This window comes from Elaeis guineensis, chromosome 4 (assembly GCF_000442705.2).
Source record: "Elaeis guineensis isolate ETL-2024a chromosome 4, EG11, whole genome shotgun sequence".
Taxonomy (NCBI): Eukaryota; Viridiplantae; Streptophyta; class Magnoliopsida; order Arecales; family Arecaceae; genus Elaeis; species Elaeis guineensis.
In genome coordinates this window covers 108,542,612-108,614,700 of record NC_025996.2, presented here as the reverse complement: position 1 = coordinate 108,614,700, position 72,089 = coordinate 108,542,612, and the positions used below count along the sequence as shown (strand labels likewise).

Below are 72,089 nucleotides of genomic sequence, written 5' to 3'. Positions count from 1 at the left end.
TCACATGCCATAAAGGGGTGGGCGGCATTTATTTTTTGCTATGGCTTCAAGTGGGTACATAGGAGTCCTTCTTAACTTAAAACTAGTTCAAGTTAGATAAGGATCCAATTTAAATTGAACCAATCCCATTAGGTCAAAGGCAACTGGTCTAGGTTAGCCCAAACACTTTGATCTAAACCAATTAGGGAACTTGGATTAATACAATATGCTAGCATATCAAATTAACCCATAAAATTTATATTAAACTCTAATCAGATCAGATCAAGATCAAATTCTAAAGTGTGTAACCCATTAGATTTCAAATCTAGCCAGCAGTGGACCAAGACTTTCGATGTAACCCTAATCCAATGAGATTAGGTCACTCGAAGAGTCTCAATCATATTGGACTCTTCCAAATTGACTCCAAAATTAATTTTTTTTAATTTTGATAAATCCACAAGTCAAGATTGACATCTAGCAATATGTCATGACTACTCGAAAGATTTAAAATTTTGATAAAAAATTATCAAAATATCCTTTAGTGGTAAGTTTTCGTGTAATTCAATCCTTCAATCAAACAACATCTCAGTTGAGCTGTGGGCATGAAAATATGTCAAATATAATTACTTATCTTTATGCATCTCGATCTGAAAATGATGATTCAGTTGATGATATACTAGAAACCTTTTTCTAGTTATCATCCTGCTTTGGCCAAAGACTTCCAGAATCACCATCTTATTAGATCACATAGGATGTTCGCTCTTCTTATTAAAAGTGACTGATCCCTTATTGATCACTCACAACCTCTATGCACACTTCACCATATTCAAAACACCTCACACAAGGTTCAAAGAACCAAGTTAGGTAGTGAACCAAAATATGGATCCATATACACAAAGTACCATAGTGACCTCAAGTCTAAGGATCACTTACACAACTCTCACTAGAGAATCATCGGTTGACATGTAAATAAGACTCCATCTGATATTCTCTAATAGGTCAATTCAGTAAACTCATTCTCTAATGAGCACCAATATCATTGTATTAGTGTCACCACACAAGTAATTATGAGATCTATCACCCTCATTTCTGAGCATACAAAGGACATGCCAGTCTTATCGGTATCATTGATCCCTGACTCAATATACCAATGACTAGGAATATTTTAGATCAGGGCTATCGAGGATTTAGGTGTCATTGACATGATCTCATCACGGCCCTAAAACCATTATCCAAATCTATGGAGTTCATTGTAATCTTAAAATTAATAAAATGCAGCATATAATGAATCAAAAATACCTATTTTATTAATATAAATATCAATTTATATGAGTTTGGAAGATAAATTATAATAAATACCCTATCACATCACATATGCGATTGGTTTGTAGGACATTATTCTTTCAATCTTCCACTTACACTTAAAGCCAATCGCCCCTATACTTGATACCCATGCTATCAAGATGGCAGTCAAACTGCTGCATTGACAAGGCCTTAGTGAACGGGTCTGCTACATTATTCTTGATGTCAACTTGCTCCACGATCACATTGCATCTTTCGACAATCTTTCGAACGAGATAGAACAGTTTTAGGATGTGCTTGGATTTATAGTAAGACCTTGGTTCTTTAGCTTGAGCAATTGCCCCATCATTATCACAATAAAGGGCACTGGTTGTTCAATCCCTGGAATCACATCCAACTCTATGATGAATTTCTTCATCCAGACGGCATCCTTAGCAGCCTCACTTACAGTAATATACTCAGCCTCAATGACTGAGTTAGCAACAATTTGTTGTTTGAAATTTTTTCAACTTACTGCACCACCATACAAGGTGAACACATACCCAGATATCGATTTGCTATTATTCAGATCAGATTGAAAACTAGAATCAGTATAATCTTTCAGTTTTAAATCAAATCCATCATATATCAGAAAAATATCTCTAGTCCTTCTCAAGTACTTGATCCTCTCTTGGATCAGCCTGAAATCTGCTTACAATGCCTAAGGTATAAGCAACATCAGGCCTAGTACATAACATAGCATACATTATGGATCCTACAATCGAAGCATAAGGAATAGAACTCATTCTATTTCTCTCTTCAGGTATCTTAGTTGACATCTTCTTAGAGAGTTGTATGCCATGACCTATGGGCAAGTAACCTCTTTTACTTTTCTTTATATTGAACCTCTTCAACACAAGGTCAATGTACCTAGATTGGGACAAGCCTAGCATCCTATTTGATCTATCCCTATAAATCTTTATACCAAGTATATAGGATGCCTCACCCAAGTCTTTCATGAAAAAATTTTGTGATAGCCAAGTCTTGACCGATTGCAACATCGGGATATCATTTTCAATGGACAGTATGTCATCTACATACAAGACCAAAAAGATAATAACACTCCCACTAGTCCTCTTGTACACACAAAGTTCATCCATATTTTTGATAAAGCCAAACGATTTGACTATCTCATCAAAATGGATGTTCCAGCTCCTCGATGCTTGCTTCAATCCATAAATGGATCTATTCAGCTTGCATACCTGATTGCTCTCCCACTTGAGAAAATCCCTCTGGCTGAGTCATATAGACTTCTTCCTTAAGATTTTCATTGAGGAAGATAGTCTTGACATCTATTTGCTAGATCTCATAGTCATGGTATGCTGCAATAGCAAGCATTATCCGAATAGACTTGAGCATGGCTATTGACGAAAAGGTTTCTTCATAATCAACATTTTGTTTTTGCTTGAAACCTTTTGCCACCAGTCTAGCCTTATAGGTCTCTACCTGGCCATCTGCTCCAATCTTTTTTTTGAAGACCCATTTGCAGCCTATTGGGGTCACACCCTCAGGCACATCAACCAAAGTCCATACTTGGTTGGCATACATGGAGTCCATTTCGAATTTCATAGCATTTAGCCACTTGTCAGAGTCACTACTCATGACAGCATTCGAATAGGTCGTAGGATCATCATTCTCAATGATGTGGGTTGTGTTCTCATTCTTAACGATAAACCCATACCTGAGTGGTACATTACACACTCTACTCAATCTTCAGAGAGGAGGTGTGATAGTGGCTGTGCCTCAATAATGGGCATAACTAGTTGAGAACTGTTTGGTGAATCCTGGATGGGTTGTAAGTTTTGAACTTTCTCAAGTTCAACAGACCTCCCACTGCCTCCTTTTTGGACAAACTCTTTCTCCAACAAAATGATATGCCTACCAAAAAATATCTTTTGTTGAGTAGAGTTATAGAAGTAGTATCCTATACTCTCCTTGGGATAATCTAGAAGCCTGCATCTTTCTGATCTAACATCCAGCTTATATCCATCAATACTTTTCACATAAGCCGGACAATCCCAAATCTTAAGATACCAAAGTTTGAATCTTTTTCCTTTCCATATTTCATATAGAGTCTCTGAATATGTTCATGAGTATGGAATCATGTCAAACTCAAACACACATTCATATCGATTCTCAATTAACCAATGATGACTCCAATGAAGAAGCATTAGAAACTCTTTCTAATCTCCTTCATACTTTTGGTCAAAAGATTTTTTCTGAGTCATCTACAAATGAGAATACACAGGATGCGATCTCTTCTTATTAGGAGTGATCGATTCTATGTTGACCTACTCACAACCTTCATATACACTCTATCATATACAGAACACCCCGTACATGTCTTAATGCCATGCCTGGGTATGAACCAAAATATAAAATCATATGGATAAGATTCTATAGTGGTCTCAGGTCAAAGGATCACTTGCATAACTCCTACTTAGAGAATTATCTTTGACATGCAAGTAAGGCTTCTATAAGATGTTCTCTTTCATCAAGTCAATTCAATGGACTCATTTTCTAAATGAGCACCCATATCATTGTATTAATGTCCCATACAAGTGGCTAGTGAGATCTGCCACCCTCTCTATCGAGTATACATAAGATGTGCCAGTCTATCCAAAATATTGATCTCCGACTCAATATTCCTATGACCAGGAATATTTAAGATTAGGGCTTTAGGATTTTAGGTCTCACTAGCATTGTAGGATTTCAGGGTGGGCATGCACAGTGAAAACATAATGGATTTTAAAATTTTAATAAAAAAATTTTAAATATTAAACCCTTAAACCAGCATCTCCTTGATGATTAACAATCATATATAACATAAATTCAAGATTAAATTTAAGTTATAGAAGAATAACTGCAGTGCTTAATCCAAATTTCGGTACAACCTCCACCAGGCACCCAAGTGTTCGCCCTCCAACGGTGATCCACACAGGGCTATGATCAGGACACTAACTCTTTGAGATGATTTTTTCTCCAAAATTCTCACTCTAAAAATTTTCTTGAACACCAGGACCTCAAGACCCTCTTCCTCTTCTCCTAGCCTTCCTATCCCTACCTTTCTTCTCTCCTTGTCTTCCTTAATTCTCTTCCTAGACTCTTGTCCTAAAATCAGACTTATCCTTTCTATTTTTAGACTTATCCTAATAAGAGAAAGAAGAGACTAATTGGATAATAGAGAGAGGATGTTAGAAAGAAAGGAAGAATTGAAAATCTGAATGAATCCAATCCCCCGGCGCACCCCCCTTTAAATACTTAGCGATGGGTTGCCTTCGAAAATTTTTTGCACCCCTTCCACCTGCCATCTCATATCCATCAAAAAATCTCATACCTTCTGATGAGTTCTCATGCCCATCTAAAAATTTTTTATACATGGCAATCATCAAAAAAAAATCCAAGAGACGCTTCGTGCAGAAGGACTCTTCGGAATATTTTTCTTGAGGATTCTCCGATGCATCGCGTAGCTTCCCATGGCATAATTTTTTTTCACCACCCATCAATGTAGTTTTGTCCATATAATGGCCAAAAATCAAGGCACTAACATGAGAATGTTGTGAAAAAAAATTCAGATTAAGAAGTGGTGTGACAAATGGGTTAGAGTCCTTCACAAGTTGGACTCTTGGTCAGGCGCATGGATCAGGCTGACAGGATTTCTAACTTCAACAAATTTTCATGATTAAACCAAAAGGAATTTTAACTTCAAAAAAATTGCTCATGCTCAAAATAAAGTTATAAATTATCAAAAAATTTATTTCATCATGGAACATAGGATAAGCATGAGGATGAGGCATCCCATCTCATGGGATGCGAAAGCTGTTTCTGCACACAAAAACTGCACCCACGCACAAGAAAAATTCTTGACACATGGAGACTTGGTTTCATATCTCAAACATTTTGGTACATGTAGAAAAGGGATGAACCAACTCAAATCCAAAATTTATTTGAATTAATTTGGCCTTAATTAGCCCAATCCAGAATCAATTTTAAACCCGATTTGAAACAAGGAGCTAGTTTTTTTGCAACATATGCTAGCATGTCAATTTTGCAAACATGATTTAATCCAATTAGACCCCTGATCAATACCCTTTGTGTGTGACCCAATGGGTTTCACATCTAGCTAGTAATAGGTCTGAGTTCAAGTCGATTTGATTTGATTAGAATTTAATCTAACTGATCTAGATCTAATCGAGCTAACCTGATTTCAGTAATTAGAACTCTTTCTAATTGGTAATTGAATTAAACTCTTTAATTTGATCAAACCATAAGACAAGATTGATGTCTAGAAATGTATCATATCTACCTGAAAGATATAAAATTTTTGATGAAAATATCAAAAATACCCTTCAATAGAAAGTTACCATGCAATTTGATCATGCGATCTCCCTGCACCCCGAATATGACTCTGGATATGGAATGATGTCAAATCAAATATCATACTCATATTTCACTCAATCTTATATGATGATTCAATTAATCAAATATTATAAACTATTTTTAATTTTTATTCTACTTTGATCAAAGGCTTCATGAATCATCAATCGATCAGAACAAGTAGGATGCGATTTTCTCTTATCAGGAGTGATCGATTCCATGTTGACCTACTCATAACCTCCAAACACATTCTACCATATCTAGAACACCCCATACATGACTAAGTCATGAATGAGTATGAACCAAAAAATATGGATTCATGTATACATAGTTCTATGGTAGTCTTGGTCAAAGGATTACATGCATAACTCCCACTATAAGAAAACATCACTTGACAGGTAAGTAAATTGCATAAGATATTTCTTAAGTCGGATCAATTCAGTGAACTCATTCTCTAATGAGCACCCACTTTTTTGTATTAGTGTCTCACACAAGTGGCATATGAGATCTGTAATCCTCTCTATTGAGCATACATAGAAAGTGCTAATCTAATCTATCCGAAATATTGATCTCCTACTCAATGCTTCTATGACTAGGAATATTCTAAATCAAGACTTTTAGGATTTTAGGTCTCATAGGTATAATCTCATCATAACCCTAAATCTATTTTTCTGATTTATGGAGTTCGTCATAATCATTACTAAAGTAAGATGCAGCATATGATGAAAAATATCTTTTATTATTTAAAGAGTTAATATACATAATTCTAGAAGATTATAAGAAAAACCCATCAAAATACAAATTTCGATTAGCTTGTAGGGTATATTCCTTTCAATCTCTACTTGCACTAAAGCCAATCGCCCTTATATTTTATCCCCATACAATTGAGATGGCGATCAAACTGCTACTATGGTATAGCCTTAGTGAATGGGTCTGCTATGTTATTCTTTATTTCTACTCGTTTAATGACAACATCTTGTCTTTCGATTATTTCACAAATGAGATGGAAACATCTTAGAATATGCTTGGATTTATGATGAGACCTTGGTTCCTTTGCTTGAGCAACTGCTCCAGTATTATCACAGTAAAGTGGTACTGGATTCTTAATCTCAGGAACGACACCCAACTCAGTGATGAACTTCTTCATCCAGACAGCTTCCTTGGCGGCTTCACTTACAGCTATATATTCTGTCTCAGTGGTTGAGTCGCTACAGTCTGCTGCTTGAAATTTTTTCAATTAACAGCTCCATCATTAAGAGTAAAAATATTTCCTGAAGTGGACTTGCTATCATCAGGGTCTGATTGGAAATTAGAGTCAGAATAACTTTCTAATTTTAAATCAGATCCTTCATATACCAGAAAAATATCTTTAGTCCTTCTTAGGTACTTAAGAATATTTTTCACTGCTTTCCAATGATCTTCTCTTGGATCAGCCTAAAATTTACTAACTATACCTAAGGCATAGGCAACATCAGGCCTAGTACATAGCATAGCATACATGATCGACCCTACTGTCGAAGCATAGGAAATAGAACTCATTCTATTTCTCTCTTCCAGTGTTTTAGGAGACATCCTTTTAGAGAGATGTATGCCTTGACTCATGAGTAAATAACCTCTTTTACTTTCATCCATACTAAACCTCTTTAGCACTAAGTCTATGTACCTGGATTGGGACAAGCCTAACATCCTCTTAGATCTATCTCTATAAATCTTTATACCTAGTATATAGGATGCTTCACCCAAATCCTTCATGGAAAACTTACTTGATAGCCATGTCTTGACTGATTGTAACATTGAGATATCATTCTCAATAACAAGTATGTCATCCACATATAAAACTAAGAAGACAATGGCACTCCCACTAGTCTTCTTGTATACATAAGGTTCATCCACATTTTTGATAAAGTCAAACTCTTTGACTGTAATATCAAATCGGATGTTCCAAGTCCTCAAGGCCTATTTCAATCCATAAATAGATTTCTTAAGCTTGCGTACCTGATTTTTTCTCTCTTTTGAGACAAACCCTTCTGGCTGAGACATGTAAACCTCTTCCTCAAGATAATCATTAAGGAAGGCAGTCTTCACATCCATTTGCCAAATCTCATAATCAGGTATGCTGCTATTGCAAGCATAATCCGTATAGATTTGAGCATGGCAACGGGTGAAAATATTTCATCATAATCAATACCCTGTTTTTGCCTGTAACCTTTAGCTACTAATCTAGCTTTATAGGTTTCAACTTGGCCATCCGCTCCAATCTTTTTCTTATAAATCCATTTGCATCCAATAGGGGTCACACCCTCTGGTGAATCAACCAAAGTCCATACTTGGTTGGAACACATAGAGTCCATTTCGAATTTCATAGCCTCTAGCCATTTGTCTAAGTCGCTTCTCTTGATGGCTTCCGTATAGGTCAAAGGTTCATCATTTTCAATGATGCGGGCTTCATTATTCTCAATAACGAACCCATACCTCATAGGTGCATTCCACACCCTATCCAACCTTCAGAGAGGAGGTGTACTTTATGTTTGTACTTCATAATGGATATTTTTGGTTGAGGATCATCTTGTGCTTGCATTTGTAGGTCTTGAATTTCTTCAAGTTCAATTTTCTTCCCACTGTCTCTTTCTAGGATAAACTCTTTTTTCATAAAAGTGGCATATTTACTGACAAACACCTTATGTTCAGTAGGATGGTAAAAGAGGTATCCTATACTCTCTTTAGGATAACCTACAAACAAGTATTTATCTATCCTAGCACTCAGCTTTTGTCTAAAATTTTTTTTAACATAAGCTGGACAGCCCCATATCTTAAGATACTTAAGATTAGGCTTCTTTCCTCTCCATATCTCATATGGAGTGCTTGACACAGCTTTTGAAGGTACTCTATTCAGGATATAAACAGCAGTTTCTAGGACATATCTCCAGAAAAAAAATTGACAAATCTGTAAGGCACATCATGGACCGCACCATATCTAATAAAGTGCGATTCTTTTTTTCCGCTACACCATTTAGCTATGGTGTATAGGGAGGAGTCCATTCTGAGAGAATTCTATTTTCTTTAAGATGATCTAAAAATTTATTGGATAAGTATTCTCCTCCTCGATCAGATCGAAGGATTTTAATATTTTTTTCAGTCTGTTTCTCGACCATACTTTGATACTCTTTAAATTTATCAAAGACTTCGGATTTGTGTTTTATAAGATACACATATCCAAACCTAAATAAATCATCAGTGAACGTTATAAAATAAGAGTATCCTCCTCTGGCTTCTGTTGTCATAGGACCACATATATCAGTTTGTACAAGTCCTAATAACTCACTTGTCCTTTCTCTATGTCCACTGAATGGAGTTTTAGTCATTTTTCCCATAAGACAAGATTCACAAGTACCTAATGATTCATAATCATAAGGATCAAAGAACTCTTATTTGTATAACTTGTTAATCTTCGTCTCACTTATATGACCAAGTTGACAATACCAAAGTAAAGTATTATTCAACTCTTCTCTCTTTCACTTTTTACTTTCATTAATATAAAAAATATTGTCATGAGATAGAATTAGAAGATCATTATTAATAACGTCATGATAAATAATTTTATTAAAAAAAGAAATTGAGCAACTATTGCTCTTTTCATTTATTTCATAACCTCGTTGCAATAGTAACGATACAAAAATAATATTTCTAATGATCTTAGGCATATAATAACAGTTTTCTAGCTCTAAGATCATTCCAGAAGGTAACTTTAACATATATATCCCTACAACCTCTGCTTGGATTGACTCTCCTCTAGCATCGTAGAGCTTGAAGTCACCCTTTTTCAGTACTCTAATGTTCTACAGCCCATGCAATGACTTGCTGATATGAGAACCGCAGGCAGTATCCAATACCCAAGAGTCTGAATTGGAAGAACTTAATGACAAAATTGTATGTATCTCATATATACCTTTTGGTGCATTGCTTGCACCTGCCTTTACAGTTGCAAGATATAATTTGTAATTTCTTTTTCAGTGTCCTGCATTACCGCAAGTGAAAGCAGGTACCCTGTCCGAAGACTTTCTTTCCCTTCTTCTACATCTTGCTATCCTTAGGATTCAGTGCTTTCTTTGAACCCTTAAAACTTGACTTCTTCTTTGAGGTTTTATCCACAAGAAGAAGTGGAGCCTTTTCTTTCTTAATATGACTCTCAGCTGTCTTAAACATATTTAATAGCTCAGGCAAGGAGGTATTCAATTTGTTCATATGATAGTTTACAACAAACTGAGCAAATGACTCGGGGAGAGATTGCAGGATCAAATCCTGACTTAATTCTATTGGGAATAGTATCCCAAAGCCAATCATCAGTCTGTTGACGGTTGTGCTCATTTTTGTATATGTACATGAATTATGAATTAATAAAAATTATTTTCGCATCTTTCATCACAAAATATTTCATCTTCTAATGAACTCCTATGTTGTGGTGAAGTCCTTAGGACTATTTAGACTCGACAAAAAAGGATTTATCGTTTAGTCCTTAAATCTGTTCATGACCAAATGATACGTTGTTACCAAGGATGACAATATTTATCAAACATAGATCGTTGTGTGCCATATAGGTTGGTTGTCCTCTTAACCAATGAGTGTGGAGACACTGGTATGGCATACAGGTGAGATGTAAAGGTACATCTGCACTAAATGTGATCGACTCCGAAGCTATTTCTGCTGTCAAGATTTGCTCTGATGGAATATGAGTATAAATGTTCCTCCGACCTGAGACCGTCACGGTGACTTGTAAGCAACTCACTGCACTTAGGCACTGGACTACCTGAATTTCTAATTCAGTGACGGAAGGCTGCTGGGTGTAGTCAAGTACTTGACTTGTCAGTGCGTGTGTCAAGATGGGATTGACCACTATAGTTTAAGAGCTATGTACAGTCATATTTTAATTTAGCAAAACCTTGGCCAGGGTAGTCTTTGTGATGAGTCATAGGACTGTTTGAGTTGAGCACGATTCGGATGATCTAATCAGAGTTGACAGTTTAACCCTGAGTCTGTTGTGATCCAGGTGGTGTGCCCAAGGCTCAGGGGACCAAGGCTAAGGCCAAGGTCCATCATTCATGAGGGCTTCATGGAGGCTCTAGGGCTAGTTGGGCCCTAGGTTGAAAGGCTGTGGGCCTTTTGGGTTCTTGAGGTCTAGGTTATGTGGGCCTCAAGGGACCAACTCTTTATGGGCCAGGTCTAGGCCCAGGATAGGTGAGATTAGGTCGAGTCATGGGTTATACATGGGCTTGGGTTAACCTAATCTCCCATAGAGTTGGTCAAGGGAATTTTGGGTTTGGGTCACTTGACCCTATGTTTATATATACATGCACTGTATAGGTTTGATTAAGCCAAGGAATACAAAAACCCTTTCTCCCAAGTCTCTCTCTCTCTTCTCCCTCTCTCTTCAGCTATTCTCCATGCCCCAGGAGCAAGAAACCCTAGGGTTTCTTGCCGCCAGATCCATAGAAGGCAGGAAAAATAGGGGAGGCGCTAGGGTTTTGAGCCCCTCCCCCTTTGTGCCACCAACCATATTGCCTCTCCCTCTCTTGCAGCCACCCAAACATCAAGTCCAGGACTTGAAATCTCTTGCTACAAGGTTGGTACAAGTTCCTCTCAGATCTGGAGTTGACCTGAGGTCGTTTGAGGCACGGATGAGATCTCCATCAACAGATCTACAGGAAATGCTACAGCAGGACAGATCTGTAAGGTCTGATTCTATCTACCTTCTTCCCTATCTAGAATGCCTGATTCAAGATCTACAAATTGGAAGACCTCGGTCCAGGCTTGATCTGGTTGGGTACCAGATCTTGGATTTTTTAAATGTGATCTTAGAGGCGTTCTTCATCTGGAATGAAAGGCTGATGAAGAAGATAGCAACCAGACTAATTTCGTCAAGGGCCTTTGATCGAGTCCAGAAGTCTCCAGATTTGTTCGTTGTTGGTTCCACTGCACCCAAGGTCCGTGGGAGGAGCCGGGATCATGTTCCAACAGAGTCATCCTAAATACAGAGGTCAAAAGGATGAATTATACAGTAACCATATTCACGTAGGTTCTGAGTGTTGCGATTGTGACTATTCGACCTATCCGATCATTGGGTACCATTGCTAGATGGTCACTTCGATTAGTACAAGAATTGATTCCTGTACTACCAGCTTAGGTTCGAACCTGTGAGGTCACACACATTAGAGGTTCCTATCTAATCTGATGGCTGATGAAGAGTCCTAATGCTCGTGGATTATGAGTCCTACGTGTCTGGGACTCTATGATCGAGAATCAAAATTCTTTGATCATGAGTCCCACACATTTTAGGTACCGGGGTCAAAAGTTCCATTGGTTTGGGACTCTTCGATCAGGGTTACATATCGATGAATTCTGATACCCGATTACCCATCAGATTTGGACTCAATATTTATGAGAGATTTAATTAGCGATTTGATCACTAATTAACTCAATTTGATTGAGTAATTATTTTTGGATCAGATCCAATTGAATTGGATTCAATTGGGTTTGACCCAATTAGGTTAAGAGTTGACCTAATCGTCGAGATGGTTTGGTCCCTGATTTGATCAGGGGTTGGGCTTAATCAATTCCTGATTTGATTAGGATTTTATTGAGCCTAATTAAGCTTAATTAAGTTGGGTTTAAATTTATCTAATCGGGCCTAACTTATTTGATTCAATTAGGTTGGTTTAAATAATGAAACCACCTTGACCCATTCTCCCTACGCCACCTCACTTCCACTGCGCCCATTTGAATTCACAAGAAGGAAGATCTCATGAATTTTTTCTCATGCAAAGCCCTCCTCACGCGCTACTTTAATGCATCAAATGAGTGGATAAGGATGATTGGTTGGCCATTCAAATTCAAAACAAAGTTTGAATTTGAATGAGCAACCAATCTTAGCACCTTGACCTTATCCTCTTTTAGCACCCCATTTATTACACAAAAAAATGTTTCTCATGAAATCACTCACACACAAATTAAGCCACACCCTCCTCTTCTCACGCCCTTAGTGGATAGGGATAAATTGATTTCCATTTGAATTCAAAATTTGATTTGAATTCAAATGTGCAATTACTCATCTTTATCCTCTCACGTGGATAAGAGTTTGACATTATTTTAAAAGGAGAGAAGAGTGGGGCGTGTGCAAGAAAAATTTTGGAGAGAAAATCTAGGCATGAGAAATTCTTGTGTGCAAGGTAAAGGTCTATATCCTTTCGAGAGAAAAAGAAAGAAAAAGTATGCGCAGGGTTTCAGTGAGTTCTTCAAGGTTTCAGCTTGGAGTTCGAGAAGTAAGAAGGTGAGCTATGATATCGTGAGCCCATCAAATTTTAGGAAGATCTTCAACATCCTCTCAAACACATCTGCTGATGATTCAGAGTATCTAAAGAATCGACAGATATCGATCGAAGGAGTTCGATCAGCATCGGCCATCGAAAGGGCTCTATAACGAGCTAGCACTCGTGAGGAGTCGATCAGACCTGGAGCTTCGTGTGGATGATCCGCAGAGGCCAGACACACTGTGTGGCTATATTACGATGATCAGACTCTCCCGACGGTATCAGATTATGGTGATCTACTACTCACACAAAGGTATTATGTTCTGAACACATTACAGTAAAGTGTTTACTGTTCAAATTCGAATTTCAAATTTAAATGCATGCATGCTATATATTATATTTAGATCCTAGTGTAGAATAAATTTTTATTAATTAATTAGTTTAATTAATAATTTCTACTGTAAAATAGTATTTTAAAAAATTTTAAATTTATCATTTTACCCCTGCACTGAATTTTCCCTACAAATGGTATCAGAGCGGGTTCTTAGATATGATATATATATTTGCATGCGTAGATTAAGTTGTAATCTAAAAGTTTAAATTTAAAATTTGAAATTTAAAATTTAAATTTTGAATTTTGAAAGTTGTTCGAAATTCAAAATTCAAAAATTTGAAATTCAAAATTTGAAATTTGAATTTTGAAATTCAAAATTTGAAATTCAAAATTTAAAAATTTGAAATTAAAAATTTGAAATTTGAAATTTGGTTGAAATTTCAAATTTGAAATTTCAAATTTAAAATTTAAAATTTAAATTAAAATTTGAAATTCAAAAATTAGAAATTTGAAATTTTTTGAAATTTGAAATTCAAAATTTAAAATTTGAAATTTGAAATTTAAATTTTGAAATTGGTATATCTAGATATACCTGATCCAAGTAGCAAGTAATCGAATTGGGTTGATTGCCATGGCGTCCGGTCATAGGAGAAAAGTTGGGTTTAAAGGCCCTCTCTTCCCATTCGATGGGGTCTCCTATGGTGGTAGGGGTGCTGATGCGATTATATCCCATGCAGATGAAGTAGCGAAAAGAATATTCATGATTTATTTTGATTGAGTTATTTTTTGTTATGTAATTAGCAATAGGATTGCTATTTATGAAATGTGCTGATATATTTGTGTAATAAGTCAACATATTTGGTGAACAGAAAATAAAACTTTTCAAATTTGAAATTATTTTCGAAATGCCAAACCCTGACCCATCAGCCCAAATATTTAATTAAAAGAATTAAGTGTTGTCTAGTAGGTCTAGAATTGTGAATTAAGACTAAGACAATTGTATAAACTTGTGGATCAATGGGTTAGATGGATTAGGTCCATAATTGGGTTAGACCTAAGGTTAGCTTAAAGAAATGGACTAAATTAGAGTAATTGGTCAAATCTAATCGAAAGTTGAATATGATTAGGTCAAGGATACTCTAGACTCAACTCCAATAGTTGTAGTTGAATGGGTCCATGTCTTTAACTAGACCAAGATGGACTTAATTCATGGCTACGCGGTGGAACCCTATTTACTAAGTTGATCAAATTAAGACTAATGAACTGGTTGGTGTCTAAGGTAAGTTTGGCAGTTTGACCAGTGATTTTTAAGCGGGAGCTACTCGCAGTGATTCGATCTCTGACGAGTTAATGGCTTATCCCCACCACTGATCTCACTTACCTGGCCAACCTGGTGAATTAGGTTTTAATTAGATCACTTGGTGATTAGGGCTCACCCATGTCATTAGGTAAATCAGTTTGACTGATTTAGGTGCTCCTAATGCCAGCTTTAACTAAATCCTTTTTAATCTGACTTGGTGAAGTCAGTGGGAGGATTGAAATTGGCTGGATATTTTTTTCTCATCTATTCTTTAATAAAATCTTCAAAAAAAAAATTATTAGATCTTAAAAATGATTAAGTTATATTGATAACTAAGTCATAGCCTCCCATTAAGTGAGTGATAATGAGTCCATTAGTTTAATAATCATTGGAGGCCCAAAGGCCTGGTGCTTATTGACTAATGGAATTACCATTCATAGTATGATAATTTGGTTTGAGTCTTTCTGATGGTGGTTAGGTTGGCCGACCAAAGTCGAGCGTGATCATTTATTGGTCTGATTCACCAAATCAAATCATGTTAATGGTTGGATCTAACCAATTTTTTCAGTGGAGGCCAAAGCCTACTGATTAGGTTCTAGGGCAAAATTGATTACTAGAAGTTGTTTAGAGAAACAACTGGTTATGAACCTACCCATAGATGCACATGGGTTGACCAACCAAAGTTGGGCTCGTGTGTAGTCTATGTGGATTCTAGTACCCACTAAGGAATTAAAGTAATTCCTCAAATTGGAGGTTGAGGCTACCAATTCGTAAAAATACTGGGAGAAACTTTAGACTAAAGTCCAAGTCTTTAGTATTAATAATTTATATACTAATATAGGTCTGATTTTTCTTTATGCAGCTATGGCCACTACCCTGTCGCTCGATCATTATTAGATAATGACAAGCTCATGGGATCTAATTTCAATAGCTGGTATCGAAAATTAAAAATCATCCTTGAGCATGAGCGGATCCTTTATGTAGTAATGGATCCGGCACCTGAGGAGCCAGCCCTGAACGCTAGAGGGACGGTCTGAGACACTTACCAGAAGTGGCTCAACGATCGCACCAACGTCCGGTGCATAATGCTGGCGGCAATGAATGATGAGTTTAGTCGCAGGTTCGAGAACACCCAGCCATAGGAGATGCTTCAAATGTTGAACGACTCTTTTGGCACGCCTGACGATGTTGAAAGGCACAAAAACTAGTTGTGCCATTTTCAATGCTCGAATGAGGAATGGAGCCTCAGTCACTGATCATGTACTGTACATGATCGAAATGATTGAGCGCCTAAGTAAACTGGGTTTTTCCCTGCACGAGCAGCTCGATAAGGATGCTATCCTTAATTCTTTGCCCAAGTTCTTCCTTCCCTTCCTTACTCATTTTCAATGACAAAGCCTGCAGTGAACTACCACGGCTTGTTGGGGTTGCTGCAGAACTTTGAGAAGGATCACCAGCTCCATAAGGAGTCGGTGAATGTTGTGGGAGGGTCTTCTTCTGGTCGTCGATCCTTTAAGAAAGGGAAGAAGAACAAGAAGAAGAAGAATAAGAAGGTGCAGCTACATGCTGGAACGTCTACACAGGGTCAGACCAAGAAGTGCAAGCCCGACCAGAGCCAAGCGGAGTGCTTCTTTTGCAAGAAGCACGGGCACTGGAAGAGGAACTGTCCTCTATACATTGCCTCACTAGACCCGAACAGGCCAAAGAAGAAGCAAGGTACTTATATGATAACACCTTGCAACTTTTTCATTTGTGATACTACTGCCTGGGTATTGGATACCGGAAGCCCTTATCATATTTGCAATTCGATGCAGGGTCTGCAGGTCAATAAGGGATTTAATGAAGGCGAGAGGTTCCTGAATGTTGGAGATGGAAGCAAAGTTCCAGTTCTAGCATTAGGAATCATGAACCTTGTAATCAATTCTCGAAATATAATTCTGAGTGAATGTCACTATTATCCAAATTTTTTATTAAATATTATTTCTGTAGCCTTTTGGCCATGAACGATTATCAATTTTTAATAAAAAAAAATATTTGCAATATCATTTTGAATGGTGTTACAATGTTTATTGGACAACTTTGTAATGGAATTTACTTTCTATCACAACCTGTTAATGTGGTTCAAACCTCCGGTAAATGCTCTAGAATAGATAATGTGTCAGAAGTCTACCTTTGGCACTGTAGGCTAGGTCATATCAATAAGAATAGGATAAACAGGTTGGCTCAAGAAGGAATACTTGAAGTAGGTGACTGTGAATCACTTCCAACCTATGAGTCCTGTCTTCTTGGTAAAATGACCAAGTGACCTTTTACTAGAAAAGGTGAGCGAGCCAGTGAACTCTTGGGTCTGATACATTTTGATGTATGTGGACCCATGAGCACAAATGCAAGAGATGGATATTTCTACTTCATAACCTTCACAGATGACCTATCGAGGTATGGTTATGTCTATTTAATGAAGCATAAGTCAGAGTCATTTGAAATGTTCAAACTATTCCGAAATGAGGTAGAAAAATAAACTGGAAAGTGTATTAAAACTCTTCGATCTGATCGAGGAGGTGAATACCTTTCCAATGAGTTTCTGACATATCTTGGGGAGAATGGGATTCTCTCTTAATGGACTCCGCCTGGAACACCACAGCATAATGGTGTATCTGAAAGGAGGAATCAGACCTTGTTGGACATGGTTCGATCCATGATGGGATTTCCTGGTCTGCCGATCTCTCTCTGGGGATATTTGCTTGAATCGGCTTGTTACCTTCTAAATAGAGTTCCGAGTAAGTCTGTAACCAAAACGCCATATGAGATATAGATAGGATGTAAGCCAGTACTCTCGCAGCTTAGGGTTTGGGGGTGTCCGACTTATGTTAAACGTTTAATTATGGACAAGCTAGGACCTAGGTCTGATAAGTGTAATTTTATAAGATACCCAAAAGAGACCAAAGGGTATTATTTCTACCTGGCTGATGAGCAAAAGCTGTTTGTCAGCCTTAAGGCAATCTTTTTGAAAAAAGAGTTCCTTGGTGAAGGGACTGTTGCCTCTAAGGTCAAACTTGATGAAGTTTGACAGGTGGAAAAACCTATTGGAGCATGATCCCGGCTCTTCCATGGACCTTGGGTGCAGCGGAACCAGCAACGAACTGATCTGGAGACCTCTGGACTCGATCTAAGGCCCTTTACAAAATCAGCCTGGTTGCTGTCTTCTTCATCAGCCTTTCGTTCCAGATGAAGAACACCTCTAAAATCACCTCTAAAAATCCAAGATCTGGTACCCAACTAGATCAGGCCTGGACTGAGGTCTTCCAATTATAGATCTTGAATTGGGATATTCTAGATGGAGAAGAAGGTAGATGGAGACAGACCTTGCAGATCTGTCCTACTGCAGCCTTTCCTGTAGATCTGTTGATGGAGATCTCACCCGTGCTTCAAATGACCTCAGATCAACTCCAAATCTGATAGAAACTTGTATCAACCTCTTTATAAGAGATCTCAAGTCCTGGACCTCGAGTTTGGGTGGCTGCAAGAGAGGGAGAAGAGAGAGAGTCAGCGGCTGCAAGGGGGAAGGGGCTAGCACCTCCCTTCTTTCTTTCCTTATCTGGACCTGGTGGCAAGAAATCCTAGGGTTTCTTGCTCCTGGGGTGTGGAGGATGGCAGGAGAGAGAGGGAGAAGAGAGAGAGAGACTTGGGAGAAAGAGTCATCTATTACTTGGCTTGATCAAACCTATACAAGTACATGTATATATAAACACCGGGTCAAGTGACCCAAATCCAAAACTCTCTTGACCAACTCTATGGGAGATTAGGTTAACCCAAGCCCATGTACACCCATGACTCGACCTAATCTTACCTATCCTGAGCTCAGACCTGGCCCATAAAGAGATGGTCCCTTGAGGCCCACATAACCTAGACCTCAAGAACCCGAAAGGCCCACACCTTTCAACCTGGGGCCCAACTAGCCCTAGAGCCTCCATGAAGCTCTCATGAATGATGGACCTTGGCCTTAACCTTGGTCCCTTGGGCCTTGGGCACACCACCTGGATCACAACAATCTCCACCTTGGTGTCCCAAGACCTCAACCAGCTCCACTCTGTCCATCAGCCAAATCAGCTCAACACATCTCTGAAAGCTGTCCCGTGGAAGTACCTTCGTAAGTGCATCAGCTAGGTTCTCCTTGGTGTGTACCTTTACCAGCTCCACCTCGCCATCCTCCACAAGCTCCCTGATCCGATGATATCGAATGTCGATGTGCTTTGTCATTGCATGATAGACTGAGTTCTGTGCTAATAGAAGTGCACTCTGGCTGTCACAGTGCACTCTAATGGCCTCCTGAGTAAGGCCCATCTCTGTCAATAAATCCTTCAGCCAAATTGCTTCCTTAGCTGCTTCTGTTAGCTCGATGTATTCTGCCTCTGTAGTGGATAGGGCCATGATAGGCTGCAGACACGATCTCCAAGAAATAGGACCTCCATACAAGCTAAAGATGAAGCCTGTGTAGACCTCCGGGTATCCACATCTCCATCGAAGTCTACATCTACATAACCGCCAATCAGCCCCTGAGCCTCCCTGGACATGTAGAGTATCCCACTGCACCTCCTCGCTGTCCGTAGCAGATGCCAACTCCAACTGAACCCATCAGGTATTTGAATATCCACTTCAGAGCTCTCTAGTGCTCCCTGCCAGGCTGCGCCATGAACCTACTAACCTGACTCACTGCATAAGCGATGTCTGGCCTACAACAGACCATCACATACATCAAGCTCCCAACTCCTGAAGCATAAGAAACCTTCTCCATCTCCTGAGCCTCCACCTCAGTCTGTGGTGCCATGGTCTTCGAGAGTCTGAAGTGACCGGCAAGTGGCAGCTCCACCGGCTTTGCTCCCTTCATCCCGAACCTCTCTAAGATCTTCTGTATGTAGCCCCCTGAGATAGATGTAGCACCCTCTGGGCTCGATCTCTGAAAATCTTCATACCTAGGATCTTCCTTGCAGGGCCCAAATCCATCATCTCAAACACCCGAGATAACGATGCCTTCAGATCTTGCATAACCTTCCTACTCTTGCATGATATAAGCATGTCATCCACATACAAGAGTAGGAACACCCTAGAACCATCCTCAAGAGACTGAACATAAACACAGAGATCAAACTCGCACCTGGAAAGTCCAATGCTGTGCACATAGGAGTCGAACCGCTTGTACCATTGCCTCAGTGACTGCTTCAGCCCATACAGCGACTTCTGCAACAAACAAACTTTCTCTCTGATCCTGGATCCTTGAAATCGGGTGGCTGCTCCATGTAAATCCTCTCCTCCAAATGCCCATGGAAAACGCCATCTTGACATCCATTTGCTCCAGCTCTAAATCCTGAGCTGTTACAATGCTCAGCAACACTTTGATGGAAGTATGTCTGACGATAGGAGAGAAGACCTCGCTGAAGTCGATGCCTTCCTTCTGGGAGTATCCCTTGGCCACTAACCTCACATTGAATCTGATACCTCCCTGCTCTGAAGGCCCTTCCTTGTGACTGTAGACCCATTTGCAGCCAATGGGTCTCTTCCCCCATAGCAACTGCACCAATCGCCACGTCTGGTTCTGGTGGAGAGACTGCATCTCCTCGGACATCGTCGGGACCCACCGCTCTCTGTCCTGGCTCTCAATAGCCTTCTGATATGTATATGGGTCTCCATTCGCTGTCACCAGGGCATATGACAGCATCTCCTCGAAGCCATATTGGTCTGATTGCCTGATGGTCCTCTTGGGCTTGTGTAGGGCAACACCGATATCAGTCCTCGATCTAGCTCGCTCCTGTTGGACCTCTCCGCCTCGATCATCCATCCGAGTCCTCTCCACCTATGGAGACACCTTAGGTAGGTTCTCCACCTGAATATCATCTCCTCCCATAGTACCTGCAAGAGGCAAAATCAAAGAGGTAAGCTGTCCAGCAGTGCCCTGCTGGACCTCCTCCTGCTCCTCCATGCCTGCTCGCCTCTGTAGGACTGACTCCTCATCAAAAGTCACATCCCGACTAATGATGACCTTCTTTTTTAAGGGATCCCACAGCCTGTATCCCTTGACTCCTCGTGGATAGCCTAGAAACACCGCCTTGCGTGATCTGACGTCTAGCTTGCTCCGCTCACTAGCTCCAATGTGCACATAGGCCGTGCACCCAAATACCCGTGATGGCCCAGCCCAACTGTCCTCCCAGACCACACCTCCTCTGGAAGCCTGCCATCCAACCTGGTGTGAGGTGACCGATTGACCAAGTAACCCGCTGCGTCTACTGTGTCAACCCAGAACTCCTTTGGAAGCCTGCCTGCAGCATCATGCATCGTGCCTTTTCCAGAAGTATTCTGTTCATCCTCTCGGCCACCCCATCTACTGTGGAGTCCCCTTAACTGAGAAGTGTCTTTTGATCCCACACTCCTCACAGTAATCCTGGAACTCTCTGCTGGTGTACTCCCCGCCATTGTCTGACCTCAGACACTTCACGCTCCTCCCCTGCTCCTTCTCCACCTCAGCTCTCCAGATCTTGAACTTGGTGAAGACCTCTGACTTCTCTCTCATGAAGTAAATCCAGAGTTTCCTTGAGAAATCATCAATCAGGGTCATGAAGTATCTGGCCCCATTCCTAGCTGAAATTGGGGCTGGTCCCCACACATCCGTGTGTACTAACTCCAGAGGGGCTGCACTGCAGGCTGTACTGATGTTGAACTGAACTCTCCTCTGCTTTTCCATCTGGCAAGGCTCACAGATCTCCCCTATAGGACCATCCTCCAGATCAGAGATGAGTCCTCTCCTGCTCAACTCCCTCAGCCCCTTGTCACCCATGTGGCCTAGGCGGTAGTGCCACATCCTGTAAGCCCCCTGCTGGTCCTGTGCTGCAGCTGCTGCATCAGACTCTCTGGTCACCACAGATCCCTCCATGCAATAGAGGTTATTGTCCAACCTCCTGCCTCTCATCACTACCTTAGCTCCATTGGAGATGTTTAGTACTCCGCTTCTAGCCCTACTGCTGAAGCTGTATCCACTGCACTCCAAGTAGCCTAGTGACACCAGATTCTTTTCCAGCTCTGGGATGTGCTTTACATTTGTCAATGTCCTTACAATCCCATCAAACATCCTCACCCTAACTGTCCCTATCCCAGCCACCTTGCAAAGATGATTGTCGCCTAGAGTCACTGAACCCTCATTTGTCTTGGTGTATGTCGCAAACCAAGACCTGTGTGGTGTGTAGTGATGTGAGGATGCAAAGTCTAGTGTCCACTCCTCTGTGTAATGCCTGTGACCATCTGATACCACAAGTAGATCATCCTCCACCTGCTGCCCAGCAACTGCACTCACTGATTCTGAGCCACTTCTTTCTCCCTTCTTGCTCTTCATAGTGGACATTCTCACTTGAAGTGCCCGAGCTCGTTGCACTTGAAGCATTTCATCTCTTTCTTTCCCTTCCTGGACTTGGACCGCCCCCTGGACTTGCTTCTGCCTCTGCCTCTACCTTCCTCTCCCCTAATACCAAACCCACCTGAGGAGCCTGATCTCTGATCAACTTTTTCCTTTGCTCATTAGACCTTAGCACCGAGACCATGTCCTCATATTCTAGAGTCTCCTTGCCGTAGAGCAGTGTAGTCACCAAAGAGTCATATGATCCTGGCAGCGAACACAAAAGCAACAGGGACTTGTCCTCCTCATCCAGCTTCACCTCGATATTCATTAACTCCGTGCACAACTGGTCGAACCTCTGAATGTGGCCAATCACATCAGATCCCTCCTGCAACTGAAGACTGTACAACCTCTTCTTTAGCATTAGCTTGTTGCACATATTCTTCCCCATATACATGGTGTGCAACTTCGATCAAAGGCCCTTCGGGGTCTTTTCTTCCAGCACCGAATACAACACCGCATCCGCCAAACATCCTCTGATCACGAGCATGCTTTCTTCTCCAACGATGCCCACTGTCTATCTGTCATTCCCTCAGGCTTCTCATCCAAAGCCTGATCCAGATCTGCTTGCACCAGAAGATCCTCCACCCGGATTTTCTACATGAAAAAATTTCTCTTACCATCAAACTTCTCGAGATCAACCTTTATATTACTACTCATGACTGGATCCAAGCCAAACAAGCAATATAAAATCAAGAAGTGTAGAATATACCTTGATGGTACCTTGCTGAAAATTTTCAGCCCTTGGGATCTTCAACTTCTCGCACTTGGAACCGCTTCCTCACCAACCTGGCTCTGATACCAACTATTGGAGCATGATCCTGGCTCCTCCCAAGGACCTTGGTGCAGCAGAACCAGCAACGAACAGATCTGGAACCTCTGGACTCGATCTAAGGCCCTTTACGAAATCAGCCTGGTTGCTGTCTTCTTCGTCAGCCTTTCGTTCCAGATGAAGAACACCTCTGAAATTATCTCTAAAAAATCCAAAATCTATCCAACTAGATCAGGCCTGGATCGAGGTCTTCCAATTTATAGATCTCAAATCAGGGTGTTATAGATAGGGAAGAAGGTAGATGGAGACAGACCTTACAGATCTGTCCTGCTGCAGCCTTTCCTGTAGATCTGTTGATGGAGATCTCACCCGCACCTCAAACGATCTCAGATCAACTCCAGATCTGAGAGAAACTTATATCAACCTCTTTACAAGAGATCCCAAGTCCTGGACCTAGAGTTTGGGTGGCTGCAAGAGAGGGAGAAGAGAGAGAGTCGGTGGCTGCAAGGGGGAAGGGGCTAGCGCCTCCCTTCTTTCTTTCCTTATCTGGACCTGGTGGCAAGAAACCCTAGGGTTTCTTGCTCCTGGGGCATGAAGGATGGCTGGAGAGAGAGAGAGACTTGGGAGAAAGAGTCATCTATTACTTGGCTTGATCAAACCTATACAAGTACATGTATATATAAACACCGGGTCAAGTGACCCAAACCCAAAACTCCCTTGACCAACTCTATGGGAGATTAGGTTAACCCAAGCCCATGTACACCCATGACTAGACCTAATCTCACCTATCCTGGGCCCAGACCTGGCCCATAAAGAGTTGGTCCCTTGAGGCCCACATAACCTAGACTTCAAGAACCCGAAAGGCCAACAGCCTTTCAACCTAGGGCCCAACTAGCCCTAGAGCCTCCATGAAGCCCTCATGAATGATGGACCTTGGCCTTAGCCTTGGTCCCCTGGGCCTTGGCACACCACCTGGATCACAACAAAATTGACACAAGTTACTGAACTTGAATCGGATTTGATTAGATCAGATCTGGAGCCCATTGTTCAAGCACCCTTAAGGGGATCCGGTAGAGTACCACATCAACCGGACAGATACTATGGTTTTTTGATCCGAAATGATGATCCTATCAAACTTGATGAAAATGATGAGGATCCGATCACCTACATGGATGCAATGCAGAGACCCGACTCTGAGAAATGGCTAGAGGCTATGAAATCTGAAATGGAGTCCATGAAGGTCAACGATGTGTGGACATTGGTTGACCCATCCGAAGGAATAAAATTCATATGGTGTAAGTGGGTCTTCTAGAGGAAGAGGGGCACAGACAAAAGGTGGAAACCTATAAAGCCGTCTGGTTGCCAAGAGATATCGTCAACGTTATGGTATAGACTATGACGAGATATTTTCTCCGGTGGCAATGCTCAAATCCATTCGGATTATGCTTGTGATAGCTGCCTATCTAGACTATGAAATCTGGTAGATGGATATGAAGACAGCTTTCCTAAATGGAGAGCTAGATGAAGAGGTGTATATGACACAACCTGAAGGATTCACATCCACTGATGAGTCTAAGGTGTGCAGACTACAGAGGTCCATTTATGGACTTAAGCAGGCATCCCGGAGTTGGAACATACATTTTGATAGGACGATCAAGATGTATGGCTTCGTTAAGAATGGAGAAGAGCCCTACATTTATAAGTGAGCTAATGGTCTAGTAGTGGTATTTCTTGTATTGTATGTGGATAATATTTTTTAATCAGAAATGATATTCCTGCATTACAGGGAATAAAGATTTGCCTGTCGTCACAGTTCTCCATGAAGGATTTGGGAGAAGCTTTCTACATCCTAGGGATGAGGATCTATTGGGATAGATCTAAAAGGTTGCTTGATTTATGCCAGTCTACATACATAGATACTATGCTGAAGAGGTTCAGCATGGAGAATTTCAAGAAAGGCTATCTACCGATAGGCCATGGAATTTCTCTCTCGAAGAGGGATTGTCCGACAACACCTCAAGAGAGAGAGCGTATGGGTAGGATTCCATATGCTTTGGTAGTGGGATCTATCATGTACGCCATGACATGTACACGATCAAATGTGGCATACTCACTAGGGGTAGTGAGTAGATACCAATCTGATCCAGGAGAGAATCACTGGAAGGTTGTTAAAACCATCCTGAAGTATTTAAGAAATATTAAGGACCTGTGGCTTGTTTTTGGTGAATCAAACTTGAGACTTATAGGGTTTACAGACTCTAGTTTTCAGTCTGATCATGATGATAGCAAAAGTGTGTCAGGATTTATTTTTATCCTTAATGGTGGGGCTATCTGCTGGAAGAGTTCCAAGCAACACATAGTGGCTGATTCAGTTTGCGAGGCGGAGTATGTCGCTGTATTAGATGCTGCCAAAGAAGCGGTGTGGCTGAGAAAATTCATCACCGAGCTCGGAGTAGCATCCTCCGTTGTTGGTCCAGTTCTGCTCTACTGTGACAGCTCTGGAGCAATTGCTCAGGCGAAGGAACCCAACGCACACCAGTAGATGAAGCATATTCTGCGCCGCTATCATCTCATCCGAGAAATTATGGATTGAGGTGACGTCGACCTTCTGAAGATCGACGGAAAGGAGAACCTGGCCGACCCATTCACTAAAACCATTGCAGTGAAGGAGTTCGACGACTACAAGTCGAAGATGAGTATTAGATACTGCACCAATTGGCTTTAGGCCAAGTGGGAGATTGTTGGGAATAGTGTCCCAAAGCCAATCGTCAGCCTGTTGACGGTTGTGCTCATTTTTGTATATGTACATGAATTATGAATTAATAAGAATTATTTTGGCATCTTTCATCATAAAATATTTCATCTTCTAATGAACTCCTATGTTGTGGTGAAGTCCTTAGGACTATTTAGACTCGACAAAGGAGGATTTGTCGTTTAGTCCTTAAATCTGTTCGTGACCAAATGATACGTTGTTACCAAGGATGACAACGTTTATCAAGCATAGGTTGTTGTGTGCCATATAGGTTGGTTGTCCTCTTAACCAATGAGTGTGTAGACACTGGTATGGCATACAGGTGAGATGTAAGCCAGAGCTATTTCTGCTGTCAAGATTTGCTCGAATAGAATATAGATATAAATATCCCTCCAACCTGAGACCACCACGGTGACTTGCAAGCAACTCACTGCACTTAGGCACTGGACTATCTGAACTTCTAATTCAGTGATGGAAGGCTGCTGGGTATAGTCAAGTACTTGACTTGTCAGTGCATGTGTCAAGATGGGATTGACCACTCCAGTTTAGGAGTTGTGTATAGTCATATTTTAATTTAGCAAAACCTTGGCCAGGGTAGTTTTTGTGAGGAGTCACAGGACTGTTTGAGTTGAGCACGATTCGGATGATCTAATCAGGGTTGACAGTTTAACCCTGAGTCGTCCTAAATACAGAGGTCAAAAGGATGAATTATACAGTAACCATATTCATGTAGGTTCTGAGTGTTGCGATTGTGACTATTCGATCTATCCGATCATTGGGTACCATTGCTAGATGGTCACTTCGATTAGTACAGGAATTGATTCCTGTGCTACCGGCTTAGGTTCGAACCTGCGAGGTCACACACATTAGAGGTTCCTATCTGATCTGATGGCTGATGAAGAGTCTTAATGCTCGTGGACTATGAGTCTTATATGTCTGGGACTCTATGATCGAGAATCAGGATTCTCTGATCATAAGTCCCATACATTTTAGGTACCGGGGTCAAGAGTCCCACTGGTTTGGGACTCTTCGATCAGGGTTACATATCAATGAATTCTGATGCCCGATTACCCATCAAATTTGGATTCAATATTTATGAGAGATTTAATTAGTGATTTGATCACTAATTAACTCAATTTGATTGAGTAATTATTTTTGGATCAAGTCCAATTGAATTGGATTCAGTTGGGTTTGATCCGATTAGGTTAAGAGTTGAACTAATCGTCGAGATAGTTTGGTCCCTTATTTGATCAGGGGTTGGGCTTAATCAATTCCTAATTTGATTAAAATTTTATTGACCCTAATTAAGCCTAATTAAGTTGGGTTTAAATTAGTCTAATTGGGCCTAACTTATTTGGTTCAATTAGGTTGGTTTAAATAATGAAACCACCTTGACCCATTCTCCCTGCGCCACCTCACTTCCACTGCGCCCATTTGAATTCACGAGAAGGAAGTTCTCATGAATTTTTCCTCACGCAAAGCCCTCCTCACACCCTACTTTAATGCACCAAATGAGTGATAAGGATGATTGGTTGGCCATTCAAATTCAAAACAAAGTTTGAATTTGAATGAGCAACCAATCTTAGTGCCTTGACCTTATCCTCTTTTAGTGCCCCATTTATTACACGAGAAAATGTTTCTCATGAAATCACTCATGCACAAATTAAGCCACGCCCTCCTCTTCTCATGCCCTTAGTGGATAGGGATAAATTGGTTTCTATTTGAATTCAAAATTTGATTTGAATTCAAATGTGCAATTACTCATCTTTATTCTCTCACGTGGATAAGATGTTTGACATTGTTTTAAAAGGAGGAGAAGAGTGGGGTGTGTGCTAGAAAAATTTTGGAGAGAAAATCTAGGCATGAGGAATCCTTGTGTGCAAGGTGAAGGTCTATATCCTTCCGAGAGAAAAAAAAGAAAAGAAAGAAAAAGTGTGCACAGGGTTTCAGTGAGTTCTTCAGGGTTTCATCCTGGAGTTCGGGAAGTGAGAAGGTGAGCTACGAGTGTCGTGAGCCCACCAAATTTTAGAGAGATCTTCAACATCTTCTTAAGTATATATGCTGATGATTTGGAGTATCTAAAGAATCGTAGATATCGATCGAAGGAGTTCGATCAGCATCGGCCATCAAAAGGGCTCTACAACGAGCTAGCACTCGTAAGGAGTCGATCAGATCGGAAGCTTCGTGTGGACGATCCATAGAGGCTAGACACACTATGTGGCTACATCACGATGATTAGACTCTCCCGATGATGATCAGATTCGGCGATCTACTACCCGCACAAAGGTATTGTGTTCTGAACACATTACAGTAAATTGTTTACTGTTCAAATTCGAATTTCAAATTTAAATGCATGCATGCTATATATCATATTTAGATCCTAGTGTAGGGTAAATTTTTATTAATTAATTAGATTAATTAATAATTTTTACTGTAAAATAATAATTTTTAAAAAATTTAAAATTACCATTTTACCCCTGCACTGAATTTTCCCCATAAATTCTCCATCCAACACAAAACCAAGTTGACCAAATCTAGTGATTAGATCAATGACCTTCAAGACATGATCTTGTACGGATGATCCTTCAGTCATTCTAGCATGGAATAACTGCTTAAATATCTCATATCTAGCAGTTCTACTCTGTTCTCCATACAACTCTTTAAGATTGAGGAGTATGGATTGAGTATCCATACTCTCATACTGCCTCTATAACTCATTGCTCATAGAAGTCAGTATGATGCACTTGACAGTCAAACTATCATTCTTCCACATCTTGTATGTGGATATCTTTTCTTCTGTGGCATCATCCCCAACCTCTTGTGGTTCAGAGATGTCAAGAATATAGGAGAGCTTCTCTTGAGTGAGTATGATCTTTAAATTTCTCAACCAGTCCATATAATTGAGATCGATCAACTTGTTGGAATTTAAAATTCATCACAATGATAGTGAAGATGCCATTTATAGAATTTAATATATAATAATTAAAGAATATTACATAAGCAAACAACTCATATTGACTCATACAATTAAATTGAAGGAAAAATAACTTTTTCCTTGTAGGATCTTTAGATTTGATGAGATTTGGGATGGAATATTTCAAAAAAAATTATCCTATGATATTTCAGATCTAAGATCTATTAGATCTAATTCTTATTATCTAATATTAAATCTAAAATCATGAGAGATAGAGAAATACCTCTAGGGTAACTAGATTACCCTGTAGATGATCGCAGCAATGCCCGAGGTTATAAAATAGCCATACAGTGTCTGATTTCTATCAGTATCTACTCAAGTAGGATCTGGATCATCTTCTCCTCATAAATTTTTGCTCCAAAAATCAGATCTGGATCTGATCTGGAAGATCTTCAAAAGATCTTCTGAAGCTGGAGCAGCAGCTTCTCGACAAATCTCTGTAGCCTTCTAATCAAAGAGGCACCACGCCTTGGACAAGCACCAGATGGATGCCCAACCTCTTGGATGTGAAGAGGGGAGGAAAAGAGCAGAGAGGGTATGGAGAAGTGTAGAGGATTTGGCTTTTGTTGGTTATTGCATAGAGTCTCTAAACCCTAGGTGCAGACAGGGTTTAAATAAACCCTACTGCTCCATGCAGTGCCACATCATTCGACCAATCAAAAAATTCTAATTAATTTTGAAAAAATTTTGATTGGTGGAGTGATGTCATTTGATCATATCAAATAAAAATTTCTACAATCTCTCCTACTGTTGGTGCCAACACTGGATAAGCACGGTGAGATTGGCGCCCCACAGTTCAAGTTGATCAAGGGATCAGAGTCCTCATTTCATGGGACTCTATCCTTATCCACTTGGGGTGCACGCCCAATCTGAATATGGCACCAACTTGGAGGCATAATTTAGTAGGTGGACACTCAACAAAAAATCTCCAATGACCTCTTGCCAAGTGGTCTTCAGTCCAAGGTCCATGGGTCAATGTTTGACCAATGTCCTAAAATGGAAATAGCAGGTGACAGGAATTAGCAGGTGTTGCCTTAAATTCATCTCATAAATTAAGACAAATCCTTTCTGAGCTGGACTGGCTCTAGTTAGACTGTGAGAAACCTTCTCAAGATTCTCTGGGTGAGTCAAATCACATTTGGCTCAGTCGAGATAGAAAAGATTACACGAGGAGAAAATTAGGCTCAATCATATGCTAGCACGATTTCCTTGAACCTAATTGGATCTAATCCAAATCAATCGAATTGGGCTAGCTCAATTGATGACATCCAGACCCTAACTCTTATTTGTGTGACCCAGTTAGGTTTATTTCTATATGGTAATGAGACATGTCATGATCTCATCATCGACATCATCGAAACTTTTTCGATGGACCAGAACTCTTCTGATTCAAACAATTAGAATGATCGATCATCAAGATCATTTTAATTGCTCCCAAAATCCACCAGTGACACCTAGCAGTATATGGTGGCAACCCATCAGAAATGAAGATGAACCTCTCAGTGCAGCTACCTATGTGATTGAGTTCTTCTATCATGAGTCCCGACTAAATTAGGATTAAGGTGAACTCGTCAAACCCAACATCAGTCATATGAATCAATCAATCGATCCGAGTCTGATGTGAAACCTTAATGAAAAACTCTTTTTCATTATTTCACTCTGCCATGGCCATGGGCTTAAGGACTCAATCTTTCGATCATCATAGGACTACTCCTCTCATCTATCGAGGTTGATAGATCCCATCTTGGTGCAATCTGGCTCCTACAATGAATATGCTATAGCCAACATACACCTCAGGATTTCGAATGGCTAGGAGATTGAGTTATGGTATAGTCAAACTATAATACACTCAAGGTGAACTGTCGATGTACCTCAGGTCCAAGAAGTAGACACACAGCTGCAGCATCGAGCTAGTCATCGACGAGAAGGTAGTCTTCCTTATGACTGCTCGAGGTGGTCACGCTCAGTACTCTCGTTCTCAATGAATATCTGTACTCTCACTCTGATGTCTCTACACCATAGACTCAAGATACATCTACCCTAAGAAAGCGATCGTACACCAATCTTTCAGATCGATCACCATCCTCATGATGATCCTATGGTCAGGAGCTGTTTATAAGTTAGTTATGTAAATTTATGCCTTAAATTTGCAACTCTTGAAACTATGAATTAACATTCCTACTAACTTAAAGGATGTATCATAGATATAATGTATGCAATGTGATAGTAGAATAACTCTTTTATTCATTTATAGTCAAAATTATAAATTTGTCCTTATATTTGTGCAGGAATGTGTCAGCCAATCTGCATCTAGGGCACACATCTAACAAACTCCCACTTGACCTAATGCCAATTGGCTACATATCTAAGTCCCAACTTCTCAAGGTGGGCTTCGATCTTCTGCTGGCCTAATGGCTTTATCAGTGGGTCTGCCACATTGTTTGTGGAGTCAACTCTCTTAACCTTGACATAACCTTTTTCGAGGTAATCACGGATCAGATGGAATCGCCGCTCGATATGCTTGTATCAGAATGCCTCCTTCACAGCTTCCAACAGTATACTCTGCCTCCATGGTGGAATCAGCAATCACCGTCTGCTTGAAACTATTCCAGCTAACTGTACCATCATTGCAAATGAACAGACTCCTAGATGTTGATTTTCAATCATCTATATCAAACATAAAGTCTGAGTCTGTAAATTTTGAACCTGAGTTCTCTATTTCCAAAGACTAGAAACATATTCTTAGTCTTTCTCAAGTACTTAAGGATACATTTTACAAAAGTCCAGTGCTCTTCGCCTGGATTCGACTGATATCTGCTTGTGACACTCACAGCATGGGCTATATCAGGTCATGTACATAACATGACATACATGAGGCTCCCTATTACCAAAGCATAAGGGATCTTGCTCATGTGTTCAATCTCCTCAAGTGTGCTAGGGCACATCTTCTTGGAGAGATGAATGCCATGTCTAAAAGGTATTAAACCTCTTTTGATCTTTTTCATGCTAAACCTTTTTAGTACCTCCACTATATACATCTTCTGTGAAAGTCCCAGCATCCTATTTGGTCTATCTCTATAGACCTTAATACCCAGTATAAAGGATGCCTCTCCTAGATCTTTCATAGAGAACTCCTTTGACAACCATATTTTGACTGAGGTCAACATGGAAATATCATTCCCAATTAGGAGGATGTCATCTATGTACAGTATGAAGAAGACAACTACGCTCCCACTGACCTTCTTGAACACACATGGTTCCTCCTCGTTCTTGATGAAATCAAATATTTTGATCCGAGATGCTTGCTTAAGTCCATAAATGAACTTTTGCAGCTTGCAGATCTTGTGATCATCATCACTGGATGTGAAACCAAGTGGCTGTTCCATATAGATATCTTCCTCAAGATATCCATTTAAGAATACCGTTTTCACATCCATCTACCATATTTTATAATCAAAATAGGCTGCAACAGCAAGCAATGTATGGATGATTTTTAGTATGGCTACGGACAAAAAGGTATCCTGATAGTCAATGCCTTCACGCTGACTATAATCTTTCGCTACGAGCCTAGTCTTGAATGTCTCCACATTCCTATCTGCACCTATCTTTCTCTTGAAGATTCATTTGCACCTAATAGGTACAATACCTTCAGATGGATCTACCAAGGTCCAGACTTGGTTTGAGTGCATCGAGTCAATTTCTAATCTCATTGCCTCTAACCATTTTTTGAAATCGATATCTAATATCACCTCGTCATAGGTCTTGGGGTCATCACCATGAGCCCCATTTCTCATGAGAAATATTTTCTCTACTTCCTCTTGTATAGTACCTAAGTACCTTTCAGGAGGATGGGAAACCTTAGTCGATCTACGAGGTGGAAGAGGTTGTGTTAGGACTGGTTCTAATTGATTGGGTTTCTCAGGTTCTTTAGCTCATTGCTCTTGGGAGACATTCTCCTTGAGCTTAATTATTCTTCCGATGTCACTATCTTGAATAAACTATTTTTCAAGAAAAATAGCATGTCAATTCACAATCACATTATGATCTTTTGGAACATAAAAATAGTATCCTAATGACTCTTTAGGATATCCTATGAACTGAGCTCTAAAAGACCTGAACTCTAACTTGTCCGCCTGCTGTCTCTTGACATGAGCCAGACAACCCCAAATTCTGAGATGACTCAGACTTGACTTCTTACCATGCCATATCTCATACGGTGTGGTAGGAACGATTTTAGAGGAAATCCTATTCAATACATATATTGCTATCATGAGACAATATCCCCAAAGAAACTCAGGGAGGTCCGTGAAGCTCATCATGGAATGGACCATATCTAATAGGGTCTGATTCCTCCGTTCTGAAACCTCGTTGAGTTGTGGTGTTCCAGGTGGAGTCCATTGAGAGACTATGCCACTGTCCTTAAGATAGTCTAGAAACTCCCGACTAAGGTATTCACCTCCTTGATCTGATTGAAGAACCTTAATGAATTTTTTTATTTATTTTTCTACCTCATGTCTGAATTCTTTGAACTTTTCAAAGGCTTCAGAGTTATATTTCATTAGAAACACTACCCGTACCTAGACATATCATCGGTGAAGATAATGAAGTAGACATAGTTGCCTCTAGCCGGCACATCAAATGGGCCGCATACATCTGTATGTACTAGGGCAAGTAGGTCTGTGGCCCTTTCCCCATGTCCTGTAAAAGGGAGCTTGGTCATTTTGCCTTGAAGGCATGATTCACAAACTGGATATGACTCAAAAGTCAATGGACTCAATAGCCCGAATTTCTCCAATTTGTTAACCCTTTCTTCTGCTATATGATCTAGCCTTAGGTGCCACAGATACCTATCATTTAGACTATCTCTAGGCCTTTTAATTCCCATGGCATTCACATTTTGCTCGATATGAAATACAGATACATCAATATGTAGCTGATAGAGATCATTAATAAGAAAATCATTTGCAACTTTATTATTTTCATAAAATATGTTACAATGGTTCTTATGAAAGCTAATCACATAGCCTTCTTGTACTAAACATGAAACAAAAATCAAATTCCTGCTTGCTGCAGGCACATAATAACAATCTCTAAGAACTAAATCTAATCCTAACGATAATCGCAGAGGGTAGGTTTCCACAGCCACAGTAGCAACTCTTGCTCCATTTCCGACACGTAGGATCATATCCCCATCCCTCAGCCTCCTACTCTCCTCAAGATCCTACATAGAAGTGCACAAATGAGCACTAGAACCAGAGTCAAGTACCCAACTGGATGCAGAGAAAACTGTAAGATTAGATTTTATAACGAGCATACCTCTAGAAGGACCATCCTTCTTGTTCTTCAGGGTGGTCAGGTGCTGAGGACAGTGCCGCTTCCAATGGCCGTCTGAATTATAGTGGAAACATTTTTCCTTTCTAGCAGCCTTCTTCTTCGGTTCCGTCTTCTTCTTTTTTTCATCCACCTTCTGCTTCTTTGCAGACTTCTTCTTCTTTCCAAAAGACTTTCTCTTGGAAGAAGTCTGCTCCACAGTAAGGACTGAGCCTTTTGAACCTTTCAAAGAAAGTTCAGCCGTGACCAACATGTTCATTAACTCAACCAAGGTACACTGCATCTTATGCATATGGAAGTTCATGATGAACTGACCATATGCATTAGACAAGGATTGAAGGATCACATCAATCTGAAAATCCCTGTCTAAGATAACACCGAGCTTCTCAGGCTCCTCAAGGTCCTTAATCATTGTCAAACAATGATCTTGGACTGACTGCCCATCATGCATTTTAGCCTTAAAAGTTCTTTGGCAGACTTGATACTTGGCTGCATGACTTTGTTCACCAAACAACTCTTAGAGGTGAGCCAACATTTGGCAGGTAGTCATAATGTTCTCATGCGGGTGCTGCAAGTTATCAGACATGGCACCCAACATGTAGTACCTAGCTTTGTTATCATCATCCGTCCACTTTTTTAGAGACGCTCTCTGTTCAGCAGTCGGACGTGCTGGTATGGCAGGTGGGTCCTGTCCAAGGCATGAGTCAGTTTCTCGAAACCCAGAATAATTCTGTAGCTTCTCAACCAGTCTTTGAAATTAGGTCCAGTCAATCTGTGGGTGTCTAGTATTTTGGTCAGGAGGTTGGACACAGACATGTTTTCTGTAGAGAGTCAAAAGTTTCTAGTTAGATTTTGTAATCAGACTTAACTAATTTATTTAGGAGTTTTATTTTTAAACAAATTAGGCTCCCACTATTTTCTCAGATCCCTACACTCTCTAGGTAGAGATGTGAAAATCTCCGTGATTAATGATTTCTAGTAGGTGGTGCGGTCTCACCGACTGGCTCACCACCTCACCTAATAATTATTGGTGATGGGTCAACTGATGAGTGGACAACTCTTGTCCAATGATTCTCTAATCATGGTGCATCCAAAATATAATCTCTAATTCATGAAGCTCATCGTACTCAAAATATTACTCCAATCCTTAGTTAAGTCAGACCCACCATTCGCACGAATTAGATTCCTGATTGGATCCCTCACCGTATCCAAAATATTGAGCACAACCCATCCTCTAATCCATAGCATCCAATGCCTAATGGATATGGTTGCATCTTTTCGGTGCAACTGAGCCATTGTAACTAGCCGAGAATAATCAACCCTGAAAAGGGCCCGCACATCCACAATGGTGGAAGATCTTACTTAATATTTTTTTAGGGAGATTTGATTTAGGTCTATTAAACTTGACTTGACATAGTCATAACAATTATGACTAACCTAGTGGTATGGGTTAGCTCAAATTGTTAGCTACCTCAAATCAGAATTGGATCGACACATATGGCCAGGTAAGTGAGACCGGTGGGAGGGATATGCCATTAACTTGACAAGAATGCATTCGAGTCGAGTAGCTCCCAATTAAAAACTAGTCAGTCGTATCTGCCAACTTACCTTAGACACCAAATTATTGAACCAGAATCAATTGGGTTAGCCTACAATCCAGGCTCTAACCACTGAGCCAAATTAAGTCTTAACTTGATCGAGTCATATATGAATGTGATTCAACCTTGACCTAGATTTAATCCTATTAGGCTGGTCAATTATTAGCTTTCATGATCCCACCTAACCAACTTTTGATTCGGTTTGATCAACTGCTAGACCTAATTGAGCTACCCAAGCTCGAACCCAATTTTATGAAAATGGCTTAGATCTGAAATTCTCAATTTTAGACCTAATTTGATTTCATAGGCTTAATTCATTAATTAAGTCTTGGGTTCATAAACAAAATATGTAAAATAAATCCTAGGATTTCAGGATCTAAGATTTTGCAGAAAAATAAATTTTATTTCTGATTAAGGACGAACGTGCAGCACCCCTACATGCCATAAGAACACCCCATTGAATGGAGGAGAGGGTCTTAAACCCTACTTTTTCTTATGACTGGATGGCCATGAGGAACACCTTAATCAGAAATATTAATTTAACTATAAAACTAGTTAGATCTAAGTTACATATCACATATATAATTTCAGATCTAACTTATACATGCTTTGTATGCATCTCATGTATTAAAATCTGATCTAATTAGTATGTTTTCAGATCTAATACATCACATATAACATCTAAAAAATATGATTTAAATTGAACTATTCAATATAAAATCTATTCTAGGTAGTTACTAGAATAATTCTACAACTAGTTTAGGCATGCAATAGATCGATCTTATGAATTCATTAAATTTTATTTTTTATTTTTTGATCTGAATATAATATTTATATCATCAAAAAAATAGAGAATAAATTATATCTAATTTATATTTTAATCACATTAAAACATAAAACTATAAGACTATTCATAGATTAAACTACTCCTAGTCCAGTCATGCATCTCATACATGTTAGATCTACTTAGATTTAATTTTAATTTTTCTGATTTCAGATTCTATCACATCTGATGTAGCATCTAAAATCTATCAATATTAGATAAATAAAAATAAAAATTATATTTAAATTAGATCTGAAATAGAGCCATCAATCTGGCTCTGATACCAGTTGAAGGAAAAATCGATTTTTTCCTTGTAGATCTTCCAGATCTGATGAGATCTGGGGTGGAATGTTTAAAAAAAAATTATTCTATGATATTTTAGATCTAAAGTCTATTAGATCTAATTTTTATTATCTGATATTAAATCTAAAATTAAATATAAAATCATGAGAAATTGAGAAATACCTCTAGGGTAACTAGATTACCCTGTAGATGATCGCAGCAATGCTCGAGGTTCTAAAATAGCCACGCAGTCATCTGGCTTCTACCAGTATCCACTCAAGTAGGATCTAGATTATCTTCTCCTCACAAATATTTGCTCCAAAAATTAGATACGGATCTGATCTAAAAGATCTTCAAAAGATCTTCTGAAGTTGGAGCAGCAGCTTCTTGACAAATCTCTGCAGCCTTCTAATCAAAGAGCTACCACGCCTTGGACAAGCACCAGATGGATGCCCAACCTCTTGGACGTGAAGAGGGGAGGAAAAGGAGCATAGAGGATATAGAGAAGTGGAGAGAATTCAGGTTTTTATTGGTTATTGCATAGAGTCTCTAAACCCTAGGCGCAGACAGGGTTTAAATAAACCCTGCTGCACCATGCAGTGCCACATCATTCGATCAATCAAAAAATTTCAATTAATTTTAAAAAATTTTGATTGATAGAGTGATATTATCTAATCATATCAGATAAGAATCCTCACAATCCCTCCTACTATTGGTGCCAACACTGGATAAGCACAGTGAGATTGGTGCCCCACAATCCAAGTTGATCAAGGGATCAGAGTCCTCATTTCATGGGACTTTATCCTTATCCACTTGGGGTGCACGCCCAATCTGAATATGGCACCCACTTTGAGGCTCAATTTAACAGGTGGACACTCCATAAGAAATCTCCAATGACCTCTTGCCAAGTGGTCTTCAGTCCAAGGTCCTGGGTCAACGTTTGATCAATGTCCTAAAACGGAAATGGCAGGTGATAGGAATTAGCAGGTGTTGTCTTAAATTCATCTTATGAATTAAGACAAATCTTTTCTGAGCTGGACTGACGCTAGTCAAACTATGAGAAACCTTCTCAAGGTTCTCTGGGTGAGTCAAATCACATTTGGCTCAGTCGAGATAGAAAAGATTACACGAGGAGAAAGTTAGGCTCAATCGTGTACTAGCACGATTTCTTGAACCTAATTGGATCTAAACCAAATCAATCGAACTGGACTAGCTCAATTGATGACATCCAGACCCTAACTCTTGTTTGTGTGATCCAGTTAGGTTCATTTTCGTATGGTAATGAGACATGTCGTGATCTCATCATCGACATCATCGAAACTCCTTTCGATGGATCAAAACTCTACTGATTCAGACAATTAGAATGATCAATCATCAAGATCATTTTAATTGCTCCCAAAATTTACCAGTGACACTTAGCAGTATATGGTGGCAACCCATCAGAAATGAAGACAAACCTCTCAGTGTAGCTACCTATTTGATTGAGTTCTTCTATCATGAGTCCCGACTGAATTAGGATTAAGGTGAACTCGTCAAACCCAACATCAGTCATATGAATCAATCTATCGATCCGAGTCTGATGTGAAACCTCGATGGAAAACTTTTTTCTATTATTTCACTCTACCATGGCCATGGACTTAAGGACTCAATCTTTCGATCATCATAGGACACTCCTCTCATCTACCGAGGTTGATAGTTCCCATCTTGGTGCAATCTAGCTCCTACAATGAATATGCTATAGCCAACATACACCTCAGGATTCTGAATGACTAGGAGATCGAGTTATGGTGTAGTCAAACTATAACATACTCAAGATGAACTATCGATGTACCTCAGGTCAAAGAACTAGACACACAACTGCAGCATCGAGCTAGTCATCGACGAGAAGGTAGACTTCCTTATGACTGCTCGAGATGGTCACGCTCAGTACTCTCGTTCTTAACGAATACCTGTACTTTCACTTTGGTGTCTCTATACTGTAGACTCAAGACACATCTATCTTAAGAAATGATCGTACACCAACTTTCCAGATCGATCACCATCCTCATGATGATCCTATGGTCAGGAGCTGTTTATGAGTTAGTTATGTAAATTTATGCCTTAAATTTCTAACTCTTGAAAATATAAATTAACATTTCTACTAACTCAAAGGATGTATCACAGACATAATGTACACAATGTCATAGTAGAATAACCTTTTTATTCATTTATAGTCAAAATTATAAATTTGCCCTTATATTTGTACAGGAATGTGTCAGTCAATCTGGCATCTAGGGCACACATCTAACATAAATATGGACTTTAGATTTAATTGTGCCTCCCACTATTTTATCGAACATCATAATCCTCTACTATGATGAATGAAACATATTTAATATTTATCTTAGTAGGATTGAGACCCTAATTCTCATAATGATCTTGTGTTAACACAACAAACTCTTATGAGTTCATAGGTAGAAAACTCTTTCCAATTGCATCTCATGCAATTTTCAATATTATATCATGACCTCTAAAATATTATTAGCCTTGTGTTAACATAACAAGCTAAAATATTTTAGTTAAGTTAGACCCTTCATTTCAATACAGTCAAATTCTAATATAACTGCCCTTGTGTTAACACAACAAAGTAGTATATTCAAAATTACCGTAAGCATCTTCTATGCACCAGGATTATATTATATCAATTCTTATGACAAGCCTCATGTTAACATAACAAACTAGCCATAGTTCATGATGTAACATTAACCTAGCATGAAGGAAGGCCCTTAATAGTTTTTCAACATTAGAATTTTTCAATATCAAGATTGCTTAATCAAATTGGCCAGGTAAGGTGGGGGTCCCCCCATTGCTTTTCTTAGACATCAATAAATTGATCAGATCAGACAACAGAATCAATTAAAGAACCACGTATAGCACTTTTCTAGACACCAATTGATCAATTGATCAAGAATTAGTTAACCCATAGTTGCATATCACTACCACTTAATATAATTTTCTAATGAGGGCTTTTATTTGGTCTCATGCATATTTTAACTACATAATACCTATTTATGTATCAACATTAAAACTTTCTACATGTGCAAGTGTAACATATGGACATTCATCATCCTAGGACAACCTTGCAGCATAACCCCGTTATGCTAGGACAACCTTATGTCAAGATGATAAAGTGGTGAATGATATATGAATTATTTCATATCATCATATGAAAGTATAAATCATTTTATAGTATAAATCATACTATGGATCACATAAATATTATGTATATATGATTGAACCAAACAAGGTCAGCTCTGATACCACTGTAGGGTTTCAGGGTGGGCATGCACAGTGGAAACATAATGGATTTTAAAATTTTAATAAAGAAATATTAAATATTAAACCCTTAAACCAGCATCTCCTTAATGATTAATAATCATATATAACATAAATTTAAGATTAAATTTAAGTTATAGAAGAATACCTGCAGCGCTTAATCCAAATTTCGGCAGAACCTCCACCAGGCGTCCAATTGTTCGCCCTCCAACGATGATCCACACAGGGCTATGATCAGGACACTAACTCTTTGAGATGATTTTTTCTCCAAAATTCTCACTCTGAGAATTTTTTTGAATACCAAGACCTCAAGACCCTCTTCCTCTTCTCCTAGCCTTCCTATCCCTACCTTTCTTCTCTCCTTGTCTTCCTTAATTCTCTTCCTAGACTCTTGTCCTAAAATCGGACTTATCCTTTCTATTTTTGAACTTGTCCTAATAAGAGAAGGAAGAGACTAATTGGACAATAGGGAGAGGATGTTAGAAAGAAAGGAGGAATTGAAAATCTGAATGAATCCAATCCCCCGGCGCACCCCCCTTTAAATACTTAGCGATGGGTTGCCTTCGAAAAATTTTCGTGCCCCTTCCACGCACCATCTCGCATCCATCAAAAAATCTCATACCTCTTGATGAATTCTCATGCCCATCTAAAAGTTTTTGACACATGACAATCAACAAAAAAAAATCCAAGAGATGCTTCATGCAAAAGGACCCTTCGGAATATTTTTCTCAATAATTCTCTGATGCATCGCGCAGCTTCCCATGGCATAATTTTTTTCCACCATCCATCAATGTAATTTTGTCCATCCAATGGCCAAAAATCAAGGCACTAATATGAGAATATCGTGGAAAAAAATTCAGATTAAGAAGTGGCATGACAAATGGGTTAGAGTCCTTCACAAGTTGGACTCTTGGTCAGGTGCATGGATTAGGCTGACAGGATTTTCAACTTCAATGAATTTCCATGATTAAACTAGAAGGAATTTTAATTTCAGAAAAATTTGACATTCTTAAAATAAAGTTATAAATTATCAAAAAATTTATTTCATCATGGAACATAGGATAAGCTTGAGGATGAGGCATCCCATCTCATGGGATGCGAAAGCTATTTCTGCACAGAAAAACTGCACCCACACACAAGAAAAATTCTTGACTCATGGAGACTTGGTTTCCTAGCTCCAAAATTTTCATACATGCACCAAATGGCTTAATCAATTCAAACCTAAAATTTATTTGAATAATTTGACTTTAATTAGCCCAATATGGAATCAATTTTAAACCCGATTCGAAACAAAGAGCTAGTTTTTTTTGCAACATGTGCTAGCATGTCAATTTTGCAAACATGATCTAATCCAATTAGACCCCTGATCAATACCATTTGTGTGTGACCCATTGGGTTCCACATATAGCTAGAAATGGGTCTGAGTTCAAGTTGATTTGATTTGATTAGAATTTAATCTAACCAATCTAGATCCAATCGAGCTAACCCAATTTTAGCAATTAGAACTCTTTCTAATTGGTGATTGAATTAAACTCTTTAATTTGATCAAACTCATAAGACAAGATTGACGTCTAGCAATATATCATGTCTACCTAAAAGATATAAAATTTTTAATAAAAATATCAAAAATACCCTTCAGTGGAAAGTTACCGTATAATTTGATCCTACGATCTCCCTGCACCCCGAATATGACTCTGGATATAGAATGATGTCAAATTCAATATCATACTTATATTTCTCTCAATCTTATATGATTATTTAATTAATAAAATATTAAAAATTCTTTTTAATTTTTATTCTGCTTTCATCAAAGGCTTCCTGAATCATCAATCGATCAGAACAAGTAGGATGCGATTTTCTCTTACCAAAAGTGATAGATTTCATGTTGACCTACTCACAACCTTCATACATATTCTACTATATCTAGAATACCCTATACATGACTAAGTCATGAATGAGTATAAATCAAAAAATATGGATTCATGTATACAAGGTTCTATGGTAGTCTCAGGTCAAAGGATTACATGCACAACTCCCACTATAAGAAAATATTTTTTGACAGGTAAGTAAATTTCATAAGATATTTCTTAAGTTGGATCAATTCAGTGAACTCATTCTCTAATGAGCACCCACTTTCTTGTATTAGTATCTCATACAAGTGGCATATGAGATCTGCCACCCTCTCCATCGATGATACATAGAAAGTGCTAATCTATCTGGAACATTGATCTCCTACTCAATGCTCCTATGACTAGGAATATTCTAAATCAAAATTTTTAAGATTTTAAGTCTCATAGGTATAATCTCATCATAACCCTAAATTTATTTTTCTGATTTATGGAGTTCATCATAATCATTACTAAAGTAAGATGCAGCATATGATGAAAAATATCTTTTATTATTTAAAGAGTCAATACATAAGTCTAAAAGATTACAAGAAAAATCCATCAAAATATAAATTTTGATTGGCTTGTGGGCATATTCCTTTCAAGCATGACCCATTCATGTCTTCTAAAATCATTGCCCTAATCTTTGGGATTTATCATAGTCTTAGTCATAATAAGATGCAGCTAATATGATGAATCAATACCTCAAATAATAAATATTATTACATGAGTTGGAAAATTATAAAAAAAAAATTCCATCGCAACACACTTTTGATTGGCTTATAGGACACTCTTCTTTCAATCTCCCACTTGCATTAAAGCCAATCGCCTTTGTATCTCATACAATCAAGATGGCGATCATTTAGCTGCTGTGGTATGGCCTTAGTGAATGGGTCTGCTATATTGTTCTTTTTGTCTACTCATTCAAGGATAGCATCTTATCTCTAATGAGACAGAAGAGGATGTGCTTGGGTCTATAATGAGACCTAGATTTCTTTGCTTGAATAATGGCCCCAGTGTTATCACGATAGAGTGACATTGGTTCTTCATTCTTAGGAATGACTCCTAAATTCATGATGAATTTCTTCATCCAGACAGCTTCCTTAATGGCTTCACTAGCAGCAATGTACTCTACCTCAGTAATTGAGCCAGATACTATCTGCTGATTGGAGCTCTTCCAACTCACTGCCACATTATTTAGGATAAACATATACCTTGATATCGACTTGCTATCATCCACTTTCTAATGATCCTTCCTTGGATTAGCTTGAAATCTGATAGCTATGCCCAAAACATAAGCTACATTAGGCCTAGAACATAGCATGGCATACATAATTGATCCTATAGCCAAAGCATAAGAGATTTCATTCATTTTCTCTCTCTTCTGGTGTCTTAGGATATATTTTCTTAGAGAGACGTATATCATGACTTGTAGGTAGGTAATCTCTCTTACTAGCCTCCATATTAAATCGCTTTAATATGAGATCTAGGTACCATGACTGAGATAAGCCTAGCATCTTTTTAGATCTATCTCTATAGATCTTTATACCCAGTATATAGGATGCTTCACCCAAATCTTTCATGAAAAACTTATTCGATAGCCAAGTCTTGACTGATTGCATTATTGGGATATCATTCTCAATGAGCAGTATATCATCGATATACAAAATCAAGATGATAACAACACTCTCACTTATCTTCTTATACACATATAGTTCATCTTTATTTTTGATAAAACTAAACTCTTTGACTGTCATATCAAATCGGATTTCTAACTCTCCGAAGCCTTCTTTAATCCATAGATGGATCTCTTTAGCTTGCATACTTGATTTGTCCTCCCACTTGAGACAAATCTCTCTGACTAAGTCACATAGACCTCTTCTTCTAGATTACCATTGAGAAAAATGATCTTAACATCCATCTGTCAGATCTCATAGTCATAATATGCCACTATAGCAAGTAAAATCCTGATGGACTTAAGCATAGCTATTGGTGAGAAGGTTTCATCATAGTCAATTCCTTGCTTTTGTCTAAAATCCTTCGCCACCAACCTAGCTTTGTAGATTTCTACTTGGCCATCTGCTCCGATCTTTTTTTTGAAGACCCACTTCATCCTATTGGGGTCACACCCTCAGGTGCATCAACCAAGGTCCACACTTGGTTAGTGTACATCGAGTCCATCTCAGATTTCATGGCTTTCAGCCATCTGTCTGATTCTCTACTCATGACAGCTTTCGAATAGGTCAGTAGATCATCATCCTGAATGATGTTGATCATATTGTTATCAAATCTCAGAGGTGCATGATGCACTCTATCTGACCTTCAGAGAGGAGGTGTGTATTATGGATGTACCTCATCTTTAGAAACTTCTGATTGAGGATCTTCTTGTGGTCCAACCACTGGTATTTCTGTATCGATTTGTAGATCATGAACTTCAGTAAGTTCAATATTCCTCCCACTGCCTCCTTCTTGGATGAGTTCATTTTTCAAGAAAGTGACGTGCCTACTAACAAACACCTTTTGTTCAGTAGGATGGTAGAAGTAGTATCCATTAATTTTTTTAGGATATCCTATAAACCTACACTTATCTGATCTAGCACTAAGCTTATGTCTAAAAATATTTCTGACATAATCAGGATAGCCCCAAGTCTTAAGATGTTTAAGATTAGGCTTCCTTCCCTTCCATATCTCATATGGTGTGCTTGCAACAGACTTTGAAGGTACTCTGTTTAATATGTATGCAGCAGTCTCTAGGGCATATCCCCAAAAAGATATTGAGAGATCAGTGAAGCATATCATGGACCACACCATATCCATTAAAGTGCGATTCCTCCTTTCTGCTGCACCATTTAACTGAGGTGTATAAGGAGGGGTCCATTCAGAGAGAATACCTTTACTTTTAAGATGATCAAGAAATTTACTAGATAAGTATTCTTTTCCTCGATCAGATCGAAGAACTTTGATACTTTTTTCAATTTATTTCTCAACCATGCATTGATACTCCTTGAACTTATCAAAGGCTTCAGATTTATGTTTCATAAGATACACATATCCGAACCTTGATAAATCATCTGTAAAGATAATAAAATAGAAGTATCCACCTCTAGCCTGAGTTGTCATTGGTCCACATACATCCATATGTACTAGGACTAACAACTCACTTACCCTCTCTCCATGTTTAGAAAATAGAGTCTTGGTCATCTTACCCATGAGACAAGATTCACAAATTTCGAATGATTTATAATCATACGAATCAAAAAATTTCTCTTTGTATAACTTGTTTATCCTTGACTCACTAATATGACCAAGGCAATAATGCCAGAGATATGTGATATTTACAACTTCTCTATTTCTTTTCATATTTTTTTCAATATGAAAAATATTTTTATTGAGTACATAAATTAAAAGATTATTATCAATATAACTACTGCCATAAAAGTCATTAGAAAAAAAAATGAAGCATCCATTTCTCATTAGCCTTATTTTATAACCTTGTTTTAATAACAAAGGTATAGAAATAATATTTTTAATGACCTTTAGCATGTAATAACAGTCTTTTAATACTAAAATTTTATCTGAAGATAAATCGAGCATACAGGTTCCCACAGTCTCTATGCTAATGGACTCTCCACTTGCACTATAAAGCTCGAGGTCACCTCTTTTCAGACCTTTGATTTTCTGTAGTCACTGTAATGAATTACAAATATGCGATCTATAGATGGTATCTAATACCCAAGTATCAGAGTCTGAGCCACTCAATGAAAAATAAATTTGTATCATATACACACCTTTCGGTGCTATACTTGCACCCTGCTTCAAACTTATAAGATTATTCTTACAATTATATTCTCAATATCCAAACTTGCTACAAAATAAACAGCTAATATCTATATAGATATCTTTTGCCTTCTTATTATTATTGACCATCTCAAGATCAGAAATATCTAAAATATTTCAGTTTTTCTCCTATATGAACCTAACTTGTAAGTTCCTCAACCCATCCACATAGTTGAGATCGATCAACATATTTTTATCTATAGTGTTATGCAATAAAAATAAAGAAGCCATAATACAGACTTAAATCTGCATAAATAAAGAATAATAGTATAAGTAAACCACTCAAGTTTGACATGCATAACTAGTTGAGGATTTTTAAAAATTAGTTATGTCTCCCACTATTTTATTGGATACCATAGCCCTCTCCTATGGCAAACGAGAAACCCTATTCTGATTTTTTAATGGGGTTGAGATCCTAATCTCTTATTGAAGCCTTGTGGATATCACAACAAATCTCAATAAGTTTAAAAGTAAGAAAATCTATCTAATTGTATCTCATGCAACTCTCAACATAACCTGCCTCTAAAAATACTCATAGCCTTGTAGATATCACAACAAACTATAGTATTTTTTAGTTAAGTCAGACCCTTCATTTTCATATAGTCATATTTGAAAAATGATGTCCTTGTGGATATCATAACAAAACAACATATCTAAATATACCATAAAGTATATAATATGCACCAAAACAAATCCACATCAATCCCCATAGCAAGCCTTGTGGATATCACAACAAACCTACTATGGTTTTTGACAGAATATTGACTAGGCATAAAGAAAGGCATATGTAGTGTTCTAAATACTGAGCTACCTTCATTCAAGATTCAAACTAATCTAATTGGCCAGAAAAGTATTAAGATTGGTGGCGGTCCCTCCGTTGCTTTTCCTAGACACCAATAAAATTAGCCAGACTAGCAATAGAACTAATTAAATAACCACCGTACTTGAAACACTCCTTAGACATAAATTAATTAATTGATTTAAAAAAATTGATCAACTACTGATTCATAACACTACGACTTAATATAATTTTTATGAGGACTTTAATGATCTCAATCGCATCCTAAATCAATCACAATGATGTATTATTATAGTTATATCTTAATAATCATAACAACTAATCATGGCATCTATTCATATCTCTAAGATATGAAATCATAATCATTCAATATGATTATAACTAAGCATCTCAAGCATATCACATATGCATTAAGTTCTAATAACATGCATAATAAAAAATATTTTTTTTGTGGTTCTTCTTCTTAGGACATCATAGTGGCACCCCTACGCGCCATAAGAGTGCCCTATTGAATAGGAAGAGAGAGTCTCTGAATCTTACTTGCTCTTATGATCGAATAGCCTGATAATGAACCTCAATTAGAGTACTAAGCTACTAAAAAAATTCTATATATATCATATATTTTATATTTAAAACATATCTCTAAGACATATTAGGGTTTGGATGTTCAATCGAGTTCAACCTTTGAACTGACTTGAACCAAACTAAAAATCCATACTTGATCACAATCAAGATAATAATTTATTCTTTGATTATGTAGATCAAGATAGGCTCTAATACCACTGTTAGGTTTTGGTGGCACAGTGAAAGGATTAGGTGTTTAAAATTTTCATTAAAAAACCCCATGCACCGAAAACCCTAATGCCCAGAAACTCTTGACTATATCAATCAAAGTACAATAAAATAAATTTAGATCAAAAAAGTACCTGTAATACTAATCTAATTTTTATAAGGCATCTAAGTATCCACCCTCCAATGGTGATCCACATGAAAATTGAACCAAGGACAGCGCTCCTTCTTCACCTTGCTTCAAGAGTTCTAGCCCCTAGAACTCAACCAGCCACCAATCGATCAGATCATTCTCCAGACCTGAGTCTGAACCTTTCTAAACCATCCACTAGACTTGACCACCTTTTTTCTAAACCTCTTAAGCCCTTAGAGCTATTAATATTAGGCTTGTCTTAAAAGAACAAGCCTTGTCCTAAAACCTAGAGTTGTAAGAGAGGGAGAGAGGGAGTGGATAGGGGATGTAAGAATTGAATGATCTCCCATCTGTCATCTCCTATTTATAGCACCAGATGGGGCACTAACAAAGAAGGCACATTCATCTAGAAAGGTATATCAAGTCCTCGTATCACTTATCTGAGAGTCCTTAAACAGAAGGACTCTTCAGGGGGTGATACGTCGATTCCTGCCTTCTCACACGTGTATGCCCAAAATGAGATACTTTTTGCATCTCTTCACATATCAGATTAGTGTGAAATTTTTTCATATAAACCTTTATTCAAATATAAAGGCTATCATCAAATGACACATTATTTGGATGAGAGTTCATATGTGAGAAGGACTCTTCACCGAAGAGATGCGCGAGCACCTTCTCCCTATCGCACGCATGCATGCCCAGAAAAGGGTGTGAAAAGCAATCTTTCTTAATCTTATAATTTTTTAGATTTTTATCACATGATGAGCACTTAAAATTGATCCTTATCACAAAAATTATCTGATAAAAAGTCACTTAAGACTCCCTAAACAAAAGGAGTCTTTGCATCCCTTCATGCGTCCAGAAAAAGTATCATGCGTACAGTAATATTTTGAGCAATTTTTTCATGCACAATATGATAGATTTGTCATACTTTGAAAGGTATTCTAGGTGTCTCATCATCTGATCTAGTTGCCATAAAAAATAAGGGCCCAAAATAGAAGGATTCCTAGTCCTTCTCCACACCAAAAATAAAGTGTGCATGCATTCTGCATATTAGCGCCAAGAGTCCTTCTTAAGTCGGACTCTTAGTTATTTGGCATGTACACTAGATATGATGCTTTTTTTGGCTGCTTCCAGGTGGCTTGACCTGACCCAAATGCTCACCAAATTAGGGTAGCAAATGAGCAAGGCATGAGACCAAATTAATCTCTAAAATAGCTAGGGATTCCACACATGCTAGCATGCTTACTAGAACCCTGATTGAATCCAACATTCCAATCAACTTTTTTTAAAAAAGAGTCCTTGGTCAATTTTTATATGTATGTGACCTATTAGGTTCCATATCTAGCTAGTAATAGGTCTAAGTATAAGTTGACCTAATTTGATTAGAATTTAATCTAACCGATTTAGGTCCAATCGAGCTAACCCAATTTCAGTAATTAGAACTCTTTCTAATTGGCATTCGAATTAAACTCTTTAATTTGATTAAAAATCTACAAGTCAAGATTGACATCTAGCAATGTATCATGACTATTCAAAAGATATAAAAATTTGATAAAAATATCAAATATGCCCTTCAGTGGTAAGTTACCGTACAATACAATCCTTCGATCATCCCAGCACCCTGAATATATTCATGAGTATGGAATCATGTCAAACTAAAATACACATTCATATCGATTCTCAATTAACCAATGATGACTCCAATGAAGAAGCATTAGAAACTCTTTCTAATCTCCTTCCTACTTTTGGCCAAAAGATTTTTTTTGAGTCATCTACGAATGAGAATACACAGGATGCGATCTCCTCTTACTAGGAGCGATCAATTCCATGTTGACCTACTCACAACCTTCATATACCCTCCACCATATCCAGAATACTCAGTACATGTCTTAATGTCATGCCTAGATATGAACCAAAATATGGGTTCATGTGGACAAGATTCTATGGTGGTCTCAGGTCTAAGGATCACTTGCACAACTTCCACTTAGAGAAGCATCTTTGACATGTAAGTAAGGCTTCCATAAGTTGTTCTCTTTCATCGAGTCAATTCAGTGGACTCATTTTTCAAATGAGCACCCACATCCTTGTATTAGTGTCCCACACAGGTGGCTAGTGAGATCTGCCACCCTCTCTATCGAATATATATAGGATGTGCCAGTCTATCCCAAACATTGATCTCCGACTTAATGTTCGTACGATCAGAAATATTTAAGATTAAAATTTTAGAATTTTAGGTCTCACTAGCATGACCCATTCATATCTCCTAAAACCATTGTCCTAATCTTTAGGATTCATCATAATCTTAGTCTTAATAAGATGTAGCTAATATGATGAATCAATACCTCAAATAATAAATATCATTACATGAGTTGAAAAATTATAAAGAAAAATTCCATTGCAACATACTTGCATTGGCTTATAGGGCACTCTTCTTTCAAAAAATATAATCCGACACACTTTTGCTATCAACATGATCTGACTGAAAGCTAAAGTCTGTAAACCCCACTAGTTTCAAGTCAGTTTCACCATATACAAGTCACTGGTCTTTAGTATTTCTCAAATACTTAAGAATGATCTTTACGACCTTCCAGTAGTTCTCTCCTAGATTAGACTGGTATCTGCTCACTACCCCTAGTGAGTATGTCATGTCTGGTCTCGTACATATCATGGCGTATATAATAGAACCTACTGTTAAAGTATATAGAACTCATACGTTCTCTCTCTTAAGAAATTATCGGACAATCTCCTTTCGAAAGAGAAATTCCATGGCCTATCAGAAGATAGCTTTTTTTAAAATTCTTCATACTGACCCGTTTCAGCATGGTATCTATGTACGTGGATTGGGAGAGTTCGAGTAGCCTCTTAGATCTATCCCTATAGATCTTCATCTTTAGAATGTAGGCTGCTTCTCCTAAATCCTTCATGGAGAATTATGATAACAGCCACACTTTTATTTCCTGTAATGCAGGGACATTATTTTTGATTAAGAGAATGTCATCTACATACAATATAAGAAATATAATTATTGAACTATTAACCCACTTATATATGCAGAGTTCCTCTCCGTTCCTAATGAATCCATACATTCTGATTACCTTATCAAAACGTATATTCCAACTCCAAAATATTTGCTTCAATTCATAAATAGATCTTTGAAGCTTATACACCTTGGACTCATCTGTGGATGCGAACTCTTCAAGTTGTATCATATACACCTCTTTGTTCAACTCTCCATTTAGGAAAGCTGTCTTCACATCTATTTGCCAGACTTCATAATCCAGGTATGCTGCTATCGCAAGCATGATCTGAATGGACTTGAGCATTACCACAGGAGAAAATATCTCATCATAATCAATATCATAATGCTGACAATAAGCCTTGGCCACCAAATAGGCTTTATAAGTCTCCACCTTTCCGTCTGTGCCCCTCTTCCTTTTGAAGACCCACTTAGATCCTATGGGTTTAATCCCTTCAGGCAGCTCAACCAATGTCCATACATTATTAACCTTCATGGATTCTATCTTAGATTTCATGGCTTCAAGCCATTTATCAGAGTCGAACCTCTGCATCACATCCATATAGATGATCGGATCCTCATTGTTGTCATCGAGTTCAACAGGATCTCCATCTCGAACCAAGAAACCTAAGTATCTGTCCGACTGATGCGATACTCTATCAGATCGTCTTAAGGATATTTGTGTATTTGGCTTTGGATTTGATCTCATCAAATCCAATTTAGATTCAATCATTGGTGTCGGTTCTTCTACCTATCGAACTTTATCAAGTTTGATTTTAGAGGTACTTATTCCTTCACTAAAAAATTCTTTCTTCAAAAAATCTACCTTATTGCTGACAAACACCTTTTGTTCAGAAAGCAGGTAAAAGTAATATCCCCTCATTTCCTTAGGGTACCTTATGAAATTATATTTATCAGACTTAGGACTGAGCTTATCAATTTGTAATCATTTAATATAAGTCGGACATCCCCAGACTCTAAAGTAAGAGAGGTTCGGCCTACGTCCTGACCATATCTCATATGGTGTCATACTAACTGACTTGCTCGGTACATTATTGAGCACAAGATAGACTATTTCGAGTGCATATCCCCAAAAAAAGATCGATAGAGTTACAAACCCCATCATGGACTGAACCATATCCAACAAGATTCGATTTCTCCTTTTCGAGATGCTATTATGCTGTGGTATCCCTAGAGGGATCTATTATGAGAGAATTTCATCTCTTCTAGATATGCCAAAAATTTACTGAAAAGGTATTCACCCTCTCAATCAAACTAGAGAGTTTTAATACTCTTTCTAGTTTGTTTCTCTACTTCATTATGAAACTGTTTGAATATTTCAAACGATTCAGACTTATGTTTCATTAAGTAGATGTACCCATATCTAGATAGGTTATCTGTGAACGTAATGAAATAGCTATACCCTCCTCTGGCACATATGCTCATAGGTCCACACATCAGTATGTATCAGTCCCAGCACATCACTGGCTTGTTCACCTTTTTAATAAAAGATGACTTGGTCATCTTTCCAAGCAAACAAGACTCATAGGTAAGTAACGATTCATAATCATCTTTATCAAGAAATCTTTCTTGAGCTAATCTATTCATTCTATTCTTGTTAATATGACCTAGCCTATAATGCCAAAGGTAGGCATCTGTGACATCATCTATTCTAGAATGTTTATTTGAAATGTACATTACATTAAGCCTAGATACAACATAGACATTATTATTCAACTGTCCATGCAAAATTGTAACACCATTCAAAATGATATCACAAAAGATTTTTTTTATTGATATTTCATAATTAGACTTGGCCAAAAGGCCTACAGAAATAACATTCAAAAGAAAACTATGATAGTAATGACACTCATCAAGAATAATGGACTGAGACTCAAATACAAGCTTGATGATTCCTGAAGCTAGAACTAGAACTGATCTTTCATCTCCAATGTTCAGGAATCTCTCGGCTTCTCCAAATCTCCTACTGACCTGAAGATCCTACAATGAATTGCAAATGTGAATAGAGCTTCCGATATCCAATACCCAGGTCATTGTATCAATAAGAGAAAAGTTACAAGGTGTTATCGCATAAGTACCTTGTTCAGCAATCGATTGCTGCTTCTTCTTTGGCCTGTTTGGATCAAGAAAAGCTTTATACTGAGGATAATTTCTTTTCTAGTAATTCTATTTTTTGCAAAAGAAGCACTCTGCCTAACTTTAATCAATCTTTAACTTGGATTTCTAGGACTGACTCCCAGCATCTGGTACCTTCTTATTCTTTTTCTTTTTTTCTTTCTTAAAAGGACGATGACTACCCGAAGAAGATCCTCCCACCAAATTCATTGTCTCCTTGTGGAGCTGATGATCTTTCTCAAAAATCTGTAGCAACCCCAATAGATCGTGGTAGTTGACTACAGGCTTCGTCATTCTAAAATGATTGAGGAACGGCAGGTATGACTTGGGTAGAGAGTTCAGGATCGCATCCTTCTCCAGCTGTTCGTGCAAGGGGAAGTCGAGTTTGCTCAGTTTTTCAATCTGCTCGATCATGTACAATACATGATCGATAACATATGCACCCTCCCTCATTCGGGTATTGAAAATGATGCAACTAGTCTTGTGCTGCTCAACATCATTGAGAGTACCAAAGGAATCCCTCAACACGTGAAGTATTTTCTTTGGTTGAGCCTCTTCAAATTTTCGACAGAACTCGTCATTCATAGAGGCCCGCATAATGAAACGAACCATGGTGCGGTCGTTGAGCTACTTCAAATAAGTGTCTCGAACTACTCCTCGGGTGTTGGGAGCAGGCCCTTCAAGTACCGGATCCATTATCACATAAAAGATCCACTCGTGCTCCAGGACTATTTTTAGCTTCCGATACTAATTATCGAAATTCGATCTGATTAGCTCTCACCATCCAACAGTGATCGAAGTAACAAGTTTGAGGCCATATCTGCACACATAAGAAAACTACAAAACCTAATCAGTATATGAATTTATTAATTTTAAAGACTTGAACTTTAGTCTAAAGGTCCTCCCATTATTTTATTCAAATTGATACTCTCTACCTCCAATTTAAGAAATTATCTTAATTTTTTAACGGGTACTAGAATCCATACAGACTACATATAGGCTTGAGGATGGCTCGATCAACCCATATGCACCTATGGATAGGTTCTCAACCAATTGTTTCTCCAAACAACTTTTAGTAACTAACTTAGTCTCAGATTTTATTTCAGTAGGCGATGGGCCTCCACTGAAAGTTTTGGTTAGGTCAAACCATTAACATGAACCTACTCAGTGATTCTACCTAATGAGTGATCAGACCCGAGGATGACTCAATCAACCCAACCATCATCAGATAGTTCAAAGAGTCATCATATGATAAATGATAATTCCATCATTCAGAGAGAACACCAGACGGATGGTGCCTGTAATGTCAATCAAAAATAATGGATCCATTATCATTCACCTTAACGAAAGGCTATGATCTAGTTATCATCATAACTAGCTCATTTTAGGGACCTAATAATTTAGAAGATTTGATCAATTTAGAGAAGAAGAGATCAATCAGTAGACCACAATCCTTCCACTGACTTCATCAAATCACTGAATCGGGTTAGGTCATGCTGATTGAACTGGCACCTAGATCAGTCACACTGATCAATCTTAATGGCATGGGCTAACTGAAATCACTTAGCGATTTAGTCAAGATCTAATTCACCAAATTGATCAGGTAAGTGAGATCAATGGGAGGGTCTTTTAAGCTTGCCTTAGACACCATTGAAATGGCCAGATAAGCCGCTCCCAATTAAAAACCACTGATCAAAATGCCAAACTTATCTTAGACACCAATTGGTTAACTAGTTTTGATTTGACCAACTTAATAATTTAGGTTCAACCACTGAGCCACAATCAAGGTCTATTTGGTCTAATCAAAGATATGGACTTGACCATCTATAACTATTGTATTAGAGAAATCCTGATTAATCTAATTCAATATTTAGTTAGACTTAATCAATTTCTCTACATGGTCAATCAATTTTTTGATTCTAACCTTAGGTGTAATCCAGTTAAAGAGAAGGACCTGATTTGAGCTAACCCATGCCCCATGTTTTATGCAACATCATTAGATCTCAAATCACAATTCTAGATCCAATCAACTTGATACTTAATTCTCAATTAAGTTTTGCATCAACATAGTTAAGGTTTCAAAAATAATTTTTATATAAACTTTTTACATTAAATCATAAAAATTTTTTAGATCAAATCTAAAATTTTTATAATTTTAAATCAAAATAATTTTGATTAATCAAGATTAAATGTAACTAGTTTCTTCACAACTTGTATCACATACAATAATACCTAAGGTTTCAAGATCTAAGATTTTGCAAGAAAGTAAGTTTTCTTCTTTCACTTTTTTCTTCATGGGACCTCACAATGACACCCCTACATGCCATGGAAATCATCCCATTGAATGGAAAGAGAGGGTCATGAAATCCTACTTACTCCTATGATCAAACGGCCTGATAATTATCCAATCCGAGTATTTTGCTACTCAGAACATCTAATCTAAACAGATGATAATCAGATCTGAAAATAAACTTATTTTGATCTAATCTAAATCATAAATAATGAAATCTAACATCAAAAAATTAGATCTAAAGTCATAATAATTCATATCAAAACAATCTTGCTCTGCTACCAATTGAAGAAAATATGTAGTAGTGCTATGCATGAGATTTTAAAATTTTTATGCAGTAAAAATAAAAAATTAAATAATTTAATCTTAATTACATATATAAGATCTAATATTAGACTACTATATCATGATTTATAATATAAAAAATATATACTTTAGATCTAAAAATAAAAATGCATCGATCTCATCGATGCTGAAATTCTAGATCTAACTATTAGATCTAACATTGCAATCAGGATAAAATAGAAAACATTATCAAACAATTTTGATATTAATTTTTTTCTAATCTAATGATTGGAGAAGATATTCCTAAGATCACTCATAGCCACATGAAGTCATCTTGCCTCTATTAGAAAATCCATGCGAAGACTGGCACAGATCAGGGACTTGGAGGTGCTAGCCTGCAAGCAACTTTGATGGTTGATCTCTTTTTTTTTCTTCAAGTACCTTGGATACTCCAAAGGATGAAGAGATCTGAAGGAGGAAGAGATAGGGAGGAGAAGAGTTCTAAAAAAATAAAAACCAGCAAGGAAAGCGATGTATGATGCCAAGAAGAGGTGATCGCTTTTTATAGGCAAAGACTAGGGTTTTTCATCCAAGGGAAGAGGGCCATAATCACCACACCACAAATCAATTTTGGGCATCCAAAAAATTCAAAAAAAAGATCTACAATATGAAGAAGGATTTAGCATCTCACACACCTAACAATTCTCCAAGAAAAATAAAAGAAAAATTATTATGGCACCAACAACCTTCCTTGTATGAAAAATTCTTTTTCCAATTTTTATCTTATCTCAAATTCAGATCGCATTTGAATTTGACAAGAGATAGGATTATGAGTCATCAATCATTGCTGCCCACCCTTATTGGGTCTACTACTTTGACATTAAAAAGATCAAGCCAAATCTTATTTGGCATGGAGATATGGGCAAGGGTCCATGTGTGGCACAAGGAGATAATGATAGAGTCCAAGTTGACAAGGACTCTTCATTCCTAATCTAAATCTAATCCAAATCAAATTTGGATTAAACCCACTGATAGAAATAAATCTAATCCAATTAAGAATCTAAATATCTCATTAAATTTCTAACTCATTTAGGAATGAGCTGATTCCAAACTCTGAGCGAATCAAGATCAAAATTCTCTTTGTAATCAGGATTGATCATATCAAATCCAATCTGGGTCGAACTGAATGTAATTCAATTAGACTTGATCCAAACCTCTTTACTCAATCAAACTAAGTCAATTACTAATTAATTTTTCATTAAAAATAGAGTCTCAATCCCAGTGAGACTCTCCTCTAGAGTCTTAGTCCCAGTAGGACTTGTCACCAGAGTCACAATCCAATTGGACTCTTCAGCCATCAGATCTGACCAAATCTTCTAATACGTGTGATCGCATAGGTTCAAATCTAAATCGATATCATAAGAATAACTTTCTATACCAATCGATGTAACCATCTAGCAATGGTGACCCAACGATCGGATATGTCAAAGTATTGCAAAGCAACCTTCTAGAATCTACTGGCGTATGGTTACCGTATAATTCATTCCTTTGACCCAAATGCTCAAGGTGATTTAGGATTTAACTGTCAACCCTAATTTAGTCGACTACATTGTATTTCAATCTTTCAAATTTATCTCATGTATTATCCTGACTAAGATTTTTCTAACTTGAAATACACTGATGCATATCTCCTGCTAATTTAGAGGGGTCAATTCCATCTTGACTCATACATCGATTTGATAAATACTTGACTGTACCCAATATTCTTCCATCGTTAAATTAAAAATTTAGATAGTCTGATAGTAAAGTACAGTGAATTGCTTACAAGTCACCATAGTGATCTCAGATTTGAGAGACACTTATATCCATACCCTTCATGAGCTACTCTTGATAGTAAAATACTCGGCACATGATCACGTTTGATGTGAATGTACTCCTATATTCCATCTGCATGCTATAACAGAGTCTCTACACTCCTTGATTAAAAGGACAACTAACTCATATAGCACAAAATGACCTATACTCAATATTGCTATTGTTCTATTAATAGCATATCATTTGATTGCGAATATTTTTAAGGACTTTAGGATAAATCCTCTTTTGTCAATTAATTCTAGTCTTAAAGACTTTATTACAACACAGAAGTTCAAAGATTGATAATTTATAATGAAAATATCAAATAACTTTTATTAATAAAAATTTATATATAATTTATAAAATAAGCAACAGACTGACGATTGATTTGGAGATATATTTTCCAACACATAGATCACTTCCTTCGAGATAGATGAGTCTTCGATCTATAGTGTAGAGATACTGAGCGATGAGTGTGGATAGTTATTAGAGAATAACTAGTACTGAGCATGACCATATAAGAGATCACTTAGATTTCTAATCAATCATCAGTGATTGTCTCGATGCTGTAGTTGTGAGAATGGTTCTTTGACCTGCGATGGTATGATTGCTCGAAGTGAGGCTGCTAGAGTTTGACTGACACATAAACATAACCTCATTGAGACCTTATGATAGATGTTGGTGACGGTTGATCCACTATAGGAGTAGGACGTGCATTTAGATGGAATCTATCGATCTTGATAGAGAGAAGTGGTCCTATAAAATTTGAGAGGCTAAGTCTGAGAGTCTGTGGTCACAGCAGTGTGATTGATGGAAAAAAATTTCTATGAGGATCACAATTGAACTTGAGCTGATCGAATCTATCATATGACTGATGATGAGGTTTGACGATTTGTCTATGACTTGTCATCTAGATGAGACTCATGATAGAGAGATTTAATCACATATTAACTATATCTTGAGATTTTTTTTCGATTCTATATACTGCTAGATGTCACTGGTGGATTGTGAGTGCTCACTAGGGTTGCTTAGGATCGATAATCCTTGATGAGTCAGAGTAGAATTATTTCGACCCATTGAAAAAAGTTTTGATGAAACTTTGATAGAGATCATTGTATATCTCACTACCAGATAGAATTAAATTTATGGGGTCACACGATAAAGGAATTAGACCTGAAATAAGCAATTGAGTTTATGAAGTCTCAATTGGATTTAGAGAAATCTTATTGGGTTCAGGATAACTTTGCTAGCATATGGTTGGAGCCAATTTTCTCTTTGAACTTGAATTATTTATTTGATAAGATTAATTTAAGTTAATTATCTGATAATAATCTTAATGAATTAGATTCATTGAGCTTCAATTATTAAGTGTCTAAGGTTTCGGATTATATGGATTAAGGGATCAAATCCTTAATCAATTTTCTTAATTATTTGGATGGGGCGCCACTTGATTTGATCAAGTTGGGCATGCCCACTTAAGAGAGGGCATGTGGGACCAGATTGGGGCATCCCATAAGTACCATGTGGAATGTACAAAAGTGGGTGCAAAGGCTCCAATAGTTGGTGCCTAATGGATCTCCTAAAGGGGGTCAAATAACTAAGGGAATAAGGATTCTTAATGCAAGTAGAACTTGTATTAAGGGGCTATTTGATTTTGAATAGGATTCAAACATTTTGCTTATTTAAAAGAGCCTTCCCTAAGGCTCCTTAGATCTAATTTTCAGCAGCCCACACCTCCCTTAAGAGCTCTCCACACCCCCTTTCTCTTCTCCCTCTCTTCTCTCGTAAGGTTCCAATGCCCAAAGGTGTTGGGCATCCAACATCTCCATGCCCAAGAGGATCTTAGGCATCCCCTTGTTTGCTAATTTTTAGGCTTTGATTGCTTCATAATCAAGAAAAAAAGAGCAAGAGAAAAAAAGAAGAAAAGATCAAAAAAAAGATCAAAGAGTTGATCGCGATCTAGGCTTTGTTCAGATTCGCAAGATGATTGTTCTTAGAGAAGAAAGATCAACACCAAAGAGGACTATTCCAGGCTGATCCTAAGTGGATACCTATAAAGATTGGATACTTGCATGGATAAAAAAGAATCTACTCTCTTTCAGATCTAGATTTGAAGAAAGAAATTATGAAACAGGTATGTAATTTGATCACATATTCAATTTTAGCGTAAAATTCAGCATGTGTTCAATTTTAATACATGAAGTAGATCCTTGTATTCTATGTATTATACATGCATGATTAAGATTAAAAGATATTTTAATCTTCTATTTCCTACATTATTTAGAAAAAAAAATTTAAAACATGCATGCAAGCCCCGACATGAAATTCCAACACATCTCACCTGTATGCCATACTAGTGTCTCCACACTCCTTGGTTAACAGGACAACCAATGTATATGGCACACAATGACCTTTACTCGATAAACATCATCATCCTTTAATAACGTATCATTTGATCATGAACATATTTAAGAACTACATGATAAATCCTCCTTTATCAATTACTTTATAGGTCTAAGAACTTCATCACAATACAAGAATTCTAGCAAGGAAGATGTAACTTTATGATGAATGATACCAAAAAAATTTTTATTCATTCATTAGTAATTTATATACATATTACAAAATGAGCACAATCATCCATACGATTGGCTTTAGGATATATTTTCTTGCACCTTGCTCCACCTTGTGTCCCAAGATATCCAAAGTCCCAACCAAGCCCCTCAAAGTCTTCATCACCTGACCTCTAGCTCATAGAAGCTATGCACCGCCTCCAGCTTAGGATCACTCTTGTCTTAGCCCTAGGGTCCAAATCGATCTCCGTCACCTAGAGCCACCACCTTGGCTCCTCTTATAGCCTCCCAAGGCTTGGGAGCACCACACAAACTCTTATACAAAAAACCATATTGAATCTAAATCTCTGGACCCCAACCCTAAAATACATATAATAAAAAAGTATGAACATAAGATCAATAACAATGTTCTAACCTCATATCAGGAAACTTAGTAAGAACCAAATCCATACTAGATTCTCCTTCTTTGAGATTTATTTCAAAGAAATTAAAACCTTACTTGTTAAATAAACAAAAAAGAATTCATATTGTTAGCTCAAAATTTATGTCAGCTGTTGGGGGTGATTTTGTACTAACCAAAGACATGAGGCATACAAGAACACGAAGGTACCTAGGCTCGCCAGCTTCTCCTGATTAGCTTACTTTGGATAGCTTCCGATCTGAAGCTCAGTAGGGCTTGGCTATCTCTCCAATCTTGATCCAAGAAGGCATTTGAGCTGATCTTATTTGGTAAAACAGAAAAGATTGGCCTTCAGCCCCCATGCAGATCCTCAGATAACGAGTGAATAAGGAATAAATAACAAACAAATCTTTCAAGATAAGGAAAGATAATAGCCAAATCTTATCAAATAAAGTAAGATTAATTGTCTGATCCTCCTTCCTTCTCACGGCTCTTCAGCCTCATCTATAAATAAAGGTCCATAGAAGACCTCCAAGGATGAAACCTCTTCTCTCTCTACATGTCACTTCTTTCCATCTATGTCAGAAATCTGCTTGAGCATTAGAGAGTCTCCACCAGAGTTAACTCCAATCAGAGACTTTTCTTGCAGGTCCTACCACCATCTTCCAATCGTCGCAGTCTTGCAGTCACCACCAGCTGCAGCCAACCCAATCTTAAGATGAATTTCTACCGCAATAGATTGGCATTAGAGAAAGGATTCAGGCCTTATTTATGGGAAGGAGTAAGTATTCAATGAGAGGAGTTTCATTGTATTACTCCAACACTGACTGGATCTGATCATCTTTAGATCAGCCAAATGAAGATTAGAATTGACCATCTGCAGATCGATCAATGTTGATCAGATCCAACTACCTTCAAATTAGCCAGATGCTGATTAGATTCGATCATCTCTAAATCAGCCATACAGCGATCAGATCAGATCAGATCGGTTAATGTCTTCTAGAGCTATCCTAGTCGGGCTCAGAACTGAGGGGCTCCAGACGAGAAAGGAGATCGCAACATCCAAATAAGGAATAAAATTATGAAAATCTCTTAATAATGATAGACTCATGCTTCCTTGTCTATATTTTTGAATTCTTAACAAGATCCAAATAAGATCATGATAGATTAAAATCCAAACAACATCTTTCTCCGTGAGCTCATTAGTAATGCCTATGATGCGCTGGATAAAGATCTGATTTGAGGGCCTAATGGACAGGAGCCAACTTGATGCCCAACCAGAACTCTTCATCCATATCATCCCAAATAGGGCCTCCAATAGCCTCTCCATTATTGATCGCTATATTGGCATGATGAAGTCTGATTTGGTCAACCATCTTGGTACCATTACTCGGCCCAGGACTAGGAAGTTTATGGAGGCACTCATAGCTAGGGATGATGTAAGCATGATTAGCGAATTCAGAGTGGGGTTCTACTCTGTCAATCTTGAAGCTTGAAAGGTGATGGTGGCCATGAAGCGTAGTGATGATCAATACATGTGGATCCCAGCCCGAAGGGTCATTCATCGTTACAAGGGATACCTCTAAGGAGAACCTCGGATGGGGCACCAAGATCCCCCTTTTTTTCTCAAAAAGGATCGGTTGGAGTACCTCGAAAAGCACCACCTCAAAGATCCAAAAAAAAAAGAAGAAAAGAAAAAAGCTTTCCCATCTCCCTATGGACTAAGAAGCCACCGAGGGGAGAAGTAAACCCATATTGCCTAAGTGTATTCAATGCCCACTCCAACATGGGCGACGGTGATTGGATCAACCATGAGGCCACCAACACTACCCTCTACACCAAACCCCTCTATCTTGGACATCCTCAAAAGTAGGCGATCTGCGATGAGGATGAACTCAAGGGGCAGATCCCACCATCGAGAAATAGTGGCACCTCCTCCCTCTCCAACATGGGTGGCTATGGCCAGACCAACCTAGAGTACCAAAACCTGAGTGACCTCGCCATGCTCACCATGGTTGGTCCACCATCGACTATTGACTACTATGGAGATGAACATGCAGGGGGCAATGATGTGTACACCAACACTAAAAAAAAAGATGGGCATGTTCCCACCAGTGATGAAGGGGGAAATCGATGGTGGCCAAGGGAATCCAAGACAATCTGAGATTATGCGGCTGCACAAAGGATCATCTATGAATGGGTCGTGTATTGTAATGGTTTGAATGACTGACGATGGTCAAAGTATGATCTGATGGATCCAGAGGTGAGAGCCTAATGTCTCTTGACCCCACTCACTAGCGAGCCCACTGAAGCTGGAGGACAAACACGAGATGGATGCTTCGGTAAGCCATGGTGTAAGCATGGTCGATGCTAATAATTCAAAATTTAGTTGGATGGTGTTGGGTTTTGATGATGCAGTAGAATATGAATTTTAAAAATTTTAACATGCATTCAACATTTGAAAAATAAGTTTAATCAATTAAACTAGACCACTGAAACACAAAACTTTAGGAACCCCTTGATGATTACAATCAAATGATCAAACACATACATATCAGGAGGAGATCAAAAGTCATATACCAATGAAAAGACCATGATCTAATAATCTTGATATCTCCATGAGACTCCAAAGTAGAAGCCCTCCAATGGTGATCCACATGGGATTGATCAGGGCCCTTCCTAATTCGTCATGGTGTTGCAGCTTTCTTCCTAAGTGCACTGCTAATTATCCTTCACAAGAACTGGTTGCACCATTGCTTGTATGCCTTCATAACCTCCACTAAGACCTCTTTAGGAATCCTTCCTTAAAAGATCATATCACACAAAAATTAAATCAAATGTTCAACACTTGAACAAACTGATTTTAGGACAAGCATCTCATGCTTTCCTTTTTCTCTCATCCCTTCTTTTTCATTCTTTCTCTCCCTTTTTTATATCCTTTTTCAGACTTTTCCTCATTTTTTTCTCTCATCCTCATGCCTAATCTCAGCCAAAAATGGGATGTCTCACCTGGGTTTAGTGCCCCCTTATATATAAGATAAGAAGGGGTGCAAAAACATCTCCAAGGGATGCCAACCTTTGGCGTCCCAATTTCTTCACACGGTGAAATAAATCACCATAATAGAAAATAGTATGGGGAAGTTTAGGACCAAAAGGACTCTTCATTCTCTGGTCCCATAAATTCTAGGCATGTAATAAATAAGAGGAATGGGAGAAGAAAAATGTTTGGCGCAAATAAATCCCATGCGTTATCCCCTAGTCTTCCATAAAGAATAAATTCCTTATATAGAAGCTCTAGGTGTGGAAGAGCCTTCACGCAGAAGGACTCTACTACTGCACCAACAGATCTCTAGGAGCCATCACATGGTCCATGGAGTAAAGGAAATGCATGGAATATTAAAGGGAGTTAAGAGTCCAACATGAAATGGACTCTTCCATTTCATCACCCAAAATAATGTGGCATCCAAATTAAATATGGCATAGAGTTCCTTCTCAAAGAAGGACTCCTCCTCTTCCACACCCACAAATCTCAAGGCACCATCAGATGGTGCACAAAAAATTGAAACATGTGGAACATGGTAAGAAAGTTAAGATAAGTAGATGAGAAGGACTCTTCCTTCTCATTGCCATATATTTTGGGTGTGACAATTAATTTGTGAATGGCTTTTGGCATGGAGGAGGTTTATTCACATGGAACTCTTTCATATAAACCAACTAATAAATAGATGGTTGAAACCCAATCACATTAGGTCAAGGCAACAAGCAAAGGGTTAGCACAAACACATTTATACGGAACCTAATTGGGAACTTGGGTTAATTCATGTGCTAACAATTTAATTAATCCATTGAATTTACAATAAATCTTAATAGATTAGACTAAAATCAAATCTTTATTATGTGTGACTCATTGGGTTCCAAATTTAGACAGCAGTGGACCCAAACTCTTGACGTAACCCTAATCCGATTGGATTAGGTCAGCTCAAGAGTTTCAATCAACTAGGACTCTTCCTAATTGATTCTTGAATTAAACTCTTTTAATTCTGATGAATCCATAAGTCAAGATTGATATCTAGCAATGTATCATGACTACTCAAAAAATTTAAAATTTGATGGAAATACCAAAATTATTCTTTCATGGTGAGTTACCGTGCAATTCAATCCTTCGATCACACAACATTCTGAAAAAGGCTATGGATATAAAAATATATCAAACCTAAATATCTATCCATATGTATCTCAATCTAATGATGATGACTCAGTTGATGAACCAGTAGAAATTATTTCTACTATTCATCCCTGCTCTGGCCAGAAACTCTCAGAGTCACTATCCTATGAGATCACATAGGATGTTCTTTCTTCTTACAAAGAGTGATCGATTTGTTATTGACCACTCACAACCTCCATGCATACTTCACCATACCCAGAATGTCCCACACACATCTCAAAGTGGTGTGCTAGGGAATAAACCAAAGTAAGGATCCCTGTACACAAGATATCATGGTGATCTTAGGTCAAAGGATCACATGCACCACTCCCACTAAAGAACCATCTATTGACATGCTGTAAGACTCCATCAGATATTCTTTTTTGGGTCAGTTTAGTGAACTTATTCTCCAATAAGCACTTATATCCTTGGGTTAGTGTCACTACACAAGTGATTGTGAGATCAACTATCCAATCCATCGAGCATACAAAAGATGTATCAATCTTACCAGAATCATCAATTTCTGACTCGATGATCCGCCAACTAAGAATATTTTAGATTAGGACTATCAAGATTTTAGATCTCACTGGCATGATCTCATCATAGCCCTAAGATTATTGTCCTAATCTATTGGGTTTATCATAATCATAAATATATGATGCAGTAAGTGATAAAATATAATACCTCATAAATTAAAATAACTAATATTATGCAAATGAGTAGGAAGAAAAAAAAAAAAAGTCCCTTCGTATCCCTATGCGATTGGCTTGTAGGACACTATTCTTTCAATCTCCCACTTGCACTAAAGCCAATCACCCCTGTACCTAATGTCCATGCAATCAGGATGGTGATTACACTGCTACTGTATAAGGCTTAGTAAATTGGTCCATTATGATGTTCTTAATACTAACTCATTTTATGATCAAAGTATGAATGAGGTGAAAGTGCCTGGGATGTGCGTGGGTTCCTAGTGAGACTAGACCCAACTCAATGATGAACCTTTTATCAGGCAACTTTCCTTAACAATTTTTACTGACAGTAATTAACTGAGTCAAACATAGTTCGCTGCTTGGAACTCTTCCAATTCACTACTCCTCTAGTACTTCTCAAGTACTTTGAGAATGCTTTTCATAGTTTTTAAAAGATCCTATCATGGATCTGTCTGAAATCAATGATTATGCACAGAATATAATTCACATCAGACTTGATACATTGAATATATGAGTAAATAAACTTCTTTACATCCATTCATGTTGAACTCTTTCAACATAAAATCTATGTACCTAGATTGGGACAGGCCTAACATCCACTTACATCTATCCTATAGATGCTAAGAAATATTGGATGCTTAAACCAAGTTTTTTCCATGAAAATATTTGTGATAAGCATATCATTGATCGAGTGCAATATTGGAACTACCTTCCCAATAAGCTATTTGTCACCCATATACATAATCAAGAAGTTAGTGGGACTCCCACCTATCTTCTTGCACACACACAGGGTTCATCTATTTTTGATAAAGTTAAACATTTTGACTATCTCATCAAAAATAGAAGTACCATCTCCTCAATAACTACCTGAATTCATAAATGTATTGGTCCTCCCACTAGAGACAACTTCTCTAGATGAAGTGTAGCAATAGCAAAAATTCGAATAGACATTCCTAGCAGCAACTTGTTGGGTCATACCCATAGGTGCTTCAACCATAGTCCATACTTAGTTGATGTTCAAGGTGTTTATTTCAGATATTATGATTTCAAGCCAACTATCAGAGTCTCTACTCATGACTATCTCTGAATAGGTCAAGAAAATATTATTCACAATAATGTATGATGTATCGTCATTCTCAATGACAAACCATATTTGAGTGGTACATTACACACTCGAATTGATCTTCTATGAGGATGTGTGTTTCATGGTCATGCCTCATCAATGGGCACATCTGGTTGAGGATCAACTTGTGGATACTTCACAGGTTATGATAGGATAGCTCCTAGATCTTGAACTTCTCAAGTTCAATTATCCTCCCACAGTCTCCTTCTTAAAAAAATTTCTTTTCCTAAAAGGTAGCATATTTACTATCAAAACACTTTTATCAAGTAGTGTGGTAAAAATAATATCTCATACTACTCTTCTAGGATAATTTATAAACTAATATATATATATATATATATATATATATATATATATATATATATATAATATAAACCTATTTTAGCATAAAACTTATGTACGTCAATACTTTTCACGTAAGTTGGACAACCTGTCTTTTGCCTTTTCCATATCTCATATGGAGTGCTCGCAACAGATTTAGATGATATCCAATTCAAAACATACACAGCAACTACCAGGACATATTTCTAGAATGAGAATTAAAATTTGTGAAGTAAATTAGAGAGCACACCATATCTCATATGAAGTGTCTATTTTTGGGTCAAGATATTATTAATCTTTGAACATCCAAATGTTTAAGACCTAATATCTTGCTTGCCCTAAGATATATGACCATCACATGTTTATTTATTATTCTCATCATTATGAAGAATAATATCATTGAGTGATAGAAATATGAGACCATTATTATATTGCTATAGCCATAAAATTTATCAGAAGGAGAGTAACATTTACTCTTAATATTAATTTCAAAACCATGTTATAATAACAAAGGATTTGAAATAATATTTTTGATAAATTTTAGGCACATAACAATGGTCTACTAGTTTCTAAACCTTACTAGAGGGTTACATAGGTTCCTACAGCCTCAACATAAATGGACTATCCTTCAGTGCTAAAAAGCAAGTAGTCACCTCACTTTAGCTTTATAGGTCTAGCAATATTTTGCATAAGTAGAACCTATATAAGGTATCACATACCCAATATTATAAAGCTAAAAATACTCAATGATAATTAATTTATATCTCAGATAAATTACTAGTAGATGTAACTTTTGCATCCTGCTCCTGCTTCACACTTGTAAGACAACTCTTACAATTTAATTCTAATATTCATTATTACTGTAATGATAATAGATACCCTAGTGAAGACATTCTTCACCTTCTTTTCCTTAACTTTCATGATGTTCGGTCTATTTAAAAAATTACTATGCAATGATAGTAAAGATGCAAATTTATATATAAGAACATAAAAAGGACCACTCATGATGACATGCATAAGTTAGACAAAGATTTTATCTAATTGTGTCTCTCACTATTTTAATAAATTTTATAGCCTTCAAATATGAAATCGAAGAATCTTATCATGAAGTTCTTTAGTGGGATTGAGATCTCAATTCTTCATAAAAAACCTTGTGGATAGCACAATAAGCTCCTATGAGTTTAAGGGTAAGTAACTCTTTAGTAATTGTATCTTATGCAACTCTCAACATAACTTTTATCTCTAAAATACTTATAGCCTTGTGGATAGCACAACAAACTATAGTATTTTAGTTAAATCATACCCTTCAATCCTATATGGTCATATCTGAATAATACTACCTTTATGGATAGCACAACAATGCAACACTACTAGAATATGTCATAAGCATCACTAAGTTAACATCATATCAATTACTATAGCAAGTTTTGTGGATAGCACAACAAACTCACTACAGTTATTGGCATACTCTATTGACCTAGTATGTACTAAATACAATTAGCTTCATTATGCACTAAGACAGCATCAAAACAGTCCCCACAGCAAGCCTTGTGGATAGCACAACAAACTCACTATGGTTCTTGAGATAATACTATAGAAAATTATATCCTAAAGCTAATCATTTGATGATTGTGCTAATTATAAATATATATGAATTGATAAATAATAAAAGTTATTTGATATTTTTCATCACAAGGTTATATTTTCTAACGAACTCCTATATTGTGATGAAGTTCTTAGGACTACTTTGATCGATAAAGGAGGATTTATCACGTAGTTCTTAAACTGATTCACGATCAAATGATACGCTATTACTAGGATGATAGTGATATCAAGTGTAGATCATTGTGTACCATATGCATTGGTTGTCCTTGTAACCAAATTATATGGAGATATTGGTATGACTTGCAGGTGAGATATAAGAGTACATCATCACTGAACGTGACCAACTGTGGAGTATTCTGCTATCAAAGATAGCTCACGAAGGGTATGGGTATAAGTATCCCTCCGATCTGAGATCACCACGGTGACTTGCAAGCAACTCACTATACTTTGGTGCTGGACTAACTGAGTTTCTAGTTTAGTGATAAAAGGCTTTTGGGTGCAGTCAAGTACTTATCAAGTCGGTGCGTAAGTCAAGATAGGATTGATCCCTCTGAATTAGTAGGAGATATGCATTAGTATATTTTAATTTAGCAAAATCTGAGCTCGGATAATCTATGTGATGGATTTGAAAAAGATTAAAAAATAATATGGATGACTTATCTAGGATTGACAGTTAAATCTTAGGTCATCCTCGAGCATTAGGATCAAAGAGATGAATTATACGGTAACCATACACCAATTGGTTCTTGAATGTTGCTTCGCCTTCATTCGACCTATCCGAATGTCGAGTTATTATTGCTAGATGGTAACATCGATTGGTTTAAGAAGGTATTCTTATACTATTGGCTTAGATTTGAACCTATGGGGTCACACTCAAAAAATATTTCTGACTAATCATGTGGCTAATCAATGATTGAGAATCGTTCAAGGGCTTAATCATCAATTTGATTAATGGTTAACCTTATGCAAAAGTTTTAATAAATTAATTCATCAAGTATTAATAAATTAATAAAAAATTAATTAGTAAATAGATTATTGATTAGCTTAATTTGATTGAGCAAAAGAATTAAATAAAATCTAATTGAATTAGATTCAATTAGGTTTGACCCGATTAGGTTATGAGATGATCTAATCACTAAGGAAGAATTATCCCTGATTTGATCAGAATTTTGGTTCAATCAATTTTTAATTTAATTAAAATTTGATTAAAAATTTATGAATCTAATTAGATTAGATTTTATATATTTTATTTGGGCTAAATCAGATGTGATTTGATTTGGATTCAAATAAGAAAATTAAGAGTCCTTATTAGAATAGGACTCTTCTCTCTTGCGCCAACCCAGTTTGCAGGCCATATATCTTCATACACAAAATTATTTTATATGTAATTTTTTCAAACCAAAGAGACTTTTCCTTTTTTATCTCACATCCAAATATGATTTAGTTTTGATAAAAGGAAGGTTCTAAAATTGGATTCCAAAGTATTCCTTATCAGGAGAATCTATTCTCATCTAGATCAACCTCTTTGTGCCAATAAATTTGTTTCTCTTTATATGTGCAATATTTTTAGGATATTATTTGTGAGAGATCAGCTAGAGAATAGATTTACCACAAAAAAATATGGGAAGGGATGTTCCATATTTTTTTGATGTGTTTTGGGGTGTGGAATTGTGAAGGGAGGCAGAATCCTGTAAGAGTCCAGGATCACTAGGACTCTTCACCCCACCTCCTTACATACCTATAAAAGGGGCTTTTGTAGTTTCTTTTATGTGTGTAAGATACCAGAAGAGAGATCTTCATATGAATAAAGTTTGGGTATAGTTCATGGCATGAAAAATAGAGAGGATGGTCCTCTCTCTTGGGGTGTGCACAAAAATCTGAATTTTAGATTTTTAGTTCTAAAGATTTGGGAAGAGAGAATAAATTAGAAAAAAAATTATTTTTTTTCATCTTTTTTTCACTTCTTCATCTCCTCTAGAAGTCTATCTTCAACCTCTGAAAAGATTTTAAAGATTTAAAGAAGAAATCCAGATCAGCCAAAAAGAAGGTCTTCGTGCGAGCTAGCACTCACAAGAAGACCGATCAGATCGGGGCTTCGAGTGGATTTTTGTAGAGGCCGGATGCATGTACGGATGTGAGCAACCAGCAAGGACCTTCTCTACCATCTTCTCAATAGTGGTGATCATCGATCCATACTCAGGAATCGAGTTTTGAACTCAAATTAGAAATAGATGTGATCTACTGCTCACATGCATGCTTGCTGATTTTATTTTCAATATTTTTTAGATTTTATATACAACATAACATATCATAGATCCTAGAGTATATTGATTTGATAATTAGATCATATATATATTAGATTAATTTAATTAATCTAATTATCTTCTACTATAATTTTTTCAAAAAAAATTCAAAATATATGTATGAAATCACCTACGCATCCTAACAGTGGTATCAGAGCCTAGGTTCATTATGATATGATTTATGTGCATGTTAAATCTAAATTTTAATTTTATTTAGATCTGATATATGATATTTTGATCTAAATTTAATGAATGAGGATCACATAAACTGACATAAGGTTGTCTTGCTGTAGGGTTGACCCCTTACAGTGAATAGGTTGTCCTAGTTTGTGCTGATCTTTGATAAAATCTGATTTTATATCATGTATGTGATATTTATGATCTGATTTAGATATGATCCAAGATTGTAATTAGATCTAATATAATTTAGATGAGATCTAAATTCAAGTATATATGATCTGTGATTAGATTAGATGATCCGATTTGTAAGTACTTGGATTGGGTTGATCACCAGAACGTCCGATCATAGGAGCAAAAAGAGTTTAAAGGCCCTCTCTTCGCATTTGATGGGATGCTCTTATAATGTGTAGGGATGCCTTGTGATTAGATCATATGAAGAAGAATGTGAAAGAAAGAACTTATTTTTTTGCAAAATCTTAGATTTTGAAACCCTAGATTTATCGCAAGTGATACAAAGTTGTATGAAAAATAAGACATCTAATCTATATGATTAAAATTATTTTAATCATGATAAAATAAAATCTCAAATCATAAAAATTTTAGATATGATCTAAAAATATTATGATTGATTTTATTTTAGTGTTATGCAAGAACTTTCAGATCTGAAACTTCTTGAATCGTGCTCGCACAATTATTGAGCTGACCCAATTTTGAACTGAGTCGACCAAGTCTCTATATGTAGCTAGCTCAATATTGATTGAGTCGATCCAATTTTAGAATAAATATTTTTTACATAATATTTATTATAAAATATTTAAAAATAAAAGATTAAAATTATTTCAAACCATAACCTAAACTCATGTTGATGCTGAACTTAATTGAGAATTAAGTGTAGAATCGATTAGATCTAGAATTATGAATTAAAGATCTAATATCATTTGCATAAAATATGAGGGCATGAGTTAGCTCAAATCAGGTCCTCTTAATTGGGTTAGACCTAAGGATAGAATTAAAGAGTTAATAGACTAACTAAAAAAATTAATTAAATCTAACCAAATATTAAATTTAATTAAATCAGAATTTTTTTAGAACCAATACAATAGTTGTAGATGGTCAAGTCCATATCTTTGATTAGACTAAATGGACCTTGATTGTGGCTCAGTGGTTGAACCCGAATCATTAGGTTGGTCAAATCAAAAATAATTAACCAATTGGTGTCTAAGATAAGTTTGGCATTTCGATCGATGATTTTTAATTAGAAGCAGCTTACCTGGCCATTTCGATAGTGTCTAAGGCAAGCTTAGCAGACCCTCCCACTGATCTCACTTATTTGGTCAATTTGGTAAAATATATCTTGATTAGATCGCTAAGTGATTTGAGTTGATCCATGTCATTAAGGTTGATCAGTGTGACTGATCTAAGTGCCATTGCAACTAGTATGACCCTGATCCAATTCATTGACTTAGTGAAGTCAGTGGAAGGATTATGGTTTACTGGTTAATCTCTTCTCTAAACTGATTCTTAAATCTCTAAATTATTAGGTCCATAAAATAAGCTAGTTATGGGGATAACTAGATCATAACCTCCCATTAAGATGAATGATAATGGGTCCATTATTTCTGATTGACATTGTAAGCGCCATCCATTTGGTATTTTCTCTGAATGATGGAATTATCATTCATCATATGATGACTCTGTTGTACTATCTGATGATGGTTGGGTTGA

The 72,089-nt window shown here is 37.5% G+C and overlaps 1 pseudogene; it reads left to right on the top strand.

Annotated features, from left to right (window-relative positions):
* Nucleotides 1–50,030: 50,030 nt before the first annotated feature.
* LOC105035891 (uncharacterized) lies at nt 50,031–62,082 on the top strand (annotated as a pseudogene).
* The last annotated feature ends 10,007 nt before the right edge of the window (nt 62,083–72,089 follow it).